This window comes from Lasioglossum baleicum, unplaced genomic scaffold, assembly GCF_051020765.1.
Source record: "Lasioglossum baleicum unplaced genomic scaffold, iyLasBale1 scaffold0196, whole genome shotgun sequence".
In the NCBI taxonomy this organism is placed as follows: Eukaryota; Metazoa; Arthropoda; class Insecta; order Hymenoptera; family Halictidae; genus Lasioglossum; species Lasioglossum baleicum.
The window spans coordinates 77,218-149,306 of NW_027469256.1; the positions used below are offsets into that span (position 1 = coordinate 77,218).

The 72,089-nt window shown below is 42.6% G+C and overlaps 2 protein-coding genes across 2 annotated transcripts; both read right to left on the minus strand.

Moving 5' to 3' along the window:
• Positions 1-37,017: 37,017 nt before the first annotated feature.
• Positions 37,018-40,350, minus strand: LOC143220102 (uncharacterized). Its single transcript, XM_076445845.1, has one exon. The coding sequence runs from the start codon at positions 40,348-40,350 to the stop codon at positions 37,018-37,020; it is 3,333 nt and encodes a 1,110-aa protein (XP_076301960.1).
• A 503-nt stretch (positions 40,351-40,853) lies between these two features.
• LOC143220103 (uncharacterized) lies at positions 40,854-42,189 on the minus strand. The gene is made up of 2 exons (XM_076445846.1): positions 40,942-42,189; positions 40,854-40,889 (listed from the first exon to the last, which is right to left on the minus strand). The coding sequence occupies exons 1-2, from the start codon at positions 42,187-42,189 to the stop codon at positions 40,854-40,856; spliced, it is 1,284 nt and encodes a 427-aa protein (XP_076301961.1).
• Positions 42,190-72,089: the final 29,900 nt, after the last annotated feature.

Consider the following 72,089-nt stretch of genomic DNA (forward strand, 5'->3'; position numbering starts at 1 on the left):
TGCGATAAAGATGGTACATTAGATAGAAGTCCAGACTTTGTAAACTCAAACGTCGAAAAAAACTTCTTTTTTATATTGATGTTCCCTGACACCCCCCCCCCCCGCGGAGAGGGGAAATTAGTTTAGATTGCCCCGAGGCCGACAAAATCCCCCGACCCGCTAGGTCATACCGGGAGTTTTGAGGGAATCAGAGTCAATCTCAGTCCTGAACTAAAAAGAGAGGAAATTCTGGTGGACGACAGGCGCAAAGTTTAGTATTTTGTTCCTACCACCCCCGAGTAGGGTGTCATTTGAAAGAGCTCGGGAAGAGGTATTGAGCCTCATAGGCTAGGAGCGCCTCCGAGGTCATCCGAAGGGCGTATAGCGTTTCTCGTAAATTAGAAAAGTTCTGTATGTATTTGGAGTCGCGAGGGCATTAGGATCTCGATCCCGAGGTCAGAGTGGAGGTGCCTTTGACTTTGAAAATTCTGACAAAGCCAAAGGTCTTGGAAATCTTTTTCAGATTTTCAAGGTCAAGGTCAAGGTCAAAGGTGCAGGCGGGATCAGGAACCTCCCCCGAAGGTCGCCATATAAATTTGCGGTGTCGAGCGACAAAAAGTAGTGAAAAATGGCATAGAATAGGTTAATTTAGCAATTAAGGATTTAGGTTTTAGGCTGCGTGCGGATAGGATTAGTGTTAAACGGTTAGATTTAAGAGTGCGGTTTCAATGTTTCATATAGTTTGGATTGACATTTGTAAGGAAAAAATAAAATCCAGGTAGGGTTAATTTTTATTAAAATTGATTATAAAAAAAAGGGACCACAATTACGATTATGAAATTTCGCGCGCGCCAAAGAACTGTGTTTACGGAACCTTTAAATGGACACAAAATAAATGACCCCCGCCGATTATGAATACGAAATTTCGAAAAAAAAATTTTTCTGTAAATGTTACGCGTTACACTTGTGTTATATGATTACGAAATATTGCAAAAAATCGATTGTCACGATAAAATTTTGGTAACAAAGGCGATCTAGATTGGGCGCCGAAAAAAGAAGGTTCGAGAAGAAGTATCAAAAGCTCTCATGATTTATTTAAACATATTTCAACGAATTGCAGCAATGTATTACGTCATTTGTAATGAAAGATTATTTGATGTTATAGGATCGGATTTTTCCAAGATCCCTGTTTCTGATCACAGACACTGTGTTAAACTGAAGCACTTCAATTTAACATGCACTATTTCATATATTGGATGATTGCAAAAGATCATACTCAATTTACCTCGTGAACTTGTCAGAAACTAAACGTGCAACTTCTACGGAAAAGGAAATCACAGGTTGTAAAATGTTCGGAGACAATTATAGAAAACAGAGTTACAGACTATATAATTGATTAATAAAACTGTTATTTATCCCAAATAGGGTACGAACTTTTGCAAACACATTACTAATACATTACGTTTAGTAATACATTATTGGCTAACGATTGAAGGCTGTTAAAGGATCTGGTAAAGAATCATTGGTCATGGACTTTAGAAAATGACGAAAAGATATTATATCTTAAATATAAACATATTATTAATATATTCAACGAAAAATATCCTGCATCGCTTATGGGAAGCAGTAGTTAGATTTTTAAAAAAATACTGTCCACACTTGGACATCAGTCAATTATACATATAGGGGAAAATTATAACAAGATTTTCTTGGTGTCAAACAATGGATTATATGTACTTACTTAGACTACATTATCCTAACAACTAGTCAATTCACTCATAAGAGCACGTCAAGATAAAATTGACTAACATCTTACATTCTAATACATCTACTACGCCTCGAAGTTATTGAACCCACGCTCGCCACACTCTGCACTGGATTTCGAGGAATTTTTCGAACCACTCCAGTTTTGGTTCTGACGAAAGGAACAAATCTTCTCACCTGTGCAGGAATTATTAGATCCCTCTGTACAATCGTTCTCGGCTCATCCACAGCTTCCCCTCGAAAACGTTCATTCATTATCCGCATTGCACGTTGCTTATGATGCCTAGCGGTTTGTCTTAGGATCTTGTCCGCCCTACATACATTTAACCATTTCCGTGACACTTGAGCAGCGCAAAGCAGAGACTTAGGCTCCAACTTGCGTAGAATCAGCTGGGATATCTCCGGCGGGAGTTCAGAAATGAAATCCAACTTGGCAGGTTCCAGTAGTCCTAGCGCACGGAGGAAAGACCTGAAGAACTCCATGTTGCCGCTGCAGCGTCAGGATCTCTAATGATCTACTGTTCCAAATTTTGGGTTTATATACCCTTGGTTACGGTTGATCGCCTGTTCCGGTTCGGTGACCTGACCAATCATGATCGAGCTCGGATGAATTTATGTTTGTCATTGTTATGTTAACTTGCTGTTGAGTGCACGCATCTGGAAATAAATCGTTGAATTTGTTTGCCGTATATCAAACTCTAGGGAAATGTTTCTGTTTGGAATACCTTATGAAAATGTTTCATTTTGGAATACGCTATGAAATATGTAGATAACATAAATTTACATCTTAAGATGTTTTCTTTCAATGACATAGGGAGTGGTATAGGTATGATGTTTAACCCACCGTCGGACGGAGCGGTTCTAGGAGATACATCAATCACTATTTTGTGCAGTGTGATACATCCTTAAGCGGCGCGAACCCCTGGCCACTAGTAGCTTAATGTAAATGCTGTAATGCTGATTAGTTTTACATATCAGAGACACATTGTATTAACCCTCATACGCTCCTCAAGAATATTTTCCTCAATCCGCGAGTGGTTCGTAAGTCGGTCCGGATTGAGATCAGCTTGAGCCCAACGCTAGATTTCTAAAAACCGCGCGGAAATTGCGTAACAGCAACGGAGGAAATTAAGGGGCCGCCACACCGCTTAGGGAAACTAAATTCCTCAATTTCGAACAAATTTCGGATCTTATGGTTAGGACAGAGACGGAACGAAGCTAGCAGCCACTAGTGCGATAAAGATGGTACATTAGATAGAAGTCCAGACTTTGTAAACTCAAACGTCGAAAAAAACTTCTTTTTTATATTGATGTTCCCTGACACCCCCCCCCCCCCCCGCGGAGAGGGGAAATTAGTTTAGATTGCCCCGAGGCCGACAAAATCCCCCGACCCGCTAGGTCATACCGGGAGTTTTGAGGGAATCAGAGTCAATCTCAGTCCTGAACTAAAAAGAGAGGAAATTCTGGTGGAGGACAGGCGCAAAGTTTAGTATTTTGTTCCTACCACCCCGAGTAGGGTGTCATTTGAAAGAGCTCGGGAAGAGGTATTGAGCCTCATAGGCTAGGAGCGCCTCCGAGGTCATCCGAAGGGCGTATAGCGTTTCTCGTAAATTAGAAAAGTTCTGTATGTATTTGGAGTCGCGAGGGCATTAGGATCTCGATCCCGAGGTCAGAGTGGAGGTGCCTTTGACTTTGAAAATTCTGACAAAGCCAAAGGTCTTGGAAATCTTTTTCAGATTTTCAAGGTCAAGGTCAAGGTCAAAGGTGCAGGCGGGATCAGGAACCTCCCCCGAAGGTCGCCATATAAATTTGCGGTGTCGAGCGACAAAAAGTAGTGAAAAATGGCATAGAATAGGTTAATTTAGCAATTAAGGATTTAGGTTTTAGGCTGCGTGCGGATAGGATTAGTGTTAAACGGTTAGATTTAAGAGTGCGGTTTCAATGTTTCATATAGTTTGGATTGACATTTGTAAGGAAAAAATAAAATCCAGGTAGGGTTAATTTTTATTAAAATTGATTATAAAAAAAAGGGACCACAATTACGATTATGAAATTTCGCACGCGCCAAAGAACTGTGTTTTCGGAACCTTTAAATGGACACAAAATAAATGACCCCCGCCGATTATGAATACGAAATTTCGAAAAAAAAATTTTCTGTAAATGTTACGCGTTACACTTGTGTTATATGATTACGAAATATTGCAAAAAATCGATTGTCACGATAAAATTTTGGTAACAAAGGCGATCTAGATTGGGCGCCGAAAAAGAAGGTTCGAGAAGAAGTATCAAAAACTCTCATGATTTATTTAAACATATTTCAACGAATTGCAGCAATGTAGTACGTCATTTGTAATGAAAGATTATTTGATGTTATAGGATCGGATTTTTCCAAGATCCCTGTTTCTGATCACAGACACTGTGTTAAACTGAAGCACTTCAATTTAACATGCACTATTTCATATATTGGATGATTGCAAAAGATCATACTCAATTTACCTCGTGAACTTGTCAGAAACTAAACGTGCAACTTCTACGGAAAAGGAAATCACAGGTTGTAAAATGTTCGGAGACAATTATAGAAAACAGAGTTACAGACTATATAATTGATTAATAAAACTGTTATTTATCCCAAATAGGGTACGAACTTTTGCAAACACATTACTAATACATTACGTTTAGTAATACATTATTGGCTAACGATTGAAGGCTGTTAAAGGATCTGGTAAAGAATCATTGGTCATGGACTTTAGAAAATGACGAAAAGATATTATATCTTAAATATAAACATATTATTAATATATTCACCGAAAAATATCCTGCATCGCTTATGGGAAGCAGTAGTTAGATTTTTAAAAAATACTGTCCACACTTGGACATCAGTCAATTATACATATAGGGGAAAATTATAACAAGAGTTTCTTGTGGTCAAACAATGGATTATATGTACTTACTTAGACTACATTATCCTAACAACTAGTCAATTCACTCATAAGAGCACGTTTAAGATAAAATTGACTAACATCTTACATTCTAATACATCTACTACGCCTCGAAGTTATTGAACCCACGCTCGCCACACTCTGCACTGGATTTCGAGGAATTTTTCGAACCACACCTGTTTTGGTTCTGACGAAAGGAACAACTTTTCTCACTAACGCATAACGCATAACGCATAACGCATAACGCATAACGCATAACGCATAACGCATAACGCATAACGCATAACGCATAACGCATAACGCATAACGCATAACGCATAACGCATAACGCATAACGCATAACGCATAACGCATAACGCATAACGCATAACGCATAACGCATAACGCATAACGCATAACGCATAACGCATAACGCATAACGCATAACGCATAACGCATAACGCATAACGCATAACGCATAACGCATAACGCATAACGCATAACGCATAACGCATAACGCATAACGCATAACGCATAACGCATAACGCATAACGCATAACGCATAACGCATAACGCATAACGCATAACGCATAACGCATAACGCATAACGCATAACGCATAACGCATAACGCATAACGCATAACGCATAACGCATAACGCATAACGCATAACGCATAACGCATAACGCATAACGCATAACGCATAACTCATAACGCATAACGCATAACGCATAACGCATAACGCATAACGCATAACGCATAACTCATAACGCATAACGCATAACGCATAACGCATAACGCATAACGCTTAACGCATAACGCATAACGCATAACGCATAACGCATAACGCATAACGCATAATGCAAAAGTCATAACGCATAACGCATAATGCAAAAGTCATAACGCATAACGCATAACGCATAACGCATAACGCATAACGCATAACGCATAACGCATAACGCATAACGCATAACGCATAACGCATAACGCATAACGCATAACGCATAACGCATAACGCATAACGCATAACGCATAACCCGTTACGCATAACGCATAACGCATAACGCATAACGCATAACGCATAATGCAAAAGTCATAACGCATAACGCATAACGCATAACGCATAACGCATAACGCATAACGCATAACGCATAACGCATAACGCATAACGCATAACGCATAACGCATAACGCATAACGCATAACGCATAACGCATAACGCATAACGCATAACGCATAACGCATAACGCATAACGCATAACGCATAACGCATAACGCATAATGCAAAAGTCATAGCGCATAACGCATAACGCATAACGCATAACGCATAACGCATAACGCATAACCCGTTACGCATAACCCGTTACGCATAACGGTTAACGCGTAACGCAAAACTCATAACGCATAACGCATAACGCATAACGTATAAACCATAAGGCATAACGCATAGCCCATAACGCATAACGCTTAACGGATAACGCATAACGCATAACGCATAACGCATAACGCATAACGCATAACGCATAACGCATAACGCATAACGCATAACGCATAACGCATAACGCATAACGCATAACGCATAACGCATAACGCATAACGCATAACGCATAACGCATAACGCATAACGCATAACGCATAACGCATAACGCATAACGCATAACGCATAACGCATAACGCATAACGCATAACGCATAACGCATAACGCATAACGCATAACGCATAACGCATAATGCAAAAGTCATAGCGCATAACGCATAACGCATAACGCATAACGCATAACGCATAACCCGTTACGCATAACCCGTTACGCATAACGGTTAACGCGTAACGCAAAACTCATAACGCATAACGCATAACGCATAACGTATAAACCATAAGGCATAACGCATAGCCCATAACGCATAACGCTTAACGGATAACGCATAACGCATAACGCATAACGCATAACGCATAACGCATAACGCATAACGCATAACGCATAACGCATAACGCATAACGCATAACGCATAACGCATAACGCATAACGCATAACGCATAACGCATAACGCATAACGCATAACGCATAACGCATAACGCATAACGCATAACGCATAACGCATAACGCATAACGCATAACGCATAACGCATAACGCATAACGCATAACGCATAACGCATAACGCATAACGCATAACGCATAACGCATAACGCATAACGCATAACGCATAACGCATAACGCATAACGCATAACGCATAACGCATAACGCATAACGCATAACGCATAACGCATAAGGCATAGCCCATAACGCATAACGCATAACGCATAACGCATAACGCATAACGCATAACGCATAACGCATAAAGCAAAAGTCATAACGCATAACGCATAACGCATAACGCATAACGCATAACGCATAACGCATGACGCATAACGCATAACGCATAACGCATAACGCATAACGCATAACGCATAACGCATAACGCATAACGCATAACGCATAACGCATAACGCATAACGCATAACGCATAACGCATAACGCATAACGCATAACGCATAACGCATAACGCATAACGCATAACGCATAACGCATAACGCATAACGCATAACGCATAACGCATAACGCATAACGCATAACGCATAACGCATAACGCATAACGCATAACGCATAACGCATAACGCATAACGCATAACGCATAACGCATAACGCATAACGCATAACGCATAACGCATAACGCATAACGCATAACGCATAACGCATAACGCATAACGCATAACGCATAACGCATAACGCATAACGCATAACGCATAACGCATAACGCATAAAGCAGAAGTCATAACGCATAACGCATAACGCATAACGCATAACGCATAACGCATAACGCATAACGCATAACGCATAACGCATAACTCATAACGCATAACGCATAACGCATAACGCATAACGCATAACGCATAACGCATAACGCATAACGCATAACGCATAACGCATAACGCATAACGCATAACGCATAACGCATAACGCATAACGCATAACGCATAACGCATAACGCATAACGCATAACGCATAACGCATAACGCATAACGCATAACGCATAACGCATAACGCATAACGCATAACGCATAACGCATAACGCATAACGCATAACGCATAACGCATAACGCATAACGCATAACGCATAACGCATAACGCATAACGCATAACGCATAACGCATAACGCATAACCGCATAACGCATAACGCATAACGCATAACGCATAACGCATAACGCATATCGCATAACGCATAACGCATAACGCATAACGCATAACGCATAACGCATAACGCATAACGCATAACGCATAACGCATAACGCATAACGCATAACGCATAACGCATAACGCATAACGCATAACGCATAACGCATAACGCATAACGCATAACGCATAACGCATAACGCATAACGCATAACGCATAAAGCAGAAGTCATAACGCATAACGCATAACGCATAACGCATAACGCATAACGCATAACGCATAACTCATAACGCATAACGCATAACGCATAACGCATAACGCATAACTCATAACGCATAACGCATAACGCATAACGCATAACGCATAACGCATGACGCATAACGCATAACGCATAACGCATAACGCATAACGCATAACGCATAACGCATAACGCATAACGCATAACGCATAACGCATAACGCATAACGCATAACGCATAACGCATAACGCATAACGCATAACTCATAACGCATAACGCATAACGCATAACGCATAACGCATAACGCATAACGCATAACTCATAACGCATAACGCATAACGCATAACGCATAACGCATAACGCATAACGCTTAACGCATAACGCATAACGCATAACGCATAACGCATAACGCATAACGCATAACGCATAATGCAAAAGTCATAACGCATAACGCATAATGCAAAAGTCATAACGCATAACGCATAACGCATAACGCATAACGCATAACGCATAACGCATAACGCATAACGCATAACGCATAACGCATAACGCATAACGCATAACGCATAACCCGTTACGCATAACGCATAACGCATAACGCATAACGCATAACGCATAATGCAAAAGTCATAACGCATAACGCATAACGCATAACGCATAACGCATAACGCATAACGCATAACGCATAACGCATAACGCATAACGCATAACGCATAACGCATAACGCATAACGCATAACGCATAACGCATAACGCATAACGCATAACGCATAACGCATAACGCATAACGCATAACGCATAACGCATAACGCATAACGCATAACGCATAACGCATAATGCAAAAGTCATAGCGCATAACGCATAACGCATAACGCATAACGCATAACGCATAACGCATAACCCGTTACGCATAACCCGTTACGCATAACGGTTAACGCGTAACGCAAAACTCATAACGCATAACGCATAACGCATAACGTATAAACCATAAGGCATAACGCATAGCCCATAACGCATAACGCTTAACGGATAACGCATAACGCATAACGCATAACGCATAACGCATAACGCATAACGCATAACGCATAACGCATAACGCATAACGCATAACGCATAACGCATAACGCATAACGCATAACGCATAACGCATAACGCATAACGCATAACGCATAACGCATAACGCATAACGCATAACGCATAACGCATAACGCATAACGCATAACGCATAACGCATAACGCATAACGCATAACGCATAACGCATAACGCATAATGCAAAAGTCATAGCGCATAACGCATAACGCATAACGCATAACGCATAACGCATAACCCGTTACGCATAACCCGTTACGCATAACGGTTAACGCGTAACGCAAAACTCATAACGCATAACGCATAACGCATAACGTATAAACCATAAGGCATAACGCATAGCCCATAACGCATAACGCTTAACGGATAACGCATAACGCATAACGCATAACGCATAACGCATAACGCATAACGCATAACGCATAACGCATAACGCATAACGCATAACGCATAACGCATAACGCATAACGCATAACGCATAACGCATAACGCATAACGCATAACGCATAACGCATAACGCATAACGCATAACGCATAACGCATAACGCATAACGCATAACGCATAACGCATAACGCATAACGCATAACGCATAACGCATAACGCATAACGCATAACGCATAACGCATAACGCATAACGCATAACGCATAACGCATAACGCATAACGCATAACGCATAACGCATAACGCATAACGCATAACGCATAACGCATAACGCATAACGCATAATGCAAAAGTCATAGCGCATAACGCATAACGCATAACGCATAACGCATAACGCATAACCCGTTACGCATAACCCGTTACGCATAACGGTTAACGCGTAACGCAAAACTCATAACGCATAACGCATAACGCATAACGTATAAACCATAAGGCATAACGCATAGCCCATAACGCATAACGCTTAACGGATAACGCATAACGCATAACGCATAACGCATAACGCATAACGCATAACGCATAACGCATAACGCATAACGCATAACGCATAACGCATAACGCATAACGCATAACGCATAACGCATAACGCATAACGCATAACGCATAACGCATAACGCATAACGCATAACGCATAACGCATAACGCATAACGCATAACGCATAACGCATAACGCATAACGCATAACGCATAACGCATAACGCATAACGCATAACGCATAACGCATAACGCATAACGCATAACGCATAACGCATAACGCATAACGCATAACGCATAACGCATAACGCATAACGCATAACGCATAACGCATAACGCATAACGCATAACGCATAACGCATAACGCATAACGCATAAGGCATAGCCCATAACGCATAACGCATAACGCATAACGCATAACGCATAACGCATAACGCATAAAGCAAAAGTCATAACGCATAACGCATAACGCATAACGCATAACGCATAACGCATAACGCATGACGCATAACGCATAACGCATAACGCATAACGCATAACGCATAACGCATAACGCATAACGCATAACGCATAACGCATAACGCATAACGCATAACGCATAACGCATAACGCATAACGCATAACGCATAACGCATAACGCATCACGCATAACGCATAACGCATAACGCATAACGCATAACGCATAACGCATAACGCATGACGCATAACGCATAACGCATAACGCATAACGCATAACGCATAACGCATAACGCATAACGCATGACGCATAACGCATAACGCATAACGCATAAAGCAAAAGTCATAACGCATAACGCATAACGCATAACGCATAACGCATAACGCATAACGCATAACGCATAACGCATAACGCATAACGCATAACGCATAACGCATAACGCATAACGCATAACGCATAACGCATAACGCATAACGCATAACGCATAACGCATAACGCATAACGCATAACGCATAACGCATAACGCATAACGCATAACGCATAACGCATAACGCATAACGCATAACGCATAACGCATAACGCATAACGCATAACGCATAACGCATAACGCATAACGCATAACGCATAACGCATAACGCATAACGCATAACGCATAACGCATAACGCATAACGCATAACGCATAACGCATAACGCATAACGCATAACGCATAACGCATAACGCATAACGCATAACGCATAACGCATAACGCATAACGCATAACGCATAACGCATAACGCATAACGCATAACGCATAACGCATAACGCATAAAGCAGAAGTCATAACGCATAACGCATAACGCATAACGCATAACGCATAACGCATAACGCATAACGCATAACGCATAACGCATAACTCATAACGCATAACGCATAACGCATAACGCATAACTTATAACGCATAACGCATAACGCATAACGCATAACGCATAACGCATAACGCATAACGCATAACGCATAACGCATAACGCATAACGCATAACGCATAACGCATAACGCATAACGCATAACGCATAACGCATAACGCATAACGCATAACGCATAACGCATAACGCATAACGCATAACGCATAACGCATAACGCATAACGCATAACGCATAACGCATAACGCATAACGCATAACGCATAACGCATAACGCATAACGCATAACGCATAACGCATAACGCATAACGCATAACGCATAACGCATAACGCATAACGCATAACGCATAACGCATAACGCATAACGCATAACGCATAACGCATAACGCATAACGCATAACGCATAACGCATAACGCATAACGCATAACGCATAACGCATAACGCATAACGCATAACGCATAACGCATAACGCATAACGCATAACGCATAACGCATAACGCATAACGCATAACGCATAACGCATAACGCATAACCGCATAACGCATAACGCATAACGCATAACGCATAACGCATAACGCATATCGCATAACGCATAACGCATAACGCATAACGCATAACGCATAACGCATAACGCATAACGCATAACGCATAACGCATAACGCATAACGCATAACGCATAACGCATAACGCATAACGCATAACGCATAACGCATAACGCATAACGCATAACGCATAACGCATAAAGCAGAAGTCATAACGCATAACGCATAACGCATAACGCATAACGCATAACGCATAACGCATAACGCATAACTCATAACGCATAACGCATAACGCATAACGCATAACGCATAACTCATAACGCATAACGCATAACGCATAACGCATAACGCATAACGCATGACGCATAACGCATAACGCATAACGCATAACGCATAACGCATAACGCATAACGCATAACGCATAACGCATAACGCATAACGCATAACGCATAACGCATAACGCATAACGCATAACGCATAACGCATAACGCATAACGCATAACGCATAACGCATAACGCATAACGCATAACGCATAACGCATAACGCATAACGCATAACGCATAACGCATAACGCATAACGCATAACGCATAACGCATAACGCATAACGCATAACGCATGACGCATAACGCATAACGCATAACGCATAAAGCAAAAGTCATAACGCATAACGCATAACGCATAACGCATAACGCATAACGCATAACGCATAACGCATAACGCATAACGCATAACGCATAACGCATAACGCATAACGCATAACGCATAACGCATAACGCATAACGCATAACGCATAACGCATAACTCATAACGCATAACGCATAACGCATAACGCATAACGCATAACGCTTAACGCATAACGCATAACGCATAACGCATAACGCATAACGCATAACGCATAACGCATAATGCAAAAGTCATAACCCATAACGCATAATGCAAAAGTCATAACGCATAACGCATAACGCATAACGCATAACGCATAACGCATAACGCATAACGCATAACGCATAACGCATAACGCATAACCCGTTACGCATAACGCATAACGCATAACGCATAACGCATAACGCATAATGCAAAAGTCATAACGCATAACGCATAACGCATAACGCATAACGCATAACCCATAACGCATAACGCATAACGCATAACGCATAACGCATAACGCATAACGCATAACGCATAACGCATAACGCATAACGCATAACGCATAACGCATAACGCATAACGCATAACGCATAACGCATAACGCATAACGCATAACGCATAACGCATAACGCATAACGCATAACGCATAACGCATAACGCATAACGCATAACGCATAACGCATAACGCATAACGCATAACGCATAACGCATAACGCATAACGCATAACGCATAACGCATAACGCATAACGCATAACGCATAACGCATAACGCATAACGCATAACGCATAACGCATAACGCATAACGCATAACGCATAACGCATAACGCATAACGCATAACGCATAACGCATAACGCATAACGCATAACGCATAACGCACAACGCATAACGCACAACGCACAACGCACAACGCATAACGCATAACGCATAACGCATAACGCATAACGCATAACGCATAACGCATAACGCATAACGCATAACGCATAACGCATAACGCATAACGCATAACGCATAACGCATAACGCATAACGCATAACGCATAACGCATAACGCATAACGCTTAACGCGTAACGCAAAACTCATAACGCATAACGCATAACGCATAACGTATAAACCATAAGGCATAACGCATAACGCATAACGCATAACGCATAACGCATAACGCATAACGCATAACGCATAACGCATAACGCATAACGCATAACGCATAACGCATAACGCATAACGCATAACGCATAACGCATAACGCATAACGCATAACGCATAACGCATAACGCATAACGCATAACGCATAACGCATAACGCATAACGCATAACGCATAACGCATAACGCATAACGCATAACGCATAACGCATAACGCATAACGCATAACGCATAACGCACAACGCATAACGCATAACGCACAACGCATAACGCACAACGCATAACGCATAACGCATAACGCATAACGCATAACGCATAACGCATAACGCATAACGCATAACGCATAACGCATAACGCATAACGCATAACGCATAACGCATAACGCATAACGCATAACGCATAACGCATAACGCATAACGCATAACGCATAACGCATAACGCATAACGCATAACGCATAACGCATAACGCATAACGCATAACGCATAACGCATAACGCATAACGCATAACGCATAACGCATAACGCATAACGCATAACGCATAACGCATAACGCATAACGCATAACGCATAACGCATAACGCATAACGCATAGCCCATAACGCATAACGCATAACGCATAACGCATAACGCATAATGCAAAAGTCATAACGCATAACGCATAACGCATAACGCATAACGCATAACGCATAACGCATAACGCATAACGCATAACGCATAACGCATAACGCATAACGCATAACGCATAACGCATAACGCATAACGCATAACGCATAACGCATAACGCATAACGCATAACGCATAACGCATAACGCATAACGCATAACGCATAACGCATAACGCATAACGCATAACGCATAACGCATAACGCATAACGCATAACGCATAACGCATAACGCATAACGCATAACGCATAACGCATAACGCATAACGCATAACGCATAACGCATAACGCATAACGCATAACGCATAACGCATAACGCATAACGCATAACGCATAACGCATAACGCATAACGCATAACTCCATAACGCATAACGCATAACGCATAACGCATAACGCATAACGCATAACGCATAACGCATAACGCATAACGCATAACGCATAACGCATAACGCATAACGCATAACGCATAACGCATAACGCATAACGCATAACGCATAACGCATAACGCATAACGCATAACGCATAACGCATAACGCATAACGCATAACGCATAACGCATAACGCATAACGCATAACGCATAACGCATAACGCATAACGCATAACGCATAACGCATAACGCATAACGCATAACGCATAACGCATAACGCATAACGCATAACGCATAACGCATAACGCATAACGCATAACGCATAACGCATAACGCATAACGCATAACGCATAACGCATAACGCATAACGCATAACGCATAACGCATAACGCATAACGCATAACGCATAACGCATAACGCATAACGCATAACGCATAACGCATAACGCATAACGCATAAGGCATAGCCCATAACGCATAACGCATAACGCATAACGCATAACGCATAATGCAAAAGTCATAACGCATAACGCATAACGCATAACGCATAACGCATAACGCATAACGCATAACGCATAACGCATAACGCATAACGCATAACGCATAACGCATAACGCATAACGCATAGCCCATAACGCTTAACGCATAACGCATAACGCATAACGCATAATGCAAAAGTCATAACGCATAACGCATAACGCATAACGCATAACGCATAACGTATAACGCATAACGCATAACGCATAACGCATAACCCATTGCGCATAACGCTTAACGCGTAACGCAAAACTCATAACGCATAACGCATAACGCATAACGTATAAACCATAAGGCATAACGCTTAGCCCATAACGCATAACGCATAACGCATAATGCAAAAGTCATAACGCATAACGCATAACGCATAACGCATAACGCATAACGCATAACGCATAACGCATAACGCATAACGCATAACGCATAACGCATAACGCATAACGCATAACGCATAACGCATAACGCATAACGCATAACGCATAACGCATAACGCATAACGCATAACGCATAACGCATAACGCATAACGCATAACGCATAACGCATAACGCATAACGCATAACGCATAACGCATAACGCATAACGCATAACGCATAACGCATAACGCATAACGCATAACGCATAACGCATAACGCATAACGCATAACGCATAACGCATAACGCATAACGCATAACGCATAACGCATAACGCATAACGCATAACGCATAACGCATAACGCATAACGCATAACGCATAACGCATAACGCATAACGCATAACGCATAACTCATAACGCATAACGCATAACGCATAACGCATAACGCATAACGCTTAACGCATAACGCATAACGCATAACGCATAACGCATAACGCATAACGCATAACGCATAATGCAAAAGTCATAACCCATAACGCATAATGCAAAAGTCATAACGCATAACGCATAACGCATAACGCATAACGCATAACGCATAACGCATAACGCATAACGCATAACGCATAACGCATAACCCGTTACGCATAACGCATAACGCATAACGCATAACGCATAACGCATAATGCAAAAGTCATAACGCATAACGCATAACGCATAACGCATAACGCATAACCCATAACGCATAACGCATAACGCATAACGCATAACGCATAACGCATAACGCATAACGCATAACGCATAACGCATAACGCATAACGCATAACGCATAACGCATAACGCATAACGCATAACGCATAACGCATAACGCATAACGCATAACGCATAACGCATAACGCATAACGCATAACGCATAACGCATAACGCATAACGCATAACGCATAACGCATAACGCATAACGCATAACGCATAACGCATAACGCATAACGCATAACGCATAACGCATAACGCATAACGCATAACGCATAACGCATAACGCATAACGCATAACGCATAACGCATAACGCATAACGCATAACGCATAACGCATAACGCATAACGCATAACGCATAACGCATAACGCATAACGCATAACGCATAACGCATAACGCACAACGCACAACGCACAACGCACAACGCATAACGCATAACGCATAACGCATAACGCATAACGCATAACGCATAACGCATAACGCATAACGCATAACGCATAACGCATAACGCATAACGCATAACGCATAACGCATAACGCATAACGCATAACGCATAACGCATAACGCATAACGCTTAACGCGTAACGCAAAACTCATAACGCATAACGCATAACGCATAACGTATAAACCATAAGGCATAACGCATAACGCATAACGCATAACGCATAACGCATAACGCATAACGCATAACGCATAACGCATAACGCATAACGCATAACGCATAACGCATAACGCATAACGCATAACGCATAACGCATAACGCATAACGCATAACGCATAACGCATAACGCATAACGCATAACGCATAACGCATAACGCATAACGCATAACGCATAACGCATAACGCATAACGCATAACGCATAACGCACAACGCATAACGCACAACGCACAACGCACAACGCATAACGCACAACGCATAACGCACAACGCATAACGCATAACGCATAACGCATAACGCATAACGCATAACGCATAACGCATAACGCATAACGCATAACGCATAACGCATAACGCATAACGCATAACGCATAACGCATAACGCATAACGCATAACGCATAACGCATAACGCATAACGCATAACGCATAACGCATAACGCATAACGCATAACGCATAACGCATAACGCATAACGCATAACGCATAACGCATAACGCATAACGCATAACGCATAACGCATAACGCATAACGCATAACGCATAACGCATAACGCATAACGCATAACGCATAACGCATAACGCATAACGCATAACGCATAACGCATAACGCATAACGCATAACGCATAACGCATAACGCATAACGCATAACGCATAACGCATAACGCATAACGCATAACGCATAACGCATAACGCATAACGCATAACGCATAACGCATAACGCATAACGCATAACGCATAACGCATAACGCTTAACGCATAACGCATAACGCATAACGCATAACGCATAACGCATAACGCATAACGCAGAACGCATAACGCATAACGCATAACGCATAACGCATAACGCATAACGCATAACGCATAACGCATAACGCATAACGCATAGCCCATAACGCATAACGCATAACGCATAACGCATAACGCATAATGCAAAAGTCATAACGCATAACGCATAACGCATAACGCATAACGCATAACGCATAACGCATAACGCATAACGCATAACGCATAACGCATAACGCATAACGCATAACGCATAACGCATAACGCATAACGCATAACGCATAACGCATAACGCATAACGCATAACGCATAACGCATAACGCATAACGCATAACGCATAACGCATAACGCATAACGCATAACGCATAACGCATAACGCATAACGCATAACGCATAACGCATAACGCATAACGCATAACGCATAACGCATAACGCATAACGCATAACGCATAACGCATAACGCATAACGCATAACGCATAACGCATAACGCATAACGCATAACGCATAACGCATAACGCATAACGCATAACGCATAACGCATAACGCATAACGCATAACGCATAACGCATAACGCATAACGCATAACGCATAACGCATAACGCATAACGCATAACGCATAACGCATAACGCATAACGCATAACGCATAACGCATAACGCATAACGCATAACGCATAACGCATAACGCATAACGCATAACGCATAACGCATAACGCATAACGCATAACGCATAACGCATAACGCATAACGCATAACGCATAACGCATAACGCATAACGCATAACGCATAACGCATAACGCATAACGCATAACGTATAAACCATAAGGCATAACGCATAACGCATAACGCATAACGCATAACGCATAACGCATAACGCATAACGCATAACGCATAACGCATAACGCATAACGCATAACGCATAACGCATAACGCATAACGCATAACGCATAACGCATAACGCATAACGCATAACGCATAACGCATAACGCATAACGCATAACGCATAACGCATAACGCATAACGCATAACGCATAACGCATAACGCATAACGCATAACGCACAACGCATAACGCACAACGCACAACGCACAACGCATAACGCACAACGCATAACGCACAACGCATAACGCATAACGCATAACGCATAACGCATAACGCATAACGCATAACGCATAACGCATAACGCATAACGCATAACGCATAACGCATAACGCATAACGCATAACGCATAACGCATAACGCATAACGCATAACGCATAACGCATAACGCATAACGCATAACGCATAACGCATAACGCATAACGCATAACGCATAACGCATAACGCATAACGCATAACGCATAACGCATAACGCATAACGCATAACGCATAACGCATAACGCATAACGCATAACGCATAACGCATAACGCATAACGCATAACGCATAACGCATAACGCATAACGCATAACGCATAACGCATAACGCATAACGCATAACGCATAACGCATAACGCATAACGCATAACGCATAACGCATAACGCATAACGCATAACGCATAACGCATAACGCATAACGCATAACGCATAACGCATAACGCATAACGCATAACGCATAACGCTTAACGCATAACGCATAACGCATAACGCATAACGCATAACGCATAACGCATAACGCAGAACGCATAACGCATAACGCATAACGCATAACGCATAACGCATAACGCATAACGCATAACGCATAACGCATAACGCATAGCCCATAACGCATAACGCATAACGCATAACGCATAACGCATAATGCAAAAGTCATAACGCATAACGCATAACGCATAACGCATAACGCATAACGCATAACGCATAACGCATAACGCATAACGCATAACGCATAACGCATAACGCATAACGCATAACGCATAACGCATAACGCATAACGCATAACGCATAACGCATAACGCATAACGCATAACGCATAACGCATAACGCATAACGCATAACGCATAACGCATAACGCATAACGCATAACGCATAACGCATAACGCATAACGCATAACGCATAACGCATAACGCATAACGCATAACGCATAACGCATAACGCATAACGCATAACGCATAACGCATAACGCATAACGCATAACGCATAACGCATAACGCATAACGCATAACGCATAACGCATAACGCATAACGCATAACGCATAACGCATAACGCATAACGCATAACGCATAACGCATAACGCATAACGCATAACGCATAACGCATAACGCATAACGCATAACGCATAACGCATAACGCATAACGCATAACGCATAACGCATAACGCATAACGCATAACGCATAACGCATAACGCATAACGCATAACGCATAACGCATAACGCATAACGCATAACGCATAACGCATAACGCATAACGCATAACGCATAACCGCATAACGCATAACGCATAACGCATAACGCATAACGCATAACGCATAACGCATAACGCATAACGCATAACGCATAACGCATAACGCATAACGCATAACGCATAACGCATAACGCATAACGCATAACGCATAACGCATAACGCATAACGCATAACGCATAACGCATAACGCATAACGCATAACGCATAACGCATAACGCATAACGCATAACGCATAACGCATAACGCATAACGCATAACGCATAACGCATAACGCATAACGCATAACGCATAACGCATAACGCATAACGCATAACGCATAACGCATAACGCATAACGCATAACGCATAACGCATAACGCATAACGCATAACGCATAACGCATAACGCATAACGCATAACGCATAACGCATAACGCATAACGCATAACGCATAACGCATAACGCATAACGCATAACGCATAACGCATAACGCATAACGCATAACGCATAACGCATAAGGCATAGCCCATAACGCATAACGCATAACGCATAACGCATAACGCATAATGCAAAAGTCATAACGCATAACGCATAACGCATAACGCATAACGCATAACGCATAACGCATAACGCATAACGCATAACGCATAACGCATAACGCATAACGCATAGCCCATAACGCTTAACGCATAACGCATAACGCATAACGCATAATGCAAAAGTCATAACGCATAACGCATAACGCATAACGCATAACGCATAACGTATAACGCATAACGCATAACGCATAACGCATAACCCATTGCGCATAACGCTTAACGCGTAACGCAAAACTCATAACGCATAACGCATAACGCATAACGTATAAACCATAAGGCATAACGCTTAGCCCATAACGCATAACGCATAACGCATAATGCAAAAGTCATAACGCATAACGCATAACGCATAACGCATAACGCATAACGCATAACGCATAACGCATAACGCATAACGCATAACGCATAACGCATAACGCATAACGCATAACGCATAACGCATAACGCATAACGCATAACGCATAACGCATAACGCATAACGCATAACGCATAACGCATAACGCATAACGCATAACGCATAACGCATAACGCATAACGCATAACGCATAACGCATAACGCATAACGCATAACGCATAACGCATAACGCATAACGCATAACGCATAACGCATAACGCATAACGCATAACGCATAACGCATAACGCATAACGCATAACGCATAACGCATAACGCATAACGCATAACGCATAACGCATAACGCATAACGCATAACGCATAACGCATAACGCATAACGCATAACGCATAACGCATAACGCATAACGCATAACGCATAACGCATAACGCATAACGCATAACGCATAACGCATAACGCATAACGCATAACGCATAACGCATAACGCTTAACGCATAACGCATAACGCATAACGCATAACGCATAACGCATAACGCATAACGCATAACGCATAACGCATAACGCATAACGCATAACGCATAACGCATAACGCATAACGCATAACGCATAACGCATAACGCATAACGCATAGCCCATAACGCATAACGCATAACGCATAACGCATAACGCATAATGCAAAAGTCATAACGCATAACGCATAACGCATAACGCATAACGCATAACGCATAACGCATAACGCATAACGCATAACGCATAACGCATAACGCATAACGCATAACGCATAACGCATAACGCATAACGCATAACGCATAACGCATAACGCATAACGCATAACGCATAACGCATAACGCATAACGCATAACGCATAACGCATAACGCATAACGCATAACGCATAACGCATAACGCATAACGCATAACGCATAACGCATAACGCATAACGCATAACGCATAACGCATAACGCATAACGCATAACGCATAACGCATAACGCATAACGCATAACGCATAACGCATAACGCATAACGCATAACGCATAACGCATAACGCATAACGCATAACGCATAACGCATAACGCATAACGCATAACGCATAACGCATAACGCATAACGCATAACGCATAACGCATAACGCATAACGCATAACGCATAACGCATAAGGCATAGCCCATAACGCATAACGCATAACGCATAACGCATAACGCATAATGCAAAAGTCATAACGCATAACGCATAACGCATAACGCATAACGCATAACGCATAACGCATAACGCATAACGCATAACGCATAACGCATAACGCATAACGCATAGCCCATAACGCTTAACGCATAACGCATAACGCATAACGCATAATGCAAAAGTCATAACGCATAACGCATAACGCATAACGCATAACGCATAACGTATAACGCATAACGCATAACGCATAACGCATAACCCATTGCGCATAACGCTTAACGCGTAACGCAAAACTCATAACGCATAACGCATAACGCATAACGTATAAACCATAAGGCATAACGCTTAGCCCATAACGCATAACGCATAACGCATAATGCAAAAGTCATAACGCATAACGCATAACGCATAACGCATAACGCATAACGCATAACGCATAACGCATAACGCATAACGCATAACGCATAACGCATAACGCATAACGCATAACGCATAACGCATAACGCATAACGCATAACGCATAACGCATAACGCATAACGCATAACGCATAACGCATAACGCATAACGCATAACGCATAACGCATAACGCATAACGCATAACGCATAACGCATAACGCATAACGCATAACGCATAACGCATAACGCATAACGCATAACGCATAACGCATAACGCATAACGCATAACGCATAACGCATAACGCATAACGCATAACGCATAACGCATAACGCATAACGCATAACGCTTAACGCATAACGCATAACGCATAACGCATAACGCATAACGCATAACGCATAACGCATAACGCATAACGCATAACGCATAACGCATAACGCATAACGCATAACGCATAACGCATAACGCATAACGCATAACGCATAACGCATAGCCCATAACGCATAACGCATAACGCATAACGCATAACGCATAATGCAAAAGTCATAACGCATAACGCATAACGCATAACGCATAACGCATAACGCATAACGCATAACGCATAACGCATAACGCATAACGCATAACGCATAACGCATAACGCATAACGCATAACGCATAACGCATAACGCATAACGCATAACGCATAACGCATAACGCATAACGCATAACGCATAACGCATAACGCATAACGCATAACGCATAACGCATAACGCATAACGCATAACGCATAACGCATAACGCATAACGCATAACGCATAACGCATAACGCATAACGCATAACGCATAACGCATAACGCATAACGCATAACGCATAACGCATAACGCATAACGCATAACGCATAACGCATAACGCATAACGCATAACGCATAACGTATAACGCATAACGCATAACGCATAACGCATAACGCATAACGCATAACGCATAACGCATAACGCATAACGCATAACGCATAACGCATAACGCATAACGCATAACGCATAACGCATAACGCATAACGCATAACGCATAACGCATAACGCATAACGCATAACGCATAACGCATAACGCATAACGCATAACGCATAAGGCATAGCCCATAACGCATAACGCATAACGCATAACGCATAACGCATAATGCAAAAGTCATAACGCATAACGCATAACGCATAACGCATAACGCATAACGCATAACGCATAACGCATAACGCATAACGCATAACGCATAGCCCATAACGCTTAACGCATAACGCATAACGCATAACGCATAATGCAAAAGTCATAACGCATAACGCATAACGCATAACGCATAACGCATAACGTATAACGCATAACGCATAACGCATAACGCATAACCCATTGCGCATAACGCTTAACGCGTAACGCAAAACTCATAACGCATAACGCATAACGCATAACGTATAAACCATAAGGCATAACGCTTAGCCCATAACGCATAACGCATAACGCATAATGCAAAAGTCATAACGCATAACGCATAACGCATAACGCATAACGCATAACGCATAACGCATAACGCATAACGCATAACGCATAACGCATAACGCATAACGCATAACGCATAACGCATAACGCATAACGCATAACGCATAACGCATAACGCATAACGCATAACGCATAACGCATAACGCATAACGCATAACGCATAACGCATAACGCATAACGCATAACGCATAACGCATAACGCATAACGCATAACGCATAACGCATAACGCATAACGCATAACGCATAACGCATAACGCATAACGCATAACGCATAACGCATAACGCATAACGCATAACGCATAACGCATAACGCATAACGCATAACGCATAACGCATAACGCATAACGCATAACGCATAACGCATAACGCATAACGCATAACGCATAACGCATAACGCATAACGCATAACGCATAACGCATAACGCATAACGCATAACGCATAACGCATAACGCATAACGCATAACGCATAACGCATAACGCATAACGCATAACGCATAACGCATAACGCATAACGCATAACGCATAACGCATAACGCATAACGCATAACGCATAACGCATAACGCATAGCCCATAACGCATAACGCATAACGCATAACGCATAATGCAAAAGTCATAACGCATAACGCATAACGCATAACGCATAACGCATAACGCATAACGCATAACGCATAACGCATAACGCATAACGCATAACGCATAACGCATAACGCATAACGCATAACGCATAACGCATAACGCATAACGCATAACGCATAACGCATAACGCATAACGCATAACGCATAACGCATAACGCATAACGCATAACGCATAACGCATAACGCATAACGCATAACGCATAACGCATAACGCATAACGCATAACGCATAACGCATAACGCATAACGCATAACGCATAACGCATAACGCATAACGCATAACGCATAACGCATAACGCATAACGCATAACGCATAACGCATAACGCATAACGCATAACGCATAACGCATAACGCATAACGCATAACGCATAACGCATAACGCATAACGCATAACGCATAACGCATAACGCATAACCGCATAACGCATAACGCATAACGCATAACGCATAACGCATAACGCATAACGCATAACGCATAACGCATAACGCATAACGCATAACGCATAACGCATAACGCATAACGCATAACGCATAACGCATAACGCATAACGCATAACGCATAACGCATAACGCATAACGCATAACGCATAACGCATAACGCATAACGCATAACGCATAACGCATAACGCATAACGCATAACGCATAACGCATAACGCATAACGCATAACGCATAACGCATAACGCATAACGCATAACGCATAACGCATAACGCATAAGGCATAGCCCATAACGCATAACGCATAACGCATAATGCAAAAGTCATAACGCATAACGCATAACGCATAACGCATAACGCATAACGCATAACGCATAACGCATAACGCATAACGCATAACGCATAACGCATAACGCATAGCCCATAACGCTTAACGCATAACGCATAACGCATAACGCATAATGCAAAAGTCATAACGCATAACGCATAACGCATAACGCATAACGCATAACGTATAACGCATAACGCATAACGCATAACGCATAACCCATTGCGCATAACGATTAACGCGTAACGCAAAACTCATAACGCATAACGCATAACGCATAACGTATAAACCATAAGGCATAACGCTTAGCCCATAACGCATAACGCATAACGCATAATGCAAAAGTCATAACGCATAACGCATAACGCATAACGCATAACGCATAACGCATAACGCATAACGCATAACGCATAACGCATAACGCATAACGCATAACGCATAACGCATAACGCATAACGCATAACGCATAACGCATAACGCATAACGCATAACGCATAACGCATAACGCATAACGCATAACGCATAACGCATAACGCATAACGCATAACGCATAACGCATAACGCATAACGCATAACGCATAACGCATAACGCATAACGCATAACGCATAACGCATAACGCATAACGCATAACGCATAACGCATAACGCATAACGCATAACGCATAACGCATAACGCATAACGCATAACGCATAACGCATAACGCATAACGCATAACGCATAACGCATAACGCATAACGCATAACGCATAACGCATAACGCATAACGCATAACGCATAACGCATAACGCATAACGCATAACGCATAACGCATAACGCATAACGCATAACGCATAACGCATAACGCATAACGCATAAGGCATAGCCCATAACGCATAACGCATAACGCATAACGCATAACGCATAATGCAAAAGTCATAACGCATAACGCATAACGCATAACGCATAACGCATAACGCATAACGCATAACGCATAACGCATAACGCATAACGCATAACGCATAACGCATAACGCATAACGCATAACGCATAACGCATAGCCCATAACGCATAACGCATAACGCATAACGCATAACGCATAACGCATAACGCATAACGCATAACGCATAACGCATAACGCATAACGCATAACGCATAACGCATAACGCATAACGCATAACGCATAACGCATAACGCATAACGCATAACGCATAACGCATAACGCATAACGCATAACGCATAACGTATAACGCATAACGCATAACGCATAACGCATAACGCATAACGCATAACGCATAACGCGTAACGCAAAACTCATAACGCGTAACGCATAACGCATAACGTATAAACCATAAGGCATAACGCATAGCCCATAACGCATAACGCATAACGCATAACGCATAACGCATAACGCATAACGCATAACGCATAACGCATAACGCATAACGCATAACGCATAACGCATAACGCATAACGCATAACGCATAACGCATAACGCATAACGCATAACGCATAAGGCATAGCCCATAACGCATAACGCATAACGCATAACGCATAACGCATAACGCATAATGCAAAAGTCATAACGCATAACGCATAACGCATAACGCATAACGCATAACGCATAACGCATAACGCATAACGCATAACGCATAACGCATAACGCATAACGCATAACGCATAACGCATAACGCATAACGCATACCCCATAACGCATAACGCATAACGCATAATGCAAAAGTCATAACGCATAACGCATAACGCATAACGCATAACGCATAACGCATAACGCATAACGCATAATGCATAACGCATAACGCATAACGCATAACGCATAACGCATAACGCATAACGCATAACGCATAACGCATAACGCATAATGCAAAAGTCATAGCGCATAACGCATAACGCATAACGCATAACGCATAACGCATAACCCGTTACGCATAACCCGTTACGCATAACGGTTAACGCGTAACGCAAAACTCATAACGCATAACGCATAACGCATAACGTATAAACCATAAGGCATAACGCATAACGCATAACGCATAACGCATAACGCATAACGCATAACGCATAACGCATAACGCATAGCCCATAACGCATAACGCATAACGCATAACGCATAACGCATAATGCAAAAGTCATAACGCATAACGCATAACGCATAACGCATAACGCATAACGCATAACGCATAACGCATAACGCATAACGCATAACGCATAACGCATAACGCATAACGCATAACGCATAACGCATAACGCATAACGCATAACGCATAACGCATATCGCATAACGCATAACGCATAACGCATAACGCATAACGCATAACGCATAACGCATAACGCATAACGCATAACGCATAACGCATAACGCATAACGCATAACGCATAACGCATAACGCATAACGCATAACGCATAACGCATAACGCATAACGCATAACGCATAACGCATAACGCATAACGCATAACGCATAACGCATAACGCATAACGCATAACGCATAACGCATAACGCATAACGCATAACGCATAACGCATAACGCATAACGCATAACGCATAACGCATAACGCATAACGCATAACGCATAACGCATAACGCATAACGCATAAGGCATAGCCCATAACGCATAACGCATAACGCATAACGCATAACGCATAATGCAAAAGTCATAACGCATAACGCATAACGCATAACGCATAACGCATAACGCATAACGCATAACGCATAACGCATAACGCATAACGCATAACGCATAACGCATAACGCATAACGCATAGCCCATAACGCATAACGCATAACGCATAACGCATAACGCATAACGCATAACGCATAACGCATAACGCATAACGCATAACGCATAACGCATAACGCATAACGCATAACGCATAACGCATAACGCATAACGCATAACGCATAACGCATAACGCATAACGCATAACGCATAACGCATAACGCATAACCCATTGCGCATAACGCTTAACGCGTAACGCAAAACTCATAACGCATAACGCATAACGCATAACGTATAAACCATAAGGCATAACGCTTAGCCCATAACGCATAACGCATAACGCATAATGCAAAAGTCATAACGCATAACGCATAACGCATAACGCATAACGCATAACGCATAACGCATAACGCATAACGCATAACGCATAACGCATAACGCATAACGCATAACGCATAACGCATAACGCATAACGCATAACGCATAACGCATAACGCATAACGCATAACGCATAACGCATAACGCATAACGCATAACGCATAACGCATAACGCATAACGCATAACGCATAACGCATAACGCATAACGCATAACGCATAACGCATAACGCATAACGCATAACGCATAACGCATAACGCATAACGCATAACGCATAACGCATAACGCATAACGCATAACGCATAACGCATAACGCATAACGCATAACGCATAACGCATAACGCATAACGCATAACGCATAACGCATAACGCATAACGCATATCGCATAACGCATAACGCATAACGCATAACGCATAACGCATAACGCATAACGCATAACGCATAACGCATAACGCATAACGCATAACGCATAACGCATAACGCATAACGCATAACGCATAACGCATAACGCATAACGCATAACGCATAACGCATAACGCATAACGCATAACGCATAACGCATAACGCATAACGCATAACGCATAACGCATAACGCATAACGCATAACGCATAACGCTTCACGCATAACGCATAACGCATAACGCATAACGCATAACGCATAACGCATAACGCATAACGTATAACGCATAACGCATAACGCATAACGCGTAACGCATAACGCATAACGCATAACGCATAACGCATAACCCATTGCGCATAACGCTTAACGCGTAACGCAAAACTCATAACGCATAACGCATAACGCATAACGTATAAACCATAAGGCATAACGCTTAGCCCATAACGCATAACGCATAACGCATAATGCAAAAGTCATAACGCATAACGCATAACGCATAACGCATAACGCATAACGCATAACGCATAACGCATAACGCATAACGCATAACGCATAACGCATAACGCATAACGCATAACGCATAACGCATAACGCATAACGCATAACGCATAACGCATAACGCATAACGCATAACGCATAACGCATAACGCATAACGCATAACGCATAACGCATAACGCATAACGCATAACGCATAACGCATAACGCATAACGCATAACGCATAACGCATAACGCATAACGCATAACGCATAACGCATAGCCCATAACGCATAACGCATAACGCATAATGCAAAAGTCATAACGCATAACGCATAACGCATAACGCATAACGCATAATGCATAACGCATAACGCATAACGCATAACGCATAACCCGTTACGCATAACGCTTAACGCGTAACGCAAAACTCATAACGCATAACACATAACGCATAACGTATAAACCATAAGGCATAACGCATAGCCCATAACGCATAACGCATAACGCATAACGCATAACGCATAACGCATAATGCATAACGCATAACGCATAACGCATAACGCATAACGCATAACGCATAACGCATAACGCATAACGCATAACGCATAATGCATAACGCATAACGCATAACGCATAACGCATAACCCGTTACGCATAACGCTTAACGCGTAACGCAAAACTCATAACGCATAACGCATAACGCATAACGTATAAACCATAAGGCATAACGCATAACGCATAACGCATAACGCATAACGCATAACGCATAACGCATAACGCATAACGCATAACGCATAACGCATAACGCATAACGCATAACGCATAACGCATAACGCATAACGCATAACGCATAACGCATAACGCATAACGCATAACGCATAACGCATAACGCATAACGCATAACGCATAACGCATAACGCATAACGCATAACGCATAACGCATAACGCATAACGCATAACGCATAACGCATAACGCATAACGCATAACGCATAACGCATAACGCATAACGCATAACGCATAACGCATAACGCATAACGCATAACGCATAACGCATAACGCATAACGCATAACGCATAACGCACAACGCATAACGCATAACGCATAACGCACAACGCAGAACGCATAACGCATAACGCATAACGCATAACGCATAACGCATAACGCATAACGCATAACGCATAACGCATAACGCATAACGCATAACGCATAACGCATAACGCATAACGCATAACGCATAACGCATAACGCATAACGCATAACGCATAACGCATAACGCATAACGCATAACGCATAACGCATAACGCATAACGCATAACGCATAACGCATAACGCATAACGCATAACGCATAACGCATAACGCATAACGCATAACGCATAACGCATAACGCATAACGCATAACGCATAACGCATAACGCATAACGCATAACGCATAACGCATAACGCATAACGCATAACGCATAACGCATAACGCATAACGCATAACGCATAACGCATAACGCAGAACGCATAACGCATAACGCATAACGCATAACGCATAACGCATAACGCATAACGCATAACGCATAACGCATAACGCATAGCCCATAACGCATAACGCATAACGCATAACGCATAACGCATAACGCATAATGCAAAAGTCATAACGCATAACGCATAACGCATAACGCATAACGCATAACGCATAACGCATAACGCATAACGCATAACGCATAACGCATAACGCATAACGCATAACGCATAACGCATAACGCATAACGCATAACGCATAACGCATAACGCATAACGCATAACGCATAACGCATAACGCATAACGCATAACGCATAACGCATAACGCATAACGCATAACGCATAACGCATAACGCATAACGCATAACGCATAACGCATAACGCATAACGCATAACGCATAACGCATAACGCATAACGCATAACGCATAACGCATAACCCATTGCGCATAACGCTTAACGCGTAACGCATAACGCATAACGCATAACGCATAACGCATAACGCATAACGCATAACGCATAACGCATAACGCATAACGCATAACGCATAACGCATAACGCATAACGCATAACGCATAACGCATAACGCATAACGCATAACGCATAACGAATAACGCATAACGCATAACGCATAACCCATTGCGCATAACGCTTAACGCGTAACGCAAAACTCATAACGCATAACGCATAACGCATAACGTATAAACCATAGCCCATAACGCATAACGCATAACGCATAACGCATAATGCAAAAGTCATAACGCATAACGCATAACGCATAACGCATAACGCATAATGCAAAAGTCATAACGCATAACGCATAACGCATAACGCATAACGCATAACGCATAACGCATAACGCATAACGCATAACGCATAACGCATAACGCATAACGCATAACGCATAACGCATAACGCATAACGCATAACGCATAACGCATAACGCATAACGCGTAACGCATAACGCATAACGCATAACGCATAACGCTTAACGCATAACGCATAACGCATAACGCATAACGCATAACGCATAACGCATAACGTATAACGCATAACGCATAACGCATAACGCATAACGCATAACGCATAAGGCTGCGTTTATAGTTCCTGACTCGCGTGCTTTTCGTCTCGCGTGCTTTTGGTCTCGCGAGACAAGCGGGTCATAAATTTCGAGCGGGTCGACGGGCCCGCTGTGCCCCCCGCTGTGCGTGGCACAAAAAAAGGTCTCTACGGCTTCACGGTTCGTTTAGGTAAACTACCGATAGCTTTCCTTTAAGGCGATGGGATATCTTCGGATTGTAAGTAGCAAATAACTAGAATCTTACTAGAAAAATTGGGTTTGCGAATTTTCGCTTTATGTCCGTATACGAGCAAACACACCATCTAAAAATTTCATACGATACACAGTGAGCAATTTGGACGAAATCTGTGTCAAAATGAAAGAACTTCCTCCTTATTTTTGCTATATTTTGCAAAGTTTCAGCTTTAATTTGAAAAGAAATTTCATCGCTCTATATCTCATTTCTAATAGAAAGTTCTTTGATTTTGGCGCAGATTTCGTCCAAATTGCCCACTGTGCGGCAGAAATGAGATGCGAAACACTCCAGTAACCACAAACAGCTGTTAGGTTTGAATTATTTGTTATTTCGGGTCCATAAGATTGCTGAATATTCTTTATTAACTTCCCGATTTTATAGGGAAGTTATTGTAATGACCCCGAAAATCGAAAATCGATTTTTTAGCAGATCTTCACGTTTCATGGTCATTGCAGTCATTTTAGACTAATTTCAGCAAAATGTTCGTATGTGTGTGTGTGTGTGTGTGTGCGCGTATGTCTGTTTCTATGTGATCAAATTTTTCGTTAACGTTTTCTAAAAAAGTAACAACGCGATCAGAATGATGAATGATGCAATCGATGTGCCCCGTCGTAACTTAGAGCTGATTAGATTTTGGTCCATATTGGTCAAGTAGTTTTTTAGATTTTTAGTTTTTTTCGAAAGGAGTTGATTCTACAATGCAATTTATTCGAGAGAACGTAAAGTTTCCATCGAAGAAACAAACGTAATTACACAAAAATTTTTTTTTCATTTTTTTTAAATTTAAAAAAATTTTTTTAACAAAAAAAAAATTTTTTTTCTGTACCTTACGCTAATGTTTCCGCTTACAATAATCGAACATTATCCCAATGCAAGAGTGAGTTAATCATCTCTACTCCCGAGAATACAGTTTCAAAGAATATCGATGAAAGTACAAAAAAAAATTTATATTACAATCTGTAAAAAAACAATCAGTTCAAAACGAATTATTAACTGAGACTAAATTGAAAATTAATATAAACTATATGATAATTATTAATAACATTGATGTTGAAAACGGATTGGTTAATGGAGCACACATGCGGAATATTAAAATTTAGTACTTTTCAAGAAAATACTAAAATTCCGTCTATATTGTGGTTAGATTTTCAATTGGCCAGAGTAGGAGTGAAAGTAAGAACTCGTTATCGTGAATATATGAAAAATGCAAATATTCATCAAAATTTAACACCAATAATAAAAATATCAAATCAAGTTCATATGTCGAGTGAGGAAAAATATCAAATCACACGTAGTCAATTTCCAGTGGTTCCTGCTGAAGCGATTACGATTCATAAAAGTTGTATGTAGCACTGAGCAGAGTTTCAAAATTGAGCGCGGTTTATATATTTTGGGACAATTTAAATTAACAGTATCGAAGAAAACCAAGACCAATACTGCAAACCCGGATAATGAGGAGTTGTATCGTTTTCGAAAAACTAATTAAGACAATTTATTTTGCAACATTAGTATGCTATAACAAGGAACCAAGCGAGCAATGAGACTGCGATGTTCGTTTAATGCGACGCCATATAGCAAACATTTTGATAAGTAGAAAACTATTGAATTTCCCTGAAAACGTATAATCTTATTAAAACGTACACTTAATAATGATAATGATATACTGCAACTAACGAATCGGGAAGTTCTTTGTGTGGCTCGTGGAGAGTCACACACCAAATCAAAAAAATCCTATCCGCGAGCTCGCGAAGCGAGCGAGCAAAAACAACCCTACTCGCGAGCGAGCGAAGCGAGCGAGCAACAATAACCCTCTAGTTGTTGTTGGGGTGTCTCGTACACTCCGAGTGTGCAGTGCAGCACAGGTTAATACCGTCCATAGAAATCGCCGGACGCGAAATGATTTTCTGATGAAATGTTGATTTAACAAATCGATGCAAATGGGTTTTTGGGAGTTTATAGTGAAAACATTTGACATCAGAATTCCTATCCGTAAAGACCTACCGATGATTTATCTCCTACATTGTTCAAAATCAATGGCTCCGAAAAGGAGTACTGCATTGATTATTCAGGTAAGTTCTTCCACTCGGCGAGGTATGGGGCACGTGGCAATAATGAAGGTAGAAGGCGTTGTACCGTTCGTCCGTTAGCCTCTGCCCTAAGCCCGTCAATTTTATTACGGGTAAGGACGGCTACTGGTGAGGCTGTTGTAAAGATTAGTTGCTTTGACGAGCATGAATTACTTTATGACCACCGTCCGACGAAAACACGAAGGAAAACGCGTGGCCAACGCGTGTTGGAAGGGACTTCCTCATACCAAATTATAATGCACATCGTATTGTTTATGTTCCGAGTAGTATGTAGTCGAATACATTGGCCCGTACGTGCGATAGCGAAACAGCAGTGGGCTAGGACCTAAGATATTAAACCGTTACCGCCCACTACTACGCGATCGTAGAAAGTGGTAAGACGCCATCTCGCATGGGTCCGAACTGTTGACATTGTATTGGCGCGTGCCTTTGAAGAAGGTTTCCAGGCAGGACAACGATGAACGGTCTAGGTACGAGTGCGCGGCCTATTGGACCAGAGTGGAGGAGGCAGGTCTCGTTTCACACGCATTTTCGGCTCTTGTCGAAACATTGGTTACAGCGACCACACATACTATGTAGCGTGCAACGTCGAAGTCAAAACATTGAGACTACGGACCTTATGATGGGCGCGATTTGGTTAGGTGTCGTTCCCAGGGCTGTTCCCTATGGAGAGGTTTATGACACAGGCACTTTTTTCGGACAACACGTGCTCACTGTAAAGTAATTTCTGTAGGCCCCGAGACTTCTCCGGCAAAATAAAAATGTGCTATATCCGCGCAATCTACGAAAAAGCACGTTCAGTAGTCCCTGTTATAAATATTCGCTGTTTCCACGTACCTGCAAAGTTAACTGTCAACCTTTTTTGATTGAATTATAACGGCTGTACATTTGCGGAGCTTCAAGTTGTTTCAGTTGAGAGCACATGTTTTTTTCGCCATTCACATTTGCCGAATATTTTAAACAGACTTGGTGTTTTCCTAGCAGGTAAGTATTTAACATGTTGGAAGAGGAATGAGGACTAGGGTAGAGCTCTTATCCACTCCTGTCAAAAATTGTATGTCGAGACTTCTTTGACGCTTTCGCATCGTTATTAAATTATTTTATGTCAAATAAATTACTAAACATTTTTTAGTGCTGCACGAGCAATTTCGTCAGAATGGAAGTATTCTAGGTCAGAAGAAATGTTTAATTTCCGTGATAAAATGGTTCCGAGTGCAAAGGATTGAACTCGCCTGACCTTCTTCGAAATGTTGGAAGAATTGATCTACCAAATGACTTGCAAGCAAGATTTCTGGGAAAATTGCAATTGCGCCCCGGTTCGGGTGGGTCAGTTGCAGGCCTTATCGCAAACCTCGCATCCCACCCTAATATTTCAGACTACGGCTGTTTACCTCCAGGCAGGGGTTCATTGCAACCGAGGTTACTTTTTTGACGACAGTTCGTCGCAGGAACATTGCTGGTCTGACCGTCAACCCAGGGCTGTTCTCTATGGAGAGGTTTATGACACAGGCACTTTTTTTCGGGCAACACGTGTGTTTCGGACAAGAAAAGGGAGAACGAACCACTTCACAGAAAACGTCACTTTATTTTTCCCGAACGGGGATCGTCGACTCCCAAACGAACTTGTGCGAAATGAAATGTAAATACACCCCGAAGTACGTGGATGAACCTTTACAATAAAGAGTTTTGTTGTAAATTAGCGGTAGCCGTTTTTTAGCGTACGGTTCTTTACGAAGCGATAAAGAGCGCGAATAGAAGTACACTAGAAAAACCGGTCAAGCAGACGCGATGTCTTTCGAGTGTGAGTGAGAGCGATGTTCGTGACTACGTGTTATCGTTAGAAACACCGAAAACGAAGTGATTTTCGGTCGATCAGCTGACCGTTAGCCGAAAACCGCCGAGCGCGTGATTGGAGGATCGATCGGACGATCCGCCAATCACTCTAGCGCGGGTCGATAATCGAACGTAATCGATATCGACGGCGCTGGCCTATGACTCCGCGAGACGCTGATCGATCCTAGATCTCGCTGTCACTCGAAAGGCAGCCAATAGCGTGATCGAGAAAAGATGAATGAGCCGACGCGACTGACGCACTCAGCCAATCCCAAACATTCCGCCCGCCTCGTCCGCCAATGACGAAACTGAATACTAGAGAGGCTAGAGACTGTGGCCAATCAGGAGGACGATGACGTCAGGCGATGCTGGGTGAGCTGAATGGGCCAGCAACGTAGGGCATCCAGTGTAGTATCCAAAAAAAAAACGAAGCGTAGTAAAAGTGAAGTGTACTAATGGAGGATGAAATGAGAATTTACAGTGAAGATGAAAGTGGTACAGAGGTAAGTGAATCGAAAATGAAATCTGGATTAAGTGAAGTATGACGAACACGTGCTTTCTGTGCTTGTGAAAATAGCTACTGATCGGGAGAGTCGCTCGAGAGTCCAGCCTCGTGTTCCCTCCCCGTACTCGTCTCTTCGTCGTCAGGGGCTAACAAAGGAATCAGCTTGTGTACTGGACGAAGAAATTGCGAAGTTGAGGTACGGACAGTAGCAACTCGAACTGAGCCGTCTGGTCCAGGGTGTATGTGAACAACCCGAGCGAGAGGCCATTGCGTAGGAGGTAGAATTTCACTTTTAACTAGGCAGAGAAATCCTGACTTTATCGAAATTTTGGTTTTACGCCACTTGCCTCTGGTCTGCAAGGTGTTCAAATACTCCCGAGACCAGCGTTTCCAGAAGTGCTGCTGAAGTTGCTGGATCAACTGCCATCGAGATAACCGTGAGACGGGAAGCTCCTCGAGGCTGGGCTCTGGAAGAGCGATGAGCGGTTCCCCGATCAGGAAATGTCCCGGAGTCAGCGCTGCTGGATCCTCAGGGTCGTCGGACAACGGCTGTAAAGGTCTAGAGTTTAAACAAGCCTCGATGTCAGTCAGGAGCGTGGTCAGCTCCTCAAAGGTCAATCGCTGCTCGCCGATGATCCGACGGAGGTGATGCTTAACGGATTTCACCGCCGCTTCCCAGATTCCTCCAAAGTGTGGAGCAGACGGTGGGTTGAATTTCCAGGAAATGCCTTCCCTGGAGGCTGCGGCGAAGGGACCGCCTCCCTGTTGTGTCGATTCTCGGAGTAGTGAGCGCAGCTCGTGATTGGCGCCGACGAAATTGCGTCCGCAGTCGCTGTACAGCTCTAGGCAGCGACCTCGCCGTGAGATAAAGCGTCGTAGTGCAGCGAGGAAGGTTTCGGTCGATCCATCCGACACAGCCTCCAGGTGCACGGCCTTGGTGACAAGGCAGATGAACACGGCGATGTATCCTTTAACTGTGAGCTGACCACGACCCCGACCAGACCGAAGGTGTATTGGTCCTGCATAATCGACACCAGATCTGAAAAAGGGACGACACGGTGTTATTCTTGCTGGTGGGAGGTTTCCCATTTTTGGCTGGGCAGTTTGCCCTTTCCAGCGAATACAAACGGTGCATTGGTGGATACAGTGTTTTACCATTGGGCGACCTCTGAGAATCCAGCACTCCTGGCGTAGCGTCGCCAGGGTAAGCTGTGTCCCCCCGTGCAGGCATCGTTTGTGAGCAGCGTCGACCCACAACTTAGCCAGAGGGGATTCGTCAGGGAGAATAGCTGGATGCGTCCGGTCGTACGCAAGGTTGGCAGCTTGTAGGCGGCCTCCGACTCTTAAGACTCCGTCCTCATCCAGGAATGGGCAGAGTTTGGCCAATCTGCTTTTAGCTGCCACGGGTTGATTCCTGCGGAGAGTGGCGATGTCTTCGGAGAATGAAGCGGACTGCTCCAAGCGCAGGAGAATCAATTTGACTTCCTGCATTTCGGTAGCAGTGATAACTGATTCTGGTTTTCGATTTCTAGGGGCCCAGCGACGACACCAGGCCAGGACTCGAAACAGGCGCGTTAGATTCGAGAAGCGCTCGATTAACGTGCCGGATGTTTTCTCCCGCTGGGTGGTCACGTGATGTGCCTTCAGTTCCTCGTCCTCGTGGGTTGTCTCCTCGGCAGGTACAGCGGGGAGAGGATCTGGTGAGGAGAGCCACTCGGGTCCTCGCCACCACAGTTGGAACCTGGGAAGCTCAGCGGGAGACAGGCCTCGAGAAGCGCAATCAGCTGGATTTTCAGCGCTCCTCACGTGGTGCCACTGGGCTAGCGGCAGCATCCTCTGGATTTCAGCCACCCTATTCGCCACGTAAGTCGGCCAGCGAGAAGGATGCCCCCGGATCCAGCTGAGTGCCACGGATGAGTCCGACCAGAGGTGTAGATCGACCTCTTGCCAATCGAGCGCCTTAGTGACGTGCTCGACGAGCCTGGCTAGCAGGAAAGCTGCACAGAGCTCCAATCTGGGCAGAGACACCCGCTTCAAGGGAGCCACCTTGGATTTGGCGACAATCATGGAGACTGTCACGACTCCTTGAGCGTTAATGGTCCGGGAATACACCACGGCTGCGTAGGCTCGCTCGGATGCATCAGCGAACCCATGGATTTCGAGAGGCTGCGTGGGAGAATTGGTTCCGAGCCATCGCGGGACTCGAATAGTCTGCAGTGCAGGGAGTTGATGCTGGAACTGCTGCCACATCACCTCCTCCTTTTCTGGCAACGGTGTATCCCATGCGACCTTTAGGAGCCACAACGACTGCATTAGGACCTTGGCGACGATGGTGACTGGAGCCAGCCATCCGAGAGGGTCGAACAGCTGGGCTGTTCCGCTGAGCACAGAGCGTTTAGTGAACCCTGCGTTTTTTAGAGAAGTCACAGCGGTAACCTGAAAACAGTCAGCGGAAGGTAGCCATTTTATGCCGAGGACGCTGTGATGGGTTGGAGAATCCCATTCAACGATTCCCTTCCGCTCGTCGCTGGAGAGTCCGTCTAACAGACCCCTTGAGTTGGAGGCCCACTTGCGAAGTGGGAATCCGCCCGCCATGAGAAGCTCTCGAAGTTCCGTTTGTTGTCGCCTTGCCTCAGAAAGGGAGTCAGCTCCGGCGAGAACATCGTCCATATAGATGTCTCGTAGTACTATGCGAGAGCCACGAGGATACCGCTGCTCCTCCACCTTGGCCAGCTGGTGTAAACACCGAATTGCAAGGTAGGGTGCACACGCGAGCCCGTAAGTGACGGTGCTCAGCTCGTAATCAATGACTCCTCCCCTTTTTTCAGGCTGCCACAAGATCCGCTGCCATTGCCGATCTTCAGGGTGGACAAGTATCTGCCGATACATCTTCTCGATGTCGGCTGAAAACACAAAAGCGTGCCGACGCCACCTTAGCAGGACGTCGGCGAGATTTGGGAGCAGGTTAGGACCTCGGAGAAGGAAGTCATTAATGGATTTCCCATTGGAAGAGGGCATGGATCCGTTGAAGACAACTCGCAACTTAGTCGTTGCGCTGGCCTCTCGCAACACTCCGTGATGAGGGAGGTAGTACCCGTTGCTCGGAATCGGATGTTGCGCCGCTGCCATATGCCCCAGCGTTTCGTAGGCCTTCAGGAACTCGGTGTAGGCTGCCTGGAATTCGGCAGATCGCCGAAACCTGCCGTTTAGAGACTCCAGAGTTCGCAATGCTATGCGACGGGAGTCTCCTAGCTCAGGTGCGCTGCTGAATGGTAGTCGCACCGAGAATCTGCCATCAGGTTGACGAAGGTGAGTGGTAACGAAGTGTTCCTCCGCCCGTTGGTCGTCTGCTGTGTGTGGGATCGAAGTGTCGATCTCCTCCTGTTCCCAGAATCTGCTCAACATTTCCATTAATTCGCGGTCTACATTACAGTGATGTACTGGTACCTCTAGTCTACCTGCTGCCTCGCCGCCGCCTTCCGAGTCGACTCCTCCCGTCAGTATCCAGCCAAGTGCGGTCTCCTGAGCCACTGGAGTATGAGGCGGCCCTCGTTTGACACCCTCACGAAGTATGAGGTTATAAGAATCAGCTCCAAGCAGAACATCGACTGGATCAGCAAGATGGTAGGCAGGATCAGCAAGGGTCAACCCTTGTACGTGCGGCCACTCGACGACAGCAGGTAGATTTCGAGGCCTGTAGCGAGAGAGCTCAGATATAATGTAGACCGGAATCTGGAATTTGACGTCACCGTCGCAGTGAGAGGAGAGGACCAGTGTAGATTTTCCTCTCGTGAACTTCGCCTTGGCCCCTCCGACTCCGAGCAGAGGAACCCGAGCTTGACTCCTCTTGACGCCGAGCCGCTGAGCCAGGGCCTCAGAAATGAGCGAAACCTCGCTGCCGGGGTCTATTAGTGAGCGAGCTTGGAAGCCGTGTCCGCCGGAGCCTGAAACTGTCACGCGAGCGGTACTGAGAAGTACAGAGGAAGGTCGACTCACGTGAGTAGAGATGTGCTGTACTACAGCTCCCGTTGACTCGGCATCGTGGATGGTCGTGTGATGCTTCCCATCACACTTCTGACATCTTTTGGCAGACTTGCAGTCACTAATAGAATGCCTTCCCAGGCAGTTTAGACACAGCTTCAGAGAACTTGCCGTTTCCTTCCGCTCGACGGCATCCTTCTCCTTATATTGAGGGCAGAATAGGACGAAGTGCGCCCCTTGACAGATGCTGCAGTTCCGCAATGAAGTGTTCGCCTTCGATATCTGATGCACCTTGAAGGCCTTGGAAGAGGGTTTCTTGTTGAGGGAGGCTTCATCAGGCTGCTTTCGTTTAGCCTCTAACGCCTCACAGGTTTGTATGCGCCCTTCGATAAACGTTCGGAGATCCTCTAGAGTCGGGAGCTCCTTAGATTGCCTCACTAAATCTTCCCACTCACGATGAGACTGAGTATCCAACCTTTCGACGGTCAATTCGACTACCCAGTCGACGGCGTTCGTGACAGGTCGATCCAGATTATCGAGGGCATCTATGGCGTCGAACGTTTGATCAAAGAGCTGCTGCAATTCGATAGATGATTCCCTTTTGACCGGAGATAGTGAAGCAAGTAGTCTGATTTGAGCCTGTACCAGAAGTCGGCGATTCTCGAATCGACTTATTAACTTTTCCCAAGCAACTTTAAAGTTATCAGCGGTCGTCTTGATGTTTTTCAGAAGAGACGCGGCGCTGCCCTTCATACAGGCTTTCAAATAATGAAGGCGTTCGACAGGAGAAAGAGTCACATCGTTGATGATGAGGGAAGTAAATAAATCCCGAAAAGATGGCCAGTCCTTGTATTGACCTCCAAAGATGGGAAGACCCATTTTTGGCAACACGGCGCGTGACCTCGGTGCAACGGTCTCGACGACCGTTGGCTTTGAATTTTCTGATCCCTTTTCGGTTGCAGATTCCTTGAATTGGGAAATCAATGATTGTAGCAGTGAGTACTGGTCAGTATAGTCTTCTTGAGTCTCCTCGTATTCGTCCTCAACGAAATAGCGACTTTCAAATAGTTCCTTGTCTATTTTAGCGGCAGATCTCAACTCTGTATCACCCTGGCGATAGTCATCCCACAGTTGATCGAGCATTTTTTGGCCAGTCTGAAGTAGTTCCAGGTAGATATTGGCCTTTCCCTTCTTCTTGATATTGGACACCACGCGAGATATCCGTCTAGCTAGGGTATGTTGATGTTCGATGAGGTCAGCCATTGTGTAGCACGAGGTTGAAGCACGAGAAGATTTGAATATTAAACGGATAATAACTGTCAGAGGAGCTGCAGCGCTGAATCCGGCTCGAAGGACCAAATGTTTCGGACAAGAAAAGGGAGAACGAACCACTTCACAGAAAACGTCACTTTATTTTTCCCGAACGGGGATCGTCGACTCCCAAACGAACTTGGGCGAAATGAAATGTAAATACACCCCGAAGTACGTGGATGAACCTTTACAATAAAGAGTTTTGTTGTAAATTAGCGGTAGCCGTTTTTTAGCGTACGGTTCTTTACGAAGCGATAAAGAGCGCGAATAGAAGTACACTAGAAAAACCGGTCAAGCAGACGCGATGTCTTTCGAGTGTGAGTGAGAGCGATGTTCGTGACTACGTGTTATCGTTAGAAACACCGAAAACGAAGTGATTTTCGGTCGATCAGCTGACCGTTAGCCGAAAACCGCCGAGCGCGTGATTGGAGGATCGATCGGACGATCCGCCAATCACTCTAGCGCGGGTCGATAATCGAACGTAATCGATATCGACGGCGCTGGCCTATGACTCCGCGAGACGCTGATCGATCCTAGATCTCGCTGTCACTCGAAAGGCAGCCAATAGCGTGATCGAGAAAAGATGAATGAGCCGACGCGACTGACGCACTCAGCCAATCCCAAACAACGTGCTTACTGTAAAGTAATTTCTGTAGGCCCCGAGACTTCTCCGGCTAAATAAAAATGTGCTATATCCGAGCAATCTACGAAAAAGCACGTTCAGTAGTCCCTGTTATAAATATTCGCTGTTTCTACGTACCTGCAAAGTTAAGTGTCAACCGTTTGCGGCGCTTCCCGCCCGGGAAATTTCACCCTCGCACCCGACGTCACTTAATGTATTTCAGCTGTCGAAAATGTATTTAAGAGACTGCGGAGCCAGATTCCGCACCATTTTTTTGGCCTCCGTCGAAACAGTAACCTCGTGCGCGTGTTTTCTCGATACGGATATGGATATGGATTTGGACTTGGACTTGGAATTGGATTCGGACTTGGACTTGGATTCTGATATGGATATAGATTCGGATGTGGATATGGATATGGATTCGGATTTGGATTTGGATTTGGATTTAGATATGGATATGGATATGGATATGGATATGTGTATGGATCGTAGTAATGTGCTATGGCTAACCTTTCTATTAATGATATTGAACGATTTTACGCGATGATTACGCGGTGGACCAAGAGGATCCGCTCGAGGAGCAAGAGGGAGCAGGGCTAATACGAAGGCGAAGATGACGCTACGACGTGCATCCACTCTGGCAAAATCGAGGCGCCGAAGGCGATTTGCTGTTGTATAAACAGATGTCGATGAGCTACGAGGAGAAATTTTACGAATATTTCCGAATGAGTCGTGGCTGTTTTGATTTGTTGCTGAGCCAACTCAAAAACCAGCTGACTAAACCGACGAACAGCAAAAATCCAATTGGCCCGGATGAACGATTGGCCGTTTGCCTGCGGTAGGTGATTTTTCAATAATTGATTGCTATTAAGGCGGTAGACTGAGTTCCGTTAATTAATCATCTCTAATTGTTTTAGATACCTAGCAACGGGAGATTCGTTCAGGTCGATAAGCTTCGCTTTTCGGATAGGGGTTACGACCGTGCAAAAAATCGTGAACGAGACATGTCGCGTTGTGACAGCCACGTTGCTGAAGAAAACGATTAGACTGCCCAACGGAGCAGGATGGGAAAAAATCAGACGCCAATTCTGGGAACAATGCAGGTTTCCCAATTGCGTAGGCGCAATAGATGGGAAACATGTAACAATTAAGGCTCCACCGAACTCGGGGTCGCTCTACTATAATTACAAGAAGACGTTTTCCACGGTGCTGATGGCCCTGACCGACGCCGATTATAATTTCCTTTCCGTGGTGGTAGGAGGGTATGGGCGAAACAGTGATGGGGGCATTTTTGCCAAATCAAAACTAGGGCAGCGACTCGAAAACGGTACGATACAATTGCCCGACGCCTGCTTGCCGGGCACAAATATTAGCGCGCCCTGCGTCATTGTTGGCGACGAGGCGTTTCCATTGAAGCCATACCTTCTCAGACCTTATCCGGGATCGCAAGCCGAGGAACATGAGGATAGAACAAATTTTAACACGTCCCTTTCCAGGGCAAGGCGCGTAGTGGAAAATACGTTTGGAATTATGGCACGGAAATTTAATATTTATAACCGCAGAATTGATCTAAGCCCCGATAACGTAGATTATGTAGTCTTGGCCACATGTGTATTACATAATTTTATTAGGGCCTATGAAAGACCAGCATCAACGAGTAGGACAGAATCCCCACCCCCCCAGAGAACCCCCGACGAGGCAACGGGGCTAGGGATGGTTTTGACGTCCGGAGGACGTTCAAAAATTTTCTATTTTCCCCCAATATTTGAAAACTCCGTAATTTTTATGTACTTCATTATTGTAAACTATATATGTAGCATTATATAAATAAATGTATTTCACAATTCCTTAATTAGGCTTATATTTATTAAGCGTGAAACTTTTTATTTCAGAGCGATTGAATACTTTCGTGACTCATCTTATGTTAGGATGCGGACGAACCCAATGCGAAACTGGGGAGCCGCTAGGTTGGATAAATCTCTGTTTGGACAATTGGAATGTCGCGAAAAGACCTGATGCTTAATCAGGGAATCGCTAGGATAATTACTAAGCCTCGTAACTAGTATAATTTAATTGATACAATCCGAGCGGTATGATTGTATCATGTGGGGACGTTCAATTACTGGATTAGGATATTGGACAATAATTATGGGTTTAATGAATTTGAGTTAATTATCGAAGAACACAAATATATTCTTACTATAGAATTCGTGTTACAATTGTGTGATTGTCGCGAATGAATTGAATTTAGAATAGAAAGAAATTGAAAGATAGCATTACCTAAACTAAGATGTACGGTGTTGACGCACTGGCAATGCGGGGGACTCGGAGCAACCTTATCACTGCCTAACAGATTTTACACCGAACTCGCGGAATCTGTACGGTTAAACTTTGATTCAAAAGGAACGAACGTCCGATCTCACTGGTAGTTGACTTCCGAGATGCAGCACGACGCGACACTATTCGTGATTACGACAGTACTAGTCCACGAGAGTAGAAATGTAAGGGCTTATATAGCCCTGCAATGACGGGTGGTACTTGTCAGTACCCTTCAAGTGAACATTCGCATTTTGTCAACCACCAGTTAGTTGGTCGTGCATACGTTCGGGCCCTAAACTAACCTAAACAGTTATGTAGATTTATCTAGGGTAGCTCTGTTCGTTTATCTAGGACGGTTCCTGCCAGAGATGATATTGAACACCTGTTCGTCATCTATAACACTCTATATGTATATGAAATTCTCGACGCTCGAAATACTTGCTGTTTCGCTCTGACCGTGGTAGGCCGCGACCTACCTTGCGTATATGTATAGGCCGATCGCCACAACACGTACGTGCGAATCGGCTCTCGTATGGAGTTCGCGGCTGTCGCACCTTCGTCGCTTTCTCTCTCACACACACATTCACGCTCTCACTTTTTCGCACACGCTCGCTAGGGCATTCACCTGTCAGCTGTTTATTATTTCGTCGATACAATAAAGACAGGCTTTGAAAATATATCGAAAACTAATAACTTTTTCCATGGTACCCTAATCATTTTTTACGTAGAATGAATAAAAAGAAATTGAATAGCGCAACAAAAAATATGCATTCCTATTTAAAGAAATGATTATTATCAACTTTTTATTATTATCAACAAAATATTACCAACTTTTTATCTTAAATTATTTTTTCTTAGGAGGTACGAATACAGAAATGTATGGATTCGAGAGCCCCCGTTGGCAGTCCGAAAAGGATTGGAATTTGGGAGTGCTAGGGTCAAATAAACAATTCAACAACGCCTGTCTAGACTTTCAACTCTTTTTAATAAAATTTATTTCTTACGAATACATACGATGAAAAAGAAAATGTATTTTGAATAATAAGTTATTATTCGCGGTCGTGGAGTTCTCGTTGTCGTTCTTCTTCGTCCCGTTTCTCCGATATATCCCGTAGGAGGTTCATTTTTATGGTGTCTTGCGTCCTCCGGCTCAATTGAAAAACTTCAAGCGCCATCGTCTTGAAAAACCTCACAAGCCTTACTTTGGCTTGGAAAGCTTGGCTCGCATTTTCGTCGTTCCCGGTTATCGATCTCTCGATTAAATCGGCACATCGATTTATGGTGTCCGATACATCCCCCCCTCTTCGTCCCCTTTTGGGCGGAGGTTCAAAATCGTCCTCCTCCCCCTCGCTTAGGAGGCCAGAAGCAGTGTCTGTGCTCGCGGTTGTAGCCGCTGTCACATCCTGGCTAAGGAAGCCAGAATCCGCGTCTTCGCTCGCGGTTGTAGCCTCTGTCACATCCTCACTAGTCCCGGAGAGGCTGGACACCATAGCCCTCTCTTCAAAGGAAGGGGCCAAGAAATCGAGAATGTTCCCGAATTTGAATAGCCTCGCGTTGGCTGCCGCCTGCCCGCTCCGCGCTGCATTGTCGCGGGCGCGATGCTTTCTATAGCTGCCCCTGATGCACTGCCAACGTTTTTTGCAATTGTCCACTACAGAGAAAAATATTTTTTAATTAATCATCTGTCACTGTTTGTGGCTCATTGCAACGTCGACCGATTTCGATGAAACTTTCACAATGAATATTATTGATATCCATCTTTGGCAAAATCAAAGAACTTTCGATAGAAATGAGGTAGAGCAATGAATTTAAAAAAAATTAAACGGACTTTTGCTAATCTCGAAAAAATTCGTTAAACTTGCACAATTTCCAAAATAATGTGGTTTATCTAACACCACGCATCCAAAAATTTTTTTGTCACATGCTATACATCATTTCTTGTGGATTTTCCCACGCTGATTTCAAATCTGGTCTCAAAACTTGTCAAGGAACCTCGCGATTTTGCAAAAAATCAATCTTTGTGAACAAGTAACCCACTAGTTTGAAGGTATGTTGTATTCTCATATACAGGGTGTCTCACCTGATTTTTACATATTGATTTTCTCGCTATTGTTACGCGTAGCAAAAAAATGTTTCTTACTGGAATGAGGTATTTTTGAATACATCAATCGATGCTTCTGGACATTCGTTATAAAAAAGTACTAACCTATGTATGTCGAAAAGTTAGTAGTTCACGAGATATTTAAATTTAAAAAACCCTAAAATACCATTACTGTCGTACTAGACGTTACATAAGTAAGTAAACACTAACGTCTAGTACGACAGTAATGGTATTTTAGGGTCTTTTAAATTTAAATATCTCGTGAACTACTAACTTTTCGACATACATAGGTTAGTACTTTTTTATAACGAATGTCCAGAAGCATCGATTGATGTATTCAAAAATACCTCATTTCAGTAAAAAAAAAAGTTAACCTTTATATGACCTTTACGCGTCCAATCACGAAGAAACTAATAACATCAAAATATGCTCCACTCGATACCATTCAAGCCTATGCTGCAAAATTTATTGCTACGATTAACAATAGCGAGAAAATCAATGTCAAAATCAGGTGAGACACCCTGTATAAGACACATTAAAAATAACAATAATAAGGTATTTGAACGTTTAGTTGACGTACAGTGGCTCACGAAAGTATTCGAACGCCCTTTAAAACAGAATAACTTTTTTATAATTGTAACAAACGACCTGATTTTTTGTAATCAATAAAAAGCACTGGTTCATGAAATGATATGCAAAAAAGGTTTTCCAAAAAATTACAAAGTTACATGCAAAAATAAAAAAGGCGGTTTTTTTATAACTTTTTTATTAGGGACCTTAATGAAAATTTAAAATATATGTTTTGTAGATCTATGTTAGTTATACACATGCTGAAAATTTCGTCAAAATCAATTAACATACGCACGAGCTACAAGCGATTAAAAATGTTAAAAATCGTAGTTGTACACGATTTTTGATAACTTTCTGCTTAAAATCCACAAAATTATACATCTTTCGATGCATGTCATTTTTTCCTGCGTCAACAGATTTCGATGAAATTTTCAGCATGTGCATAACTAACATAGATCTACAAAGCATGTATTCTAAATTTTCATTAAGGGCCCTAATAAAAAAGTTAAAAAAATGCTTTTTCTATTTTTGCATGTTACTTTGTAAATTATAATTTTTTGGAAAATCTTTTTTGCATATCATTTCGTAAACCAGTGCTTCTAATTGATTATAAAAAATCAGGTCGTTTGATACAATTATAAAAAAGTTATTCTGTTTTAAAGGACGTTCGAATTAATACAGAAAATCAAATTTCAAAAATAAACAATTTTCAAGCGCGATGCAGTACGGTTTCCCATTGCCCGATCGAACTAAAATTTTACACACATTTTTTCACCAAGTGTCATATTGGGACCTAAGGCCAAAAAAATTCGAAAGTTGCAAAATAAGGACCACCATAATGTATAAACGAAGTTGTTAATAAAATATAGTGAATACTGACCAGGCACACCCACTTCTTTCGCGATGTCTCTCCAGGCGAGATTCTTATATTTTGTATCCATGTATTTGGGATCTTTTAAAACGTACAAAAAGGGACGACGCCTCACTGCTTCTATCAGTTTTTCGTCCTGCATGGCTTGCTGAGTTCACAGATATCGAGAAAACACGCGCACGAGGTTACTGTTTCGACGGAGGCCAAAAAAATGGTGCGGAATCTGGCTCCGCAGTCTCTTAAATACATTTTCGACAGCTGAAATACATTAAGTGACGTCGGGTGCGGGGGTGAAATTTCCCGGGCGGGAAGCGCCGCAAACGGTTGACACTTAACTTTGCAGGTACGTAGAAACAGCGAATATTTATAACAGGGACTACTGAACGTGCTTTTTCGTAGATTGCTCGGATATAGCACATTTTTATTTAGCCGGAGAAGTCTCGGGGCCTACAGAAATTACTTTACAGTAAGCACGTGTTGCCCGAAAAAAAGTGCCTGTGTCATAAACCTCTCCATAGAGAACAGCCCTGGGTTGACGGTCAGACCAGCAATGTTCCTGCGACGAACTGTCGTCAAAAAAGTAACCTCGGTTGCAATGAACCCCTGCCTGGAGGTAAACAGCCGTAGTCTGAAATATTAGGGTGGGATGCGAGGTTTGCGATAAGGCCTGCAACTGACCCACCCGAACCGGGGCGCAATTGCAATTTTCCCAGAAATCTTGCTTGCAAGTCATTTGGTAGATCAATTCTTCCAACATTTCGAAGAAGGTCAGGCGAGTTCAATCCTTTGCACTCGGAACCATTTTATCACGGAAATTAAACATTTCTTCTGACCTAGAATACTTCCATTCTGACGAAATTGCTCGTGCAGCACTAAAAAATGTTTAGTAATTTATTTGACATAAAATAATTTAATAACGATGCGAAAGCGTCAAAGAAGTCTCGACATACAATTTTTGACAGGAGTGGATAAGAGCTCTACCCTAGTCCTCATTCCTCTTCCAACATGTTAAATACTTACCTGCTAGGAAAACACCAAGTCTGTTTAAAATATTCGGCAAATGTGAATGGCGAAAAAAACATGTGCTCTCAACTGAAACAACTTGAAGCTCCGCAAATGTACAGCCGTTATAATTCAATCAAAAAAGGTTGACAGTTAACTTTGCAGGTACGTGGAAACAGCGAATATTTATAACAGGGACTACTGAACGTGCTTTTTCGTAGATTGCGCGGATATAGCACATTTTTATTTTGCCGGAGAAGTCTCGGGGCCTACAGAAATTACTTTACAGTGAGCACGTGTTGTCCGAAAAAAGTGCCTGTGTCATAAACCTCTCCATAGGGAACAGCCCTGGGAACGACACCTAACCAAATCGCGCCCATCATAAGGTCCGTAGTCTCAATGTTTTGACTTCGACGTTGCACGCTACATAGTATGTGTGGTCGCTGTAACCAATGTTTCGACAAGAGCCGAAAATGCGTGTGAAACGAGACCTGCCTCCTCCACTCTGGTCCAATAGGCCGCGCACTCGTACCTAGACCGTTCATCGTTGTCCTGCCTGGAAACCTTCTTCAAAGGCACGCGCCAATACAATGTCAACAGTTCGGACCCATGCGAGATGGCGTCTTACCACTTTCTACGATCGCGTAGTAGTGGGCGGTAACGGTTTAATATCTTAGGTCCTAGCCCACTGCTGTTTCGCTATCGCACGTACGGGCCAATGTATTCGACTACATACTACTCGGAACATAAACAATACGATGTGCATTATAATTTGGTATGAGGAAGTCCCTTCCAACACGCGTTGGCCACGCGTTTTCCTTCGTGTTTTCGTCGGACGGTGGTCATAAAGTAATTCATGCTCGTCAAAGCAACTAATCTTTACAACAGCCTCACCAGTAGCCGTCCTTACCCGTAATAAAATTGACGGGCTTAGGGCAGAGGCTAACGGACGAACGGTACAACGCCTTCTACCTTCATTATTGCCACGTGCCCCATACCTCGCCGAGTGGAAGAACTTACCTGAATAATCAATGCAGTACTCCTTTTCGGAGCCATTGATTTTGAACAATGTAGGAGATAAATCATCGGTAGGTCTTTACGGATAGGAATTCTGATGTCAAATGTTTTCACTATAAACTCCCAAAAACCCATTTGCATCGATTTGTTAAATCAACATTTCATCAGAAAATCATTTCGCGTCCGGCGATTTCTATGGACGGTATTAACCTGTGCTGCACTGCACACTCGGAGTGTACGAGACACCCCAACAACAACTAGAGGGTTATTGTTGCTCGCTCGCTTCGCTCGCTCGCGAGTAGGGTTGTTTTTGCTCGCTCGCTTCGCGAGCTCGCGGATAGGATTTTTTTGATTTGGTGTGTGACTCTCCACGAGCCACACAAAGAACTTCCCGATTCGTTAGTTGCAGTATATCATTATCATTATTAAGTGTACGTTTTAATAAGATTATACGTTTTCAGGGAAATTCAATAGTTTTCTACTTATCAAAATGTTTGCTATATGGCGTCGCATTAAACGAACATCGCAGTCTCATTGCTCGCTTGGTTCCTTGTTATAGCATACTAATGTTGCAAAATAAATTGTCTTAATTAGTTTTTCGAAAACGATACAACTCCTCATTATCCGGGTTTGCAGTATTGGTCTTGGTTTTCTTCGATACTGTTAATTTAAATTGTCCCAAAATATATAAACCGCGCTCAATTTTGAAACTCTGCTCAGTGCTACATACAACTTTTATGAATCGTAATCGCTTCAGCAGGAACCACTGGAAATTGACTACGTGTGATTTGATATTTTTCCTCACTCGACATATGAACTTGATTTGATATTTTTATTATTGGTGTTAAATTTTGATGAATATTTGCATTTTTCATATATTCACGATAACGAGTTCTTACTTTCACTCCTACTCTGGCCAATTGAAAATCTAACCACAATATAGACGGAATTTTAGTATTTTCTTGAAAAGTACTAAATTTTAATATTCCGCATGTGTGCTCCATTAACCAATCCGTTTTCAACATCAATGTTATTAATAATTATCATATAGTTTATATTAATTTTCAATTTAGTCTCAGTTAATAATTCGTTTTGAACTGATTGTTTTTTTACAGATTGTAATATAAATTTTTTTTTGTACTTTCATCGATATTCTTTGAAACTGTATTCTCGGGAGTAGAGATGATTAACTCACTCTTGCATTGGGATAATGTTCGATTATTGTAAGCGGAAACATTAGCGTAAGGTACAGAAAAAAAATTTTTTTTTTGTTAAAAAAATTTTTTTAAATTTAAAAAAAATGAAAAAAAAAATTTTTGTGTAATTACGTTTGTTTCTTCGATGGAAACTTTACGTTCTCTCGAATAAATTGCATTGTAGAATCAACTCCTTTCGAAAAAAACTAAAAATCTAAAAAACTACTTGACCAATATGGACCAAAATCTAATCAGCTCTAAGTTACGACGGGGCACATCGATTGCATCATTCATCATTCTGATCGCGTTGTTACTTTTTTAGAAAACGTTAACGAAAAATTTGATCACATAGAAACAGACATACGCGCACACACACACACACACACACATACGAACATTTTGCTGAAATTAGTCTAAAATGACTGCAATGACCATGAAACGTGAAGATCTGCTAAAAAATCGATTTTCGATTTTCGGGGTCATTACAATAACTTCCCTATAAAATCGGGAAGTTAATAAAGAATATTCAGCAATCTTATGGACCCGAAATAACAAATAATTCAAACCTAACAGCTGTTTGTGGTTACTGGAGTGTTTCGCATCTCATTTCTGCCGCACAGTGGGCAATTTGGACGAAATCTGCGCCAAAATCAAAGAACTTTCTATTAGAAATGAGATATAGAGCGATGAAATTTCTTTTCAAATTAAAGCTGAAACTTTGCAAAATATAGCAAAAATAAGGAGGAAGTTCTTTCATTTTGACACAGATTTCGTCCAAATTGCTCACTGTGTATCGTATGAAATTTTTAGATGGTGTGTTTGCTCGTATACGGACATAAAGCGAAAATTCGCAAACCCAATTTTTCTAGTAAGATTCTAGTTATTTGCTACTTACAATCCGAAGATATCCCATCGCCTTAAAGGAAAGCTATCGGTAGTTTACCTAAACGAACCGTGAAGCCGTAGAGACCTTTTTTTGTGCCACGCACAGCGGGGGGCACAGCGGGCCCGTCGACCCGCTCGAAATTTATGACCCGCTTGTCTCGCGAGACCAAAAGCACGCGAGACGAAAAGCACGCGAGTCAGGAACTATAAACGCAGCCTAACGCGTAACGCAAAACTCATAACGCGTAACGCATAACGCATAACGTATAAACCATAAGGCATAACGCATAGCCCATAACGCATAACGCATAACGCATAACGCATAACGCATAACGCATAACGCATAACGCATAACGCATAACGCATAACGCATAACGCATAACGCATAACGCATAACGCATAACGCATAACGCATAACGCATAACGCATAACGCATAACGCATAACGCATAACGCATAACGCATAACGCATAACGCATAACGCATAACGCATAACGCATAACGCATAACGCATAACGCATAACGCATAACGCATAACGCATAACCCATTGCGCATAACGCTTAACGCGTAACGCAAAATTCATAACGCATAACGCATAACGCATATCGTATAAACCATAAGGCATAACGCTTAGCCCATAACGCATAACGCATAATGCAAAAGTCATAACGCATAACGCATAACGCATAACGCATAACGCATAACGTATAACGCATAACGCATAACGCATAACGCATAACGCATAACGCATAACGCATAACGCATAATGCAAAAGTCATAACGCATAACGCATAACGCATAACGCATAACGCATAACGCATAACGCATAACGCATAACGCATAACGCATAACGCATAACGCATAACGCATAACGCATAACGCATAACGTATAAACCATAGCCCATAACGCATAACGCATAACGCATAACGCATAACGCATAACGCATAATGCAAAAGTCATAACGCATAACGCATAACGCATAACGCATAACGTATAACGCATAACGCATAACGCATAACGCATAACGCATAACGCATAACGCATAACGCATAACGCATAACGCATAACGCATAACGCATAACGCATAACGCATAACGCATAACGCATAACGCATAACGCATAACGCATAACGCATAACGCATAACGCATAACGCATAACGCATAACGCATAACGCATAACGCATAACGCATAACGCATAACGCATAACGCATAACGCATAACGCATAACGCATAACGCATAACGCATAACGCATAACGCATAACGCATAACGCATAACGCATAACGCATAACGCATAACGCATAACGCATAACGCATAACGCATAACGCATAACGCATAACGCATAACGCATAACGCATAACGCATAACGCATAACGCATAACGCATAACGCATAACGCATAACGCATAACGCATAACGCATAACGCATAACGCATAACGCATAACGCATAACGCATAACGCATAACGCATAACGCATAACGCATAACGCATAACGCTTAACGCATAACGCATAACGCATAACGCATAACGCATAACGCATAACGCATAACGCATAACGCATAACGCATAACGCATAACGCATAACGCATAACGCATAACGCATAACGCATAACGCATAACGCATAACGCATAACGAATAACGCATAACGCATAACGCATAACGCATAACGCATAACGCTTAACGCATAACGCATAACGCATAACGCATAACGCATAACGCATAACGCATAACGCATAACGCATAACGCATAACGCATAACGCATAACGCATAACGCATAACGCATAACGCATAGCCCATAACGCATAACGCATAACGCATAATGCAAAAGTCATAACGCATAACGCATAACGCATAACGCATAACGCATAATGCATAACGCATAACGCATAACGCATAACGCATAACCCGTTACGCATAACGCTTAACGCGTAACGCAAAACTCATAACGCATAACACATAACGCATAACGTATAAACCATAAGGCATAACGCATAGCCCATAACGCATAACGCATAACGCATAACGCATAACGCATAACGCATAACGCATAATGCATAACGCATAACGCATAACGCATAACGCATAACGCATAACGCATAACGCATAACGCATAACGCATAACGCATAATGCATAACGCATAACGCATAACGCATAACGCATAACCCGTTACGCATAACGCTTAACGCGTAACGCAAAACTCATAACGCATAACGCATAACGCATAACGTATAAACCATAAGGCATAACGCATAACGCATAACGCATAACGCATAACGCATAACGCATAACGCATAACGCATAACGCATAACGCATAACGCATAACGCATAACGCATAACGCATAACGCATAACGCATAACGCATAACGCATAACGCATAACGCATAACGCATAACGCATAACGCATAACGCATAACGCATAACGCATAACGCATAACGCATAACGCATAACGCATAACGCATAACGCATAACGCATAACGCATAACGCATAACGCATAACGCATAACGCATAACGCATAACGCATAACGCATAACGCATAACGCATAACGCATAACGCATAACGCATAACGCATAACGCATAACGCACAACGCATAACGCATAACGCATAACGCACAACGCATAACGCATAACGCATAACGCATAACGCATAACGCATGACGCATAACCCATAACGCATAACACATAACGCAAAACGCATAACGCATAACGCATAATGCATTACGCATAATCCATAACGGATAACGCATAACCCATAACGCATGACGCACAATGCATAACGCATAATCCATAACGGATAACGCATAACCTATAACGCATAACCCATAACGCATTAACCATAACGCATAATACATAACGCATAATCCATAACGGATAACGCATAACCCATAACGCATAACGCAAAGCCGATAACGCATAACGCATAACGCATAACGCATAACGCATAACGCATAACGCATAACGCATAACGCATAACGCATAACGCATAACGCATAACGCATAACGCATAACGCATAACGCATAACGCATAACGCATAACGCATAACGCATAACGCATAACGCATAACGCATAACGCATAACGCATAACGCATAACGCATAACGCATAACGCATAACGCATAACGCATAACGCATAACGCATAACGCATAACGCATAACGCATAACGCATAACGCATAACGCATAACGCATAACGCATAACGCATAACTCATAACGCATAACGCATAACGCATAACGCATAACGCATATCGCATAACGCATAACGCATAACGCATAACGCTTAACGCATAACGCATAACGCATAACGCATAACGCATAACGCATAACGCATAACGCATAACGCATAACGCATAACGCATAACGCATAACGCATAACGCATAACGCATAACGCATAACGCATAACGCATAACGCATAACGCATAACGCATAACGCATAACGCATAACGCATAACGCATAACGCATAACGCATAACGCATAACGCATAACGCATAACGCATAACGCATAACGCATAACGCATAACGCATAACGCATAACGCATAACGCATAACGCATAACGCATAACGCATAACGCTTAACGCATAACGCATAACGCATAACGCATAACGCATAACGCATAACGCATAACGCATAACGCATAACGCATAACGCATAACGCATAACGCATAACGCATAACGCATAACGCATAACGCATAACGCATAACGCATAACGCATAACGCATAACGCATAACGCATAACGCATAACGCATAACGCATAACGCATAACGCATAACGCATAACGCTTAACGCATAACGCATAACGCATAACGCATAACGCATAACGCATAACGCATAACGCATAACGCATAACGCATAACGCATAACGAATAACGCATAACGCATAACGCATAACCCATTGCGCATAACGCTTAACGCGTAACGCAAAACTCATAACGCATAACGCATAACGCATAACGTATAAACCATAGCCCATAACGCATAACGCATAACGCATAACGCATAATGCAAAAGTCATAACGCATAACGCATAACGCATAACGCATAACGCATAACGCATAACGCATAACGCATAACGCATAACGCATAACGCATAACGCATAACGCATAACGCATAACGCATAACGCATAACGCATAACGCATAACGCATAACGCATAACGCATAACGCATAACGCATAACGCATAACGCATAACGCATAACGCATAACGCATAACGCATAACGCATAACGCATAACGCATAACGCATAACGCATAACGCATAACGCTTAACGCATAACGCATAACGCTTAACGCATAACGCATAACGCATAACGCATAACGCATAACGCATAACGCATAACGCATAACGCATAACGCATAACGCATAACGCATAACGCATAACGCATAACGCATAACGCATAACGCATAACGCATAACGCATAACGCTTAACGCATAACGCATAACGCATAACGCATAACGCATAACGCATAACGCAGAACGCATAATGCATAACGCATAACGCATAACGCATAACGCATAACGCATAACGCATAACGCATAACGCATAACGCATAACGCATAACGCATAACGCATAACGCATAACGCGTAACGCAAAACTCATAACGCATAACGCATAACGTATAAACCATAAGGCATAACGCATAGCCCATAACTCATAACGCATAACGCATAACGCATAATGCAAAAGTCATAACGCATAACGCATAACGCATAACGCATAACGCATAACGCATAACGCATAACGCATAACGCATAACGCATAACGCATAACGCATAACGCATAACGCATAACGCATAACGCATAACGCATAACGCATAACGCATAACGCATAACGCATAACGCATAACGCATAACGCATAACGCATAACGCATAACGCATAACGCATGACGCATAACCCATAACGCATAACACATAACGCAAAACGCATAACGCATAACGCATAATGCATTACGCATAATCCATAACGGATAACGCATAACCCATAACGCATGACGCACAATGCATAACGCATAATCCATAACGGATAACGCATAACCTATAACGCATAACCCATAACGCATTAACCATAACGCATAATACATAACGCATAATCCATAACGGATAACGCATAACCCATAACGCATAACGCAAAGCCGATAACGCATAACGCATAACGCATAACGCATAACGCATAACGCATAACGCATAACGCATAACGCATAACGCATAACGCATAACGCATAACGCATAACGCATAACGCATAACGCATAACGCATAACGCATAACGCATAACGCATAACGCATAACGCATAACGCATAACGCATAACGCATAACGCATAACGCATAACGCATAACGCATAACGCATAACGCATAACGCATAACGCATAACGCATAACGCATAACGCATAACGCATAACGCATAACGCATAACGCATAACGCATAACGCATAACGCATAACTCATAACGCATAACGCATAACGCATAACGCATAACGCATATCGCATAACGCATGACGCATAACGCATAACGCATAACGCATAACGCATAACGCATAACGCATAACGCATAACGCATAACGCATAACGCATAACGCATAACGCATAACGCTTAACGCATAACGCATAACGCATAACGCATAACGCATAACGCATAACGCATAACGCATAACGCATAACGCATAACGCATAACGCATAACGCATAACGCATAACGCATAACGCATAACGCATAACGCATAACGCATAACGCATAACGCATAACGCATAACGCATAACGCATAACGCATAACGCATAACGCATAACGCATAACGCATAACGCATAACGCATAACGCTTAACGCATAACGCATAACGCATAACGCATAACGCATAACGCATAACGCATAACGCATAACGCATAACGCATAACGCATAACGAATAACGCATAACGCATAACGCATAACCCATTGCGCATAACGCTTAACGCGTAACGCAAAACTCATAACGCATAACGCATAACGCATAACGTATAAACCATAGCCCATAACGCATAACGCATAACGCATAACGCATAATGCAAAAGTCATAACGCATAACGCATAACGCATAACGCATAACGCATAACGCATAACGCATAACGCATAACGCATAACGCATAACGCATAACGCATAACGCATAACGCATAACGCATAACGCATAACGCATAACGCATAACGCATAACGCATAACGCATAACGCATAACGCATAACGCATAACGCATAACGCATAACGCATAACGCATAACGCATAACGCATAACGCATAACGCATAACGTATAACGCATAACGCATAACGCATAACGCATAACGCATAACGCATAACGCATAACGCGTAACGCAAAACTTATAACGCGTAACGCATAACGCATAACGTATAAACCATAAGGCATAACGCATAGCCCATAACGCATAACGCATAACGCATAACGCATAACGCATAACGCATAACGCATAACGCATAACGCATAACGCATAACGCATAACGCATAACGCATAACGCATAACGCATAACGCATAACGCATAACGCATAACGCATAACGCATAACGCATAACGCATAACGCATAACGCATAACGCATAACGCATAACGCATAACGCATAACGCATAACGCATAACGCATAACGCATAACGCATAACGCATAACGCATAACGTATAACGCATAACGCATAACGCATAACGCATAACGCATAACGCATAACGCATAACGCATAACGCATAACGCATAACGCATAACGCATAACGCATAACGCATAACGCATAACGCATAACGCATAACGCATAACGCATAACGCATAACGCATAACGCATAACGCATAACGCATAACGCATAACGCATAACGCATAACGTATAACGCATAACGCATAACGCATAACGCATAACGCATAACGCATAACGCATAACGCGTAACGCAAAACTTATAACGCGTAACGCATAACGCATAACGTATAAACCATAAGGCATAACGCATAGCCCATAACGCATAACGCATAACGCATAACGCATAACGCATAACGCATAACGCATAACGCATAACGCATAACGCATAACGCATAACGCATAACGCATAACGCATAACGCATAACGCATAACGCATAACGCATAACGCATAACGCATAACGCATAACGCATAACGCATAACGCATAACGCATAACGCATAACGCATAACGCATAACGCATAACGCATAACGCATAACCCATTGCGCATAACGCTTAACGCGTAACGCAAAATTCATAACGCATAACGCATAACGCATATCGTATAAACCATAAGGCATAACGCTTAGCCCATAACGCATAACGCATAATGCAAAAGTCATAACGCATAACGCATAACGCATAACGCATAACGCATAACGTATAACGCATAACGCATAACGTATAACGCATAACGCATAACGCATAACGCATAACGCATAACGCATAACGCGTAACGCAAAACTCATAACGCATAACGCATAACGCATAACGTATAAACCATAAGGCATAACGCATAGCCCATAACGCATAACGCATAACGCATAACGCATACCGCATAACGCATAACGCATAACGCATAACGCATAACGCATAACGCATAACGCATAACGCATAACGCATAACGCATAACGCATAACGCATAACGCATAACGCAAAACGCATAACGCATAACGCTTAACGCATAACGCATAACGCATAACGCATAACGCATAACGCATAACGCATAACGCATAACGCATAACGCATAACGCATAACGCATAACGCATAACGCATAACGCATAACGCATAACGCATAACGCATAACGCTTAACGCATAACGCATAACGCATAACGCATAACGCATAACGCATAACGCAGAACGCATAATGCATAACGCATAACGCATAACGCATAACGCATAACGCATAACGCATAACGCATAACGCATAACGCATAACGCATAACGCATAACGCATAACGCATAACGCATAACGCGTAACGCAAAACTCATAACGCATAACGCATAACGTATAAACCATAAGGCATAACGCATAGCCCATAACTCATAACGCATAACGCATAACGCATAATGCAAAAGTCATAACGCATAACGCATAACGCATAACGCATAACGCATAACGCATAACGCATAACGCATAACGCATAACGCATAACGCATAACGCATAACGCATAACGCATAACGCATAACGCATAACGCATAACGCATAACGCATAACGCATAACGCATAACGCATAACGCATAACGCATAACGCATAACGCATAACGCATAACGCATAACGCATAACGCATGACGCATAACCCATAACGCATAACACATAACGCAAAACGCATAACGCATAACGCATAATGCATTACGCATAATCCATAACGGATAACGCATAACCCATAACGCATGACGCACAATGCATAACGCATAATCCATAACGGATAACGCATAACCTATAACGCATAACCCATAACGCATTAACCATAACGCATAATACATAACGCATAATCCATAACGGATAACGCATAACCCATAACGCATAACGCAAAGCCGATAACGCATAACGCATAACGCATAACGCATAACGCATAACGCATAACGCATAACGCATAACGCATAACGCATAACGCATAACGCATAACGCATAACGCATAACGCATAACGCATAACGCATAACGCATAACGCATAACGCATAACGCATAACGCATAACGCATAACGCATAACGCATAACGCATAACGCATAACGCATAACGCATAACGCATAACGCATAACGCATAACGCATAACGCATAACGCATAACGCATAACGCATAACGCATAACTCATAACGCATAACGCATAACGCATAACGCATAACGCATATCGCATAACGCATGACGCATAACGCATAACGCATAACGCATAACGCATAACGCATAACGCATAACGCATAACGCATAACGCATAACGCATAACGCATAACGCATAACGCATAACGCTTAACGCATAACGCATAACGCATAACGCATAACGCATAACGCATAACGCATAACGCATAACGCATAACGCATAACGCATAACGCATAACGCATAACGCATAACGCATAACGCATAACGCATAACGCATAACGCATAACGCATAACGCATAACGCATAACGCATAACGCATAACGCATAACGCATAACGCATAACGCATAACGCATAACGCATAACGCATAACGCATAACGCTTAACGCATAACGCATAACGCATAACGCATAACGCATAACGCATAACGCATAACGCATAACGCATAACGCATAACGCATAACGAATAACGCATAACGCATAACGCATAACCCATTGCGCATAACGCTTAACGCGTAACGCAAAACTCATAACGCATAACGCATAACGCATAACGTATAAACCATAGCCCATAACGCATAACGCATAACGCATAACGCATAATGCAAAAGTCATAACGCATAACGCATAACGCATAACGCATAACGCATAACGCATAACGCATAACGCATAACGCATAACGCATAACGCATAACGCATAACGCATAACGCATAACGCATAACGCATAACGCATAACGCATAACGCATAACGCATAACGCATAACGCATAACGCATAACGCATAACGCATAACGCATAACGCATAACGCATAACGCATAACGCATAACGCATAACGCATAACGTATAACGCATAACGCATAACGCATAACGCATAACGCATAACGCATAACGCATAACGCGTAACGCAAAACTTATAACGCGTAACGCATAACGCATAACGTATAAACCATAAGGCATAACGCATAGCCCATAACGCATAACGCATAACGCATAACGCATAACGCATAACGCATAACGCATAACGCATAACGCATAACGCATAACGCATAACGCATAACGCATAACGCATAACGCATAACGCATAACGCATAACGCATAACGCATAACGCATAACGCATAACGCATAACGCATAACGCATAACGCATAACGCATAACGCATAACGCATAACGCATAACGCATAACGCATAACGCATAACGCATAACGCATAACGCATAACGTATAACGCATAACGCATAACGCATAACGCATAACGCATAACGCATAACGCATAACGCATAACGCATAACGCATAACGCATAACGCATAACGCATAACGCATAACGCATAACGCATAACGCATAACGCATAACGCATAACGCATAACGCATAACGCATAACGCATAACGCATAACGCATAACGTATAACGCATAACGCATAACGCATAACGCATAACGCATAACGCATAACGCATAACGCGTAACGCAAAACTTATAACGCGTAACGCATAACGCATAACGTATAAACCATAAGGCATAACGCATAGCCCATAACGCATAACGCATAACGCATAACGCATAACGCATAACGCATAACGCATAACGCATAACGCATAACGCATAACGCATAACGCATAACGCATAACGCATAACGCATAACGCATAACGCATAACGCATAACGCATAACGCATAACGCATAACGCATAACGCATAACGCATAACGCATAACGCATAACGCATAACGCATAACGCATAACGCATAACGCATAACGCATAACGCATAACGCATAACGCATAACGCATAACGCATAACCCATTGCGCATAACGCTTAACGCGTAACGCAAAATTCATAACGCATAACGCATAACGCATATCGTATAAACCATAAGGCATAACGCTTAGCCCATAACGCATAACGCATAATGCAAAAGTCATAACGCATAACGCATAACGCATAACGCATAACGCATAACGTATAACGCATAACGCATAACGTATAACGCATAACGCATAACGCATAACGCATAACGCATAACGCGTAACGCAAAACTCATAACGCATAACGCATAACGCATAACGTATAAACCATAAGGCATAACGCATAGCCCATAACGCATAACGCATAACGCATAACGCATACCGCATAACGCATAACGCATAACGCATAACGCATAACGCATAACGCATAACGCATAACGCATAACGCATAACGCATAACGCATAACGCATAACGCATAACGCAAAACGCATAACGCATAACGCATAACGCATAACGCATAACGCATAACGCATAACGCATAACGCATAACGTATAACGCATAACGCATAACGCATAACGCATAACGCATAACGCATAACGCATAACGCATAACGCATAACGCATAACGCATAACGCATAACGCATAACGCATAACGCATAACGCATAACGCATAACGCATAACGCATAACGCATAACGCATAACGCATAACGCATAACGCATAACGCATAACGCATAACGCATAACGCATAACGCATAACGCATAACTCATAACGCATAACGCATAACGCATAACGCATAACGCATAACGCTTAACGCATAACGCATAACGCATAACGCATAACGCATAACGCATAACGCATAACGCATAACGCATAACGCATAACGCATAACAAATAACGCATAACGCATAACGCATAACCCATTGCGCATAACGCTTAACGCGTAACGCAAAACTCATAACGCATAACGCATAACGCATAACGTATAAACCATAGCCCATAACGCATAACGCATAACGCATAACGCATAACGCATAACGCATAACGCATAACGCATAACCCATTGCGCATAACGCTTAACGCGTAACGCAAAACTCATAACGCATAACGCATAACGCATAACGCATAACGCATAACGCATAACGCATAACGCATAACGCATGACGCATAACCCATAACGCATAACACATAACGCAAAACGCATAACGCATAACGCATAATGCATTACGCATAATCCATAACGGATAACGCATAACCCATAACGCATGACGCACAATGCATAACGCATAATCCATAACGGATAACGCATAACCTATAACGCATAACCCATAACGCATTAACCATAACGCATAATACATAACGCATAATCCATAACGGATAACGCATAACCCATAACGCATAACGCAAAGCCGATAACGCATAACGCATAACGCATAACGCATAACGCATAACGCATAACGCATAACGCATAACGCATAACGCATAACGCATAACGCATAACGCATAACGCATAACGCATAACGCATAACGCATAACGCATAACGCATAACGCATAACGCATAACGCATAACGCATAACGCATAACGCATAACGCATAACGCATAACGCATAACGCATAACGCATAACGCATAACGCATAACGCATAACGCATAACGCATAACGCATAACGCATAACGCATAACGCATAACGCATAACGCATAACGCATAACGCATAACGCATAACGCATAACGCATAACGCATAACGCATAACGCATAACGCATAACGCATAACGCATAACGCATAACGCATAACGCATAACGCATAACGCATAACGCATAACGCATAACGCATAACGCATAACGCATAACGCATAACGCATAACGCATAACGCATAACGCATAACGCATAACGCATAACGCATAACGCATAACGCATAACGCATAACGCATAACGCATAACGCTTAACGCATAACGCATAACGCTTAACGCATAACGCATAACGCATAACGCATAACGCATAACGCATAACGCATAACGCATAACGCATAACGCATAACGCATAACGCATAACGCATAACGCATAACGCATAACGCATAACGCATAACGCATAACGCATAACGCATAACGCATAACGCATAACGCATAACGCATAACGCATAACGCATAACGCATAACGCATAACGCATAACGCATAACGCATAACGCATAACGCATAACGCTTAACGCATAACGCATAACGCTTAACGCATAACGCATAACGCATAACGCATAACGCATAACGCATAACGCATAACGCATAACGCATAACGCATAACGCATAACGCATAACGCATAACGCATAACGCATAACGCATAACGCATAACGCATAACGCATAACGCATAACGCATAACGCATAACGCATAACGCATAACGCATAACGCATAACGCATAACGCATAACGCATAACGCATAACGCATAACGCATAACGCATAACGCATAACGCATAACGCATAACGCATAACGCATAACGCATAACGCATAACGCATAACGCATAACGCATAACGCATAACGCATAACGCATAACGCATAACGCATAACGCATAACGCATAACGCATAACGCATAACGCATAACGCATAACGCTTAACGCATAACGCATAACGCTTAACGCATAACGCATAACGCATAACGCATAACGCATAACGCATAACGCATAACGCATAACGCATAACGCATAACGCATAACGCATAACGCATAACGCATAACGCATAACGCATAACGCATAACGCATAACGCATAACGCTTAACGCATAACGCATAACGCATAACGCATAACGTATAACGCATAACGCAGAACGCATAATGCATAACGCATAACGCATAACGCATAACGCATAACGCATAACGCATAACGCATAACGCATAACGCATAACGCATAACGCATAACGCATAACGCATAACGCGTAACGCAAAACTCATAACGCATAACGCATAACGTATAAACCATAAGGCATAACGCATAGCCCATAACTCATAACGCATAACGCATAACGCATAATGCAAAAGTCATAACGCATAACGCATAACGCATAACGCATAACGCATAACGCATAACGCATAACGCATAACGCATAACGCATAACGCATAACGCATAACGCATAACGCATAACGCATAACGCATAACGCATAACGCATAACGCATAACGCATAACGCATAACGCATAACGCTTAACGCATAACGCATAACGCTTAACGCATAACGCATAACGCATAACGCATAACGCATAACGCATAACGCATAACGCATAACGCATAACGCATAACGCATAACGCATAACGCATAACGCATAACGCATAACGCATAACGCATAACGCATAACGCATAACGCATAACGCATAACGCATAACGCATAACGCATAACGCATAACGCATAACGCATAACGCATAACGCATAACGCATAACGCATAACGCATAACGCATAACGCATAACGCATAACGCATAACGCATAACGCATAACGCATAACGCATAACGCATAACGCATAACGCATAACGCATAACGCATAACGCATAACGCATAACGCATAACGCATAACGCATAACGCATAACGCATAACGCATAACGCATAACGCATAACGCTTAACGCATAACGCATAACGCTTAACGCATAACGCATAACGCATAACGCATAACGCATAACGCATAACGCATAACGCATAACGCATAACGCATAACGCATAACGCATAACGCATAACGCATAACGCATAACGCATAACGCATAACGCATAACGCTTAACGCATAACGCATAACGCATAACGCATAACGTATAACGCATAACGCAGAACGCATAATGCATAACGCATAACGCATAACGCATAACGCATAACGCATAACGCATAACGCATAACGCATAACGCATAACGCATAACGCATAACGCATAACGCGTAACGCAAAACTCATAACGCATAACGCATAACGTATAAACCATAAGGCATAACGCATAGCCCATAACTCATAACGCATAACGCATAATGCAAAAGTCATAACGCATAACGCATAACGCATAACGCATAACGCATAACGCATAACGCATAACGCATAACGCATAACGCATAACGCATAACGCATAACGCATAACGCATAACGCATAACGCATAACGCATAACGCATAACGCATAACGCATAACGCATAACGCATAACGCATAACGCATAACGCATAACGCATAACGCATAACGCATAACGCATAACGCATAACGCATAACGCATGACGCATAACCCATAACGCATAACACATAACGCAAAACGCATAACGCATAACGCATAATGCATTACGCATAATCCATAACGGATAACGCATAACCCATAACGCATGACGCACAATGCATAACGCATAATCCATAACGGATAACGCATAACCTATAACGCATAACCCATAACGCATTAACCATAACGCATAATACATAACGCATAATCCATAACGGATAACGCATAACCCATAACGCATAACGCAAAGCCGATAACGCATAACGCATAACGCATAACGCATAACGCATAACGCATAACGCATAACGCATAACGCATAACGCATAACGCATAACGCATAACGCATAACGCATAACGCATAACGCATAACGCATAACGCATAACGCATAACGCATAACGCATAACGCATAACGCATAACGCATAACGCATAACGCATAACGCATAACGCATAACGCATAACGCATAACGCATAACGCATAACGCATAACGCATAACGCATAACGCATAACGCATAACGCATAACGCATAACGCATAACGCATAACGCATAACGCATAACGCATAACGCATAACGCATAACGCATAACTCATAACGCATAACGCATAACGCATAACGCATAACGCATATCGCATAACGCATGACGCATAACGCATAACGCAAAACGCATAACGCATAACGCATGACGCATAACGCATAAACCATAACGCATAACGCATAACGCATAACGCATAACGCATAACGCATAACGCATAACGCATAACGCATAACGCATAACGCATAACGCATAACGCATAACGCATAACGCATAACGCATAATGCATAACGCATAACGCATAACGCATAACGCATAACGCATAACGCATAACGCATAACGCATAACGCATAACGCATAACGCATAACGCATAACGCATAACGCATAACGCATAACGCATAACGCATAACGCATAACGCATAACGCATAACGCATAACGCATAACGCATAACGCATAACGCATAACGCTTAACGCATAACGCATAACGCATAACGCATAACGCATAACGCATAACGCATAACGCATAACGCATAACGCATAACGAATAACGCATAACGCATAACGCATAACCCATTGCGCATAACGCTTAACGCGTAACGCAAAACTCATAACGCATAACGCATAACGCATAACGTATAAACCATAGCCCATAACGCATAACGCATAACGCATAACGCATAATGCAAAAGTCATAACGCATAACGCATAACGCATAACGCATAACGCATAACGCATAACGCATAACGCATAACGCATAACGCATAACGCATAACGCATAACGCATAACGCATAACGCATAACGCATAACGCATAACGCATAACGCATAACGCATAACGCATAACGCATAACGCATAACGCATAACGCATAACGCATAACGCATAACGCATAACGCATAACGTATAACGCATAACGCATAACGCATAACGCATAACGCATAACGCATAACGCATAACGCATAACGTATAAACCATAAGGCATAACGCATAGCCCATAACGCATAACGCATAACGCATAACGCATAACGCATAACGCATAACGCATAACGCATAACGCATAACGCATAACGCATAACGCATAACGCATAACGCATAACGCATAACGCATAACGCATAACGCATAACGCATAACGCATAACGCATAACGCATAACGCATAACGCATAACGCATAACGCATAACGAATAACGCATAACGCATAACGCATAACGCATAACGCATGACGCATAACCCATAACGCATAACACATAACGCAAAACGCATAACGCATAACGCATAATGCATTACGCATAATCCATAACGGATAACGCATAACCCATAACGCATGACGCACAATGCATAACGCATAATCCATAACGGATAACGCATAACCTATAACGCATAACCCATAACGCATTAACCATAACGCATAATACATAACGCATAATCCATAACGGATAACGCATAACCCATAACGCATAACGCAAAGCCGATAACGCATAACGCATAACGCATAACGCATAACGCATAACGCATAACGCATAACGCATAACGCATAACGCATAACGCATAACGCATAACGCATAACGCATAACGCATAACGCATAACGCATAACGCATAACGCATAACGCATAACGCATAACGCATAACGCATAACGCATAACGCATAACGCATAACGCATAACGCATAACGCATAACGCATAACGCATAACGCATAACGCATAACGCATAACGCATAACGCATAACGCATAACGCATAACGCATAACGCATAACGCATAACGCATAACGCATAACGCATAACGCATAACGCATAACTCATAACGCATAACGCATAACGCATAACGCATAACGCATATCGCATAACGCATGACGCATAACGCATAACGCAAAACGCATAACGCATAACGCATGACGCATAAACCATAACGCATAACGCATAACGCATAACGCATAACGCATAACGCATAACGCATAACGCATAACGCATAACGCATAACGCATAACGCATAACGCATAACGCATAATGCATAACGCATAACGCATAACGCATAACGCATAACGCATAACGCATAACGCATAACGCATAACGCATAACGCATAACGCATAACGCATAACGCATAACGCATAACGCATAACGCATAACGCATAACGCATAACGCATAACGCATAACGCATAACGCATAACGCATAACGCTTAACGCATAACGCATAACGCATAACGCATAACGCATAACGCATAACGCATAACGCATAACGCATAACGCATAACGAATAACGCATAACGCATAACGCATAACCCATTGCGCATAACGCTTAACGCGTAACGCAAAACTCATAACGCATAACGCATAACGCATAACGTATAAACCATAGCCCATAACGCATAACGCATAACGCATAACGCATAATGCAAAAGTCATAACGCATAACGCATAACGCATAACGCATAACGCATAACGCATAACGCATAACGCATAACGCATAACGCATAACGCATAACGCATAACGCATAACGCATAACGCATAACGCATAACGCATAACGCATAACGCATAACGCATAACGCATAACGCATAACGCATAACGCATAACGCATAACGCATAACGCATAACGCATAACGCATAACGCATAACGCATAACGTATAACGCATAACGCATAACGCATAACGCATAACGCATAACGCATAACGCATAACGCATAACGTATAAACCATAAGGCATAACGCATAGCCCATAACGCATAACGCATAACGCATAACGCATAACGCATAACGCATAACGCATAACGCATAACGCATAACGCATAACGCATAACGCATAACGCATAACGCATAACGCATAACGCATAACGCATAACGCATAACGCATAACGCATAACGCATAACGCATAACGCATAACGCATAACGCATAACGCATAACGCATAACGCATAACGCATAACGCATAACGAATAACGCATAACGCATAACGCATAACCCATTGCGCATAACGCTTAACGCGTAACGCAAAACTCATAACGCATAACGCATAACGCATAACGTATAAACCATAGCCCATAACGCATAACGCATAACGCATAACGCATAACGCATAACGCATAACGCATAACCCATTGCGCATAACGCTTAACGCGTAACGCAAAACTCATAACGCATAACGCATAACGCATAACGCATAACGCATAACGCATAACGCATAACGCATAACGCATGACGCATAACCCATAACGCATAACACATAACGCAAAACGCATAACGCATAACGCATAATGCATTACGCATAATCCATAACGGATAACGCATAACCCATAACGCATGACGCACAATGCATAACGCATAATCCATAACGGATAACGCATAACCTATAACGCATAACCCATAACGCATTAACCATAACGCATAATACATAACGCATAATCCATAACGGATAACGCATAACCCATAACGCATAACGCAAAGCCGATAACGCATAACGCATAACGCATAACGCATAACGCATAACGCATAACGCATAACGCATAACGCATAACGCATAACGCATAACGCATAACGCATAACGCATAACGCATAACGCATAACGCATAACGCATAACGCATAACGCATAACGCATAACGCATAACGCATAACGCATAACGCATAACGCATAACGCATAACGCATAACGCATAACGCATAACGCATAACGAATAACGCATAACGCATAACGCATAACGCATAACGCATAACGCATAACGCATAACGCATAACGCATAACGCATAACGCATAACGCATAACGCATAACGCATAACGCATAACGCTTAACGCATAACGCATAACGCTTAACGCATAACGCATAACGCATAACGCATAACGCATAACGCATAACGCATAACGCATAACGCATAACGCATAACGCATAACGCATAACGCATAACGCATAACGCATAACGCATAACGCATAACGCATAACGCATAACGCATAAC

Bases quoted from the DNA above. Each gene is read 5' to 3' on its own strand.
- LOC143220102 (XM_076445845.1), bottom strand. From the start codon at position 40,350: ATGTTGAGCAGATTCTGGGAACAGGAGGAGATCGACACTTCGATCCCA.
- LOC143220103 (XM_076445846.1), bottom strand. From the start codon at position 42,189: ATGGCTGACCTCATCGAACATCAACATACCCTAGCTAGACGGATATCT. The intron at 40,890-40,941 runs GTGAGTCGACCT...TGACAGTTTCAG, and splicing joins TACAGCACATCTCTACTCAC to GCTCCGGCGGACACGGCTTC.